The 60,987-nt window shown below is 42.5% G+C and overlaps 1 protein-coding gene across 1 annotated transcript; it reads left to right on the top strand.

The window, feature by feature from the left end:
* Positions 1–827: 827 nt before the first annotated feature.
* POC1B (POC1 centriolar protein B) lies at positions 828–43,442 on the top strand. The gene is made up of 12 exons (XM_015424128.1): positions 828–945; positions 2,578–2,662; positions 4,839–5,010; positions 7,972–8,151; positions 11,109–11,216; positions 12,226–12,341; positions 14,445–14,578; positions 16,438–16,506; positions 18,628–18,780; positions 21,319–21,402; positions 38,668–38,892; positions 43,299–43,442. Exons 1-12 carry the CDS (start codon positions 931–933, stop codon positions 43,419–43,421), a joined length of 1,464 nt encoding a protein of 487 aa, XP_015279614.1. The 5' UTR covers positions 828–930; the 3' UTR covers positions 43,422–43,442.
* Positions 43,443–60,987: the final 17,545 nt, after the last annotated feature.

The following is a 60,987-nucleotide window of genomic DNA, read 5'->3' as shown; positions in this document are numbered from 1 at the left end:
CCATTGGAAACAATGGGAGACGCTGGAAGACCCATTGGAAATAATGGTTTTCCAATGGAGCCCATGCAAGTCAGTTGGCATTCCTGGCTCCCATGATTTCCAATAGGTCTTCCAGCGTCTCCCATTGTTTCCAATGGGCAATCCTGTCCTTTTTAGTAGATCCCATCAGATTCGACTGGCTTTCGAGCAAGGGAATCTTTACCTTTACCAGCAGTTTGGATTTTAGGTTCGAATAACAAGATAAAAGTGAATCCTTGAATATGAGGCATACTTCTTCATCCAGGGTTTTCCGAAAAAGGAGGGGGGAACTGATTGTACCATAACATGAATTTGTATCATCCAACAAAATCTTTTCTAAATAATCACACCGGCTACTATTAGGTAGTACCTTCATTTCTTCTCACCCACAACGCTTAATACTGGCGATCTTCATCCCAAAGCTCCTTGCTAAACACTCCGCTTCTTTACCAGCCTCTTCCCCCCCCCCCCCCCCCCGAAAGATGACATAACCCACTTTACGACTAGCTTTTTTAAAATCGCTTTGCGCCCCGCCCATAAACTCACATCCGGGGACATGCTGTTGCTAGGCTACATCCCCACCGCGTCTTCTGCAGCCTCAGAGACGCGGTTGCTTTAAGGGCGAGTCGAGCGCCTATTGTATGGATGTCCGAGCTTGAATTTGAGCAGCTGGGTCGGAGGTTCTCCCCCCCCCCCCCCCCCCCCCCCCTTCCCTCCGCGAGCAACTTCTCGGTTTGGGTGAAGGGGGATGAAGTTTGGGCTGACCTCACATGAACGGAAATTGATTCCTTTTCCTTTCTGAAGGGCAGGGATCGGGGCTTGACTGAGGCGGTCTGGAGCGCGGGGGTTTTGACAGGGCCTGGGAAGCTGGCGAAGTGAAAAGCGGCTACGGCTCTTGTTCCGCAGGCACGGATGGCGTCAGTACTGGTACGAGTACGGCCACTGCTAGAGTGGTGGTACGGCGAGGCAGTAGAGGCGGGCGGAGAAGGAGGAGGGCTGGCCGCCCGCCCGCCAGGCCTCCCCTTCGTTGTTTGTTGTCCATTTCCACAGGCTCCCAGCTAACACGGGCATTGTCAGTTGGACTGGCACGTTTATTGTGGCAAAACGACGCAAGAGCCTTTGTGGCATTTTGACGACTAACGTTTTATTCTAGCATAAACGTTCATAGACTTGAGGCCACTTTTGCAGCGACAGATCCATAAAGTGCTATTCAGTCAGCAAGTCGTGCCTGCATCTGTGTGTATCTCACCCTACTGGCCAAGGGTACGACTTCATCTAGAGACGTGGGATCAGGGTAGCCAAAACGTATGCCCCCATACACTTGTCACTTTTAAAGGTGGTGTGAGCTGTTCAATGAAGAGATGTCTCCTAAGAGAGGACTCAGATCTGTTAATCTGATGCTTCCCTCCCCCTCCACCACTATCTTGCACTGCAGTCTTAATCTACATAATGACTAGGGCAGCATTTTCCCATCCTTTTTAATGCTGTAAAGGTCATAATGGTGAGGAAAAATAACAAATCATTGTTCAAGATTGAGTGTATTTTGGCCATTATAAACATGCTCATTTTGAAGTAAGGGGCTACTTCGCATCACTGGTTTGAATGTGGCTAGTTTATTTTGCCCAAATTGCATTGCTTGCATGACGAAAGTGTCATCTGGATTGTTAATTGTGAACACAAGGGTTTTTGCACACAACCATTCAACTTGTACCCAGAAGGTTGTAGTGGAAAAGTTGCTACAAATTACAAATGATCCAAGCAAGCTGTGCATGGTGCTATCCAATGCTCCATCTAAGCTGTGGACTCTTGTGAGCAAAAATTCTACTTTGTGAGCTATTGACATTAAAGTTGTGAGTGAGCAATGTGGCTACTGCATAAATTAGTTTGCTCTGGAGCCATCCTTCCTGATCAAAGACAAAAATGTATGAGCTGGAGGCTAAAAAACTGAGCTAGCTCCCAGTAACTCAGCTTAGAGGGAACACTGATGCTATCTGTGCTAGGAAAAAGACAGGCCAATGAATCCACCAAGTTCTGTTGATTTATATCGATGGTGGTGAACCTTGTCTGCAAATGCAACCCTCTCTGCCCTGTTGCCTTCGGATACCATAGTTTTACTTTTCTTGGTCTGGGGAGTGTACAAGTATGCACTAGAGAGACTGGCAGATGTTCAGGCTTTGCTGTGGCAAGGTTGTGAGTCTCCCTGATCATGTCCAGAAATATCATGAACTCACACCGTGGCACCCACGCCACAGTGCTTAGCCATTATTTAAATGGAAGCTTTAATACTGTAGCTTTAGTGCTGAATAGTTTTAAGTCAGGTACTACACCTCAAGTGAATTCCAAAACAAGCTGCAAGTTTTACCTCAAATTTACAAAGGAAAGGTTCAGTAGATTAGTAATTTACCAACTAAGTTATAATAGACAGGATTGTTCCACGGTGGCACTGCCACCTTAAAGAATTAATAAGATTTATTGTGGAATTTTATATATTGAAGCAACTTATTGTTTCAGTAAACTATGTGCCTATTTTAAATTAAATGCTGGGTTTTCTTTTTTTAGGAGGATCCTATTTTGATCCGTCAGTTTAAAGGCCACAAAGATGCAGTAACCTGTGTTGCCTTCAGTCCAAATACTAAAGTACTAGGTAAGTTTGTTGCTGAAGCTCATATGAACAAAGGATTCATAGAGTCTCTTGTTGGAATTTCCATTGACAGACCTATTCTGTGTCAAAGTAAAAAAAATGTTTCCTAATGAAAACTCCTTGCTCTGGAGTCTTTTGAATTCTTTGTCCCATGGTGGAATAAGTATTAGGAAAAATCCAGTGTAGTTGGTCTGTGATAACAAGTGGGGCTGCTTCTTCCATGGGTAGACCCCCGAGCCCTGGAATGATAGAAGACGCTTCTGGCTTTAAGATGAGAAGAATTGAAATATACCTTTAATATGTAAAATGTCTTTTGTAACTCTCTTCTGATTTGCCAGTTAGAAGAAGTACAGCTTGCTTCCCATACAGACTCAGTGTTAAAAATTCCCAGTTACTCAAAACATGGTGTGTCTGTTTCCTTATCTGTGATGAGAAAGATGTTCAACCAAAGCTGTTGACATAGCCTAGAATGTATACCTTTGTGTGATGATATAGCTATCTGTAAAGTTAACTCCGAAGTAAACTTTGGTCTCCGTAGGAAGTGTTAGTATGGATGTTACTGCTTTGCTTATATTATTTCACTGACACATACATTGAACGCGGTTTCAGAGGGTAGCCATGTTGGTCTGCAGCAGAACAGCCAGATTCAAGTCAAGTAGCACCTTAGAGAGCAACAAGATTTTCAGAGTTGTGTGTGGGGGGGTGTTTGTATTTGTGTGTGTTTGTGCGGAAGCCTGGAAGTCATGGTGACTTCTGGTGACCCTTAGGGGCCAGGACATTTCAGAGAGGTGGCTTGATATTACCTGCCATTGTACCCAGCCGTGGTATTGCTTGGAGGTCGCCCTTCCAAGTACTTGCCAGGGTCAGCCTTGCTTAGCTTTCAGGATCTGATTCAGGATATCTTTAAGGTGCTATTGGATTCAAATCTGGCTGTTATACATTGTACAAACACACTCAGCGGAACTTATGTGAAGCTGCCATATACTGAATCTTAGACCATTCATCTATCAAGGTCAGTATTCCACAGCAGCTCTCCATGGTTTTGGGTGGCAGTCTTTCACATCACCTGCTACCTGTTCCTTGACTGAAATGCCAGGGATTAAACCCAGGACTTTCTGCATGACAAGCAGATGCAGACCGCTGAGCCACAGCCTCTCTGGGACATTATTGCTGCCTGTCAATTTATTGTATTGATTCTTCCCATCTTCATATTTTTATGACTGGCATAAAACTGTTATAAGGCTGAGTTCATTGTTTGGTGAAACAGCTGTGTTCCAAGAGTAATTTGACTGCTTGGGTGGCCCTTGCAGATACCTGTCTGGGTACATCTAGGGATACTGATTGTCACAGGACAAAAAGAAAACTAAATACATAGTGTTATGCTAGATCTGGATCCTAGGGACCTTTTCCCCTTAGCCTCTTCTGTCTCCAGCAAGAGAAATTAATGTTATCTTTTCCTCTGTTAGTTCTAACTGTAACAACCAAACATTTCTTTGGTTTACTGCACAGTTTCATCCATCTCTTGCTATAATTTTTGGCAAGTATTAAAATGGCATGCAAAATTCTACTTAATCTTATTCTAACCCTATAAATTATATGTAGCAAAACACCACTTCTAATTTTTTGTTTAAAACTTCATGTAGAGATCACTCTAAAAATTCAGATTTCTGTTCCAAAATTTTATGGAATGGCTTTCTAGTTTAGGAACCCAAGAGAAAATAATAGGGATGGGAATAATGCTTCCTAATGGTCATATTAAATGTTCCTTTTATAATCAAACCTCTTAATTTCTAAAAACTCTAGAGATATTATTTCTTTTTCTGGCAGAGGCTTGGGTCTGATAAAATTAGTTAAGACTAGGGAAGCTTGGTCATCTCCTTAGCTATCTCTGGTGTTTTTATGTGTTTCAGGGGGATTGACAGTTACTTATTCCACCACCACCCCCATCCCAGATTCATCACAGGCCACCATCCCCCCCCCCATGGCTTCAGTCTGTGCAAATTGATATTTCTATTAGATTCAGCATTTTATTTCTACAATAACTCATGAATTGGAAGTAAAATAATCAAGACGTATCATATATAGAATAAAAACTTAGTCTGTTTTATAATCTGTGTGGATGTAGTGGTCCTGCTATGTTGCTTTTATAGTCAGTAGCTTTATAACTATTTCTTGCCAGCCACATCTTCTTTGGACAGGTTTCTTATGATATGGAATCTAAGGCCAAATTCCAAAGCTTTCAGATTTGTGGGTCACATGGAAGGGGTGACCAGTGTAGAGTTTTCACCAGATGGACAGCTGCTAGCATCTGCCTCTCAAGACAGGACAGCCAGACTTTGGATTCCTTGTATGTAAGTATTAATGAGAAAAAGTTTTCCATTTCATTTGCTTTTACATCAGTCACTGTATTAAAAGAGCCTGAGATTTAGGGCTTATCTTTGGTATTTTCAGGTAGAAGATATTAATGAAAGGTACTAATTAGCATTCTTCTGCATTTACCTGAGGTGAATGGCTGCAATGTCCGATTTCACAGTGCTTGTCACGGATGTATCATTAGATTAAATGGAGGAGAAGAGAATGATGTAAGCTGCTTTGGGGAGGAAGGTGGGGTATAAATAAGCAAATAAAATAAAAAATGAATAAAATAAAACTGTGAATCAGATCTTTGTCTTAAGGTTCAGAGAGATGAGACGTGGGAAATCCATGACATTATTATTAAAAGTAGCCTTGAAAGACTTGCAAGCCCCATTCCCTTGGGTCCTAGGAGCTCAGCAAAGCTCCATAGCCATCCTAGTTCTCCACCAAGCAATGCTACCCCTTTCCCTTAGTCCTGGGGAAATCAGCTTCTCTCTAGGTAGTAACCACTCCTGCTGTATCTCCTGCTGTATCAGCATTGCGGTTTAAAGGCTCTGCCTGATTGTCACATCTCCTGCTTTGGCCATACCAGTTAATGCAGGAACAATCTATTTCACTTTCCTACACTAGAGACAGAAGTATTTCCTTTTGTCCAGCCTGAATCTGCTGCCCATGAGCTTTATTGATGTCCTCAAATTCTACTATTTTGGGATAGCTAGAATTGAGTCCAGTAGCACCTTAGAGACCAACAAGATTTTCTGGGCATAAGCTTTTGAGAGTCAAAGCTCCCATTGGGCTGGTAGCTTATATGAAAGCTTATACCCAGAATAAAACTTTGTTGGTTTTAAAGATGCCACTGAACTCAGACTTTGTTATCTATAGTTAGGGTTACCATTCCCCAGGTGGGGCGGGGGATCCCCTGCTTTCACGGGCTCCTGCCAACCAGTGGGAAGAAGTTCCCCCACACCCCCAAGCAGCGATGGCATGCAGGATGCGCTGATGTCACCTGGAAGTGATGTAGGCATGTTGGTGACGTGGGGGTGATGCTCTGGTTTTGGGGTAAAACTCTGTGGTTTCAGGGCAGTTCTACAATAGCATTTTTCCCAAAAACCAGAGCGTTGCCCCCAACGTCACCGGCATGCTTATGTCGCTTCCTGTTGATGTATGCACATCGTTTGATGTTCCCACCCACTCCTGGAATGCCCCCCAATCTCCCTGCTGGCACAACAATTGGACCTGGCAACCTTATCTCCAATTTAATAGGTTTATCATTCATGCTTGGATGACTTTTCTTCTGTACTTTACTGGAAGGAGAAAAATAATCATCAACAATAACCATTAAAATTGTTTTATTTAACTAAAACAATAGCATAATATGGCATATGGATTCTTGTATTTGCTTAAACATCCATGAGGTTACACACACAAAGAACTTAAGACTTCTGGAATGTTCTGCTAAAAAAAGTGTTCATTTGTGCTGCTTGCCCCATCTCCTCACACCCAGACCTGTTCCACCCCAATCTTCTCTTCATCGAACTTATTGATATTTAGCACTTGTGGTAATAGGTTGTTTCTGTCTACATAGATTTGCATAGGAACATTAGAATTGAGGTCTCTAGAGCCAGTTTGGTGTAGTGTTTAAGAGCAGCAGACTCTAATCTGGAGATCTGGGTTTGATTCCCCACTCCTCTACATGCAGCCAGCTGGGTGACCTTGGGTCAGTAACAGTTCTCAGAGATGTCCTCTCAAGAGCAGTTCTCTCAGCCCCACCTACCTCACAGGGTGTCTGTTGTGAGGAGAGGAAGGAAAGGAGATTGTAAGCTGCTCTGAGACTCTGAGTGAAGGGCGAGTATAAATCCAACTCTTCTTCTCTCTCAGGTCTAGATGTTTATTTTAAAACATTTTTGCTGTTTAGAAGAGGCATGTTACAATTGTGAGCACTTTATGTGTATTATCGGAGATATCCCTGTGTGGCATAAAGCCTGCTTGGTCTTGTGCAATATAATGGGTTAGCCACCTATTGTGTTGTATGGCTTATTCTTCTTGTCAGGTATTGACCATTACTATTCACTGGTTCTGTTGTGTAATATCAAATTAAGTGTATGTTCTATTTTGAGTGTTGTATAATTTTGATAAGTATTACTGCAGTATATTTATAACAATGTTTGTTGAAATGCAATAAAATATTAAATAAAAAAATAAAAGTAATGTTATCTCTATAGACACAGATTCACAGTTGTAAGAACTGCAAAACCAAACATCTGTGATGGTATCTGCTAGGCAGAAACCATCACTCAAAATAATCTTACAGAAACTTCTGGGAGAGTGAGACATTGGGGCCCTAATGCATGAATTAATGGAATTCGTTTACAAAAAATTTTAAATGTTGCCTGAATATACAGTCTCTTACTGTATAATTAAAATTTAATATTTCATGATGAAAAACATTTGGGCTATAAAGTATCTTTAATAGAAAGTAATCTTTAAATAGATTCTTCCTCAAAAAGCATTTTATTGAACAAAATCCAATTTAAATTTTTTAAATCCATTTTTTTTTATTTAAAAAGAAAATTATTGATTTTTATCCACCCTGGGTGTGCTAATCTGATTGGGCCCTTAACCATATTGTAATTGAGATTTGCTCTTTTGTGCAAAGCTATCATGTTAAAGAAAGAGACATGCTAACCTGGATTCAGGTGGACAGCCATGTTGGTCTGAAGCAGCAGAGCAAAGACGGAGTCCAGTGGCATGCTTAAGGCCAACAAAGTTTAATTCAAGGTGCAAGCTTTCATGTGCAAGCACACTTCTTCAGATACCACCTAGCAGGTCTCCTTTTGAAAATACAAATCATCTTCAAACTGCAAGTTGAAGGAAAAGTGAATTGAACTGTGAACTTTTAATTTCTTTTGCTATGTTATTGTGGGGCTAATATAGCTGCAATTTTAATTTTTTTACAGTCATGGCGAATCCACACCATTAAAAGGCCATACTGCATCAGTCCGCAGTGTGAACTTCTCACATGACAGCCAATACCTAGTTACTGCATCCAATGACAGATTGGTAAAAGTGTGGAGTATATATAGTCAGAGTGTTTTGTTTACCTTCTCTCAGCACACTCACTGGGTGCGCTGTGCAAAGTGAGTGTCTATATTTCTTATTTTTCCAGTCTGAAAAGTCAAAGTTTCCACTGTTGTCCTAGCAGATTTTTTTCCTTTTTCTAAGACCTGCTGCACTCCTTGTCCTTCTAGTGGAAATATGTTAAACTAGCAGTAAAGCCTATTGTAAAAGCAATACAACGAGCTCTAGAAAGATGTAATGTGTAACGAATGCATCGACTGGAAGCAGGTTAAGTACATATTAGCAGTATCTCTCCTTATATATAACTGAGTAGTGGGGTGGCATTTTCTGAACATTCTCCACTTCAGCCACTTGTTCCTGTACTCCTGCAGGGTTGCCACTTTCTGGAAAGTCAGGGAAATGAAAATTGGTCAGGGAAAGTCAGGGAAATTGGTCTGAAGTCAGGGAAAGTCAAGGAAATTGTGATTAAAATATATTCAAGCAGTGGATTTTTGACCTGCTGCTGCATTTTATTGAACAATCTGTTCTTGTGGCAACTCGAATAGAGAAGTAGCAGAATACAAGTAGAACTCAATGATGCCCTTTCCCAACCATTTTAGATAGAATGTTTATATAATTTTTAGTGTACCTTTAAAACAATAACAAAAATGTTACGTCATTTGTTAGCATTCAGAGTTTACTTGAATTGAAATTTGTATCTTGGTGTAATTTTTGGTGCAGTTGCAAAACATATGTTGCTGCAGTTAATGTTGAAAGAAGCTAATATTGAATCTCTTTGACAAATATTTTTGCAGTTGAGACTTGTGTAGTTGTAGAGTGGAACCTTACCTTGCATTAATGCAATACGACCAGTGTTCCCTCTAAGCTGAGTTAGTGTGAGCTAGCTCACAGTTTTTTTAGCTTCGAGCTCACACATTCTTGTCTTAGCTCAGTAAGGATGGCTCCGGAGGAAACTAATTTATGCAGTAGCCAAATCGTTCGCTCACAACTTTCATACTAGTAACTCATGGAGTAGAAGTTTTGCTCACAAGACTCCACAGCTTAGAGGGAGCATTGACCTATTCATTTTTTAACTTGTGGTTATATTTGAATGGTGGTCAGGGAAATTGACAAATGTTGGTCTGGGAAAGTCAGGGAAATGAAAAATAACATTTTATTGGCAACCCTGTCCTGTTTGTGCATGCCTACGTGTCTATGACTGTGTCTGTATTTCTGCTTTGCGACATGCCTCGGGTTTTTGGCTTCCTGTTTTCTGTGTGTCTGGTCCCATCCTCTGCTTGTTTGTATATCCACTGGCTTTTTTGTGATAACTTGGGCTTGTCCCTCCTGCCCCCCCGCCTCCACCACGCTAACAGCTGTTTACTTGGTAGGGTTTTTTTTCCCGTTCTGGAAAGTGTTGCCTCAGCAAACTTGGCTTGGAGGCTAAAGACAGCGGGTTTTGTCCCCTGAGGGAATCAGTCGTTGTCTGGCGAGGAGAGTGAAGACAGTAGCTGTGTCCACCAGAGTGAAGCAACCGTCTTCTGAGGAAAGTTTTGGCAGGCACCGCCTCTGTGAGCGGGATTCAGGCAGCACAGCCAGTGGATAGGGACAGTTTCTGAGTGACACATCATGGGGCCAACTGATTTAGAGGTGTGTGGAATGTTCAGAAAGTGCCACCCCACTACTCAATTATATATAAGGAGAGATGTGTGGAGTATCCCTAAGCAGACAGTGGGTAAACATGGTAGAAAAGTGTATAAGGTAGAGAAAGCGAAGCTTGAGTGCTATATACCATAACTGAATTATGTTTATACTTGATTCCAAAACATTTCTCTACAATGATTTGTGGAACTTACTATCTAGTAAGCATGCTTAGTAGTATAGGCTGCCAGCCTACTCATTAACATTATCGAATTTATTTAAACTGATTTAACAAGGCACGTACTGCTTTGGTTTCTGAATTTATTAGGCTAAATAGACTTGCCTTTGCTGGCTGCTGCTGAATTGTAACAAGCGGCCTGAACTGCTGATGGTTGCTGCGAGGTCTGGCCTCAATGAGTCCACTCTGTCCCCTCCTCCTTTCTTTTACTGACAGAAACTAAGGTTGACAATATTGTTGTAGTTGCCTAGCAGCCCCCACAATGGCTACTGCAAAGGGCATTCATTTCTTAAATGTACATGTGCTGCTGCTATTATTTGAGGAAGGTAACCTTCCATTTTTTATTTTGGATTTTTCTGAAAACCTGGGACTTTCCTCAAGTATGTAGAAAGAGCTGTCTTGTCTGTTCATGGCCCCAGTCTCTGGATTTAAACATCACAGTTGGGGCCATGTTGAGAAGTAGATATATTGATGATGAACTTCTAAAAAGCTGAGCTTTCCACTTTTGACTAGCCAGCATCATGAGCAGAATCCTTAACTCTTGTGTGAGTGTGATGCCTACATATTTCATGATGCTTGATTATTCTCATGGTGTCATTCACATGTCATTTTCCTCACTAAAACAAATGTTAATGCCATGTTTGGTTGCACGTGTGAAGATGAACTGTGTTTATAATTTAATTCAACTGTTAAGTGGATAGTCTAATAGGTAGTTCATGACAGGTCTTCTGAATACAGCACTCAAATGGTCAACTGCCTGTAAATCCAGCCCAAGTTTCTACATTGTGTGGTGATGCAGTTCTTGGTACTTCTCTCCATACATTTGGGTCTGATTCTAACAATGTTCCTGGTACAGAGTGGAACGTTTTATTTCAGCAGACTTTAACAGTGCAGAGTTATACCTAAGTCCATTGAAGTCAATGGGCTCAGAAGGGTGTAACTTTGCATAGGATTACACTGTCAGTGCTCAAGACAGGTGTGAAGTCCTATTTTTATTTTCCATTTCATACATTTTCATTTTTGTATGTCACAGTGATTGGATGTTAAAAATTGGACAAGGTAGACATTTTTCTGCTTTAATAAAGACCGTTAGTGCTGTATTCAAACACTGAACAATCTCTGAATTTATAAGCTACTTACTCTATATTTCCTTTCTAGATACTCACGTGATGGAAGATTAATAGTATCTTGCAGTGAAGATAAAACTGTTAAAGTCTGGGATGTAAGAAACAGAATATGTGTTGATAACATCATAGACAGTGATGGGTAAGCTCCTTTCAAATGTGAAAATGCAGAAGGTTTTAACTGATGACTTCAGTTCTTCTTTAATTCCAATTGCTCTATGAGCAGGTTGTTATAAGAAACATCTAAGGGTGTTATGATTAATTAAGGAGTGATCTGACTAGTACTACTCTGAATAAAAATAAATTCATTTCTAATAGTTTAATTTTTTGGATGTTAGACTTCAGTTGTACCTTTCTTCTGACTTGGCACTATTCATTTTCTCCATCTTCTTGTAAAATATTCCACAACTGGAATGTGTACCTTGGACAGTTCTGTCTATAGCAATTTCAGGCTATCCACAGCTGTATATGTGGCTATATCCTGTTAGTGGTGGTTTATATTCCCTTAAATTGTGGATTTGTTGTTTCATTCCTTCTCCTCCATGGTAAAGGTAAAAAGCCTTAGGGCGATTTCTCACTAGAGCTGCCTCACAGCACAGCACCGTTTGCCCCAACACAAATATGTCAATTTCACACCCGAGGCTGCGGGGCTGCATTTGACTCGGGGCTTCGCCCGATTTCCTCCGCAGTTTCATGATGCTCAAAAACCAGGATCACGAAACTGCGGAGGAAATCGGGCGAAGCCCCGAGTCAAAATGCAGCCCCGCAGCCTCGGGTGTGAAATTGACATGTTTGTGTCGAGGCAAATGGCGCTGTGCTGCGAGGCAGCTCTAGTGAGAAATCGCCCTTAGTCTCAAGACTGGTTCACATAAAGGAAAGAGACATATGGTTCTTTGTGCAATTAGCAATTCAATTAGTTACTTCCTCTTTAGCTTAGCAAAACAGACTTTGCTGTTCTAAACTCTCAAATGATGAGGGATGGAGAAATCTAATTAGTAATTGTGACTGAGTGTAAGTGAAGCAGAATGTAATTATATCTGATATTTCTGTGCTATAAGAATGAAATCTTAAGACAAACTGGGACTTGTTAATTCAAGTGCTTGCCACTGCTCCTAAAAAATGACAAAGTTATTTCTGTTGTTTTCTTGTAGATTTGCAAACTATGTAGATTTCAGTCCTGATGGTACATGCATAGCTTGTGCAGGTTCTGATCACACAGTGAAGATATGGGACCTTCGAACAAACAAGTTATTGCAGAAACATCAAGGTAACTGTTCATGCAGCTCAAGATTACAAAACCTCTTTGTAAATTCTTTACGAGCTGATGAGATATAAGGCTAAAACTGTGAGATGCTCCCTTTTCAGATCTTCCTTTTGCCAGGAATTCAGAAGGTAGCTTTGTGTGTGTGTCTGTATGTGCATGTTATGTGCCATCAAGTTGCATGTGACTTATGGCGACCTTATGAATTAATGACCTTCAAATGTCCTGTCATTAACAGCCTTGCTCAGGTCTTGCAAACTGAAGGCTGTGACTTCCCTTATTGAGTCATTCCATCTCATATTGGGTCTTCCTATTTTCCTGCTTCCTTCAGCTTTTCCTACTGTTATTGTCTTTTCCAGCAAGTCTTATCTTCTCATGGTATGGCCAAAGTACAATAGACTCAGTTTAATCATTTTAGGGTCTTGGGAAAATTCAAGTTCGGTTTGATCTAGAACCCACTTTTTAGTCTTTTGGGCAATCTACGTTATCTGTAAAACTCTCTTCCAGTTTTCTTCCTGTCAGTGTCCTTTGTTGTCCAACATTCACATCCACACATAGTAGAAGAAGAGTTTGTTTTTATATCCCACTTTTCTTTACCTTTTAAGGAGTCTCAAAAGTGGCTTACAATCTCCTTCCCTTCCTCACCCCACAACAGGCATCTTGTGAGAGTAGCTGGGGCTGAGAGAGTTCTGAGAGAACTGTGGCTGGCCCAAGGTCACCCAGGCAGGCTTCATGTGGAGGACTGGGGAATCAAACCCAGTTCTCCAGATTAGAGTCTGCCGCTCTTAGCCACTGCACCACGCTGGCTACAAGGAATACCACCGGATGAGTTTTCCTGACCTTGGTCTCCAGCAACACTTCCTTATACTTAAGCACTTTTTCTAGTTCGTTCTTGGCTGCCCTTCTAAGTCTTAATCTCCTACTGATTTCTTGATTGCTTTATCCTTTCAAGGAAGATAGTTTCAGGAGGGTAGCCATGTTGGTCTACAGCAGAAGAGCTAGATTCAAGTCCAAGAGCACCTTAGTGACCAACAACATTATCAGGGTATGAGCGTTCAAGAGCCAGTGCTTCCTTCATCTGGTATTGTACAACGGATTTTTCTTACAACACATTTGGCTCCTTACGATCTTTGTTCACGTGCATTAACTTTTCCATATCGAACCACCTTGAGGCTTGCCTTCTCTTTCTCATGTTTCCTCTTTCTGGAACAGCTCTCTTTTCTTTCAGTTCAGAAGCTTCTACTCACCAGTCCCCATTTCCACAAGAAATCCTGGTACAGGTTAACCTGTGTCATCCAAATACGACACAGAGCAAGTAAACTCTCATCCTAAGGAGTGGGAGTTTCTGTATCCATGTGTTCTGCCAAGGTCACATCAAATATTATATAGAGAATTTTGCATGCAAATATGAGTTCTAACAAAGTGAGTGGATGTGCAAATCCAGTTTGTGAGCTGTCATCTTGGCAAAAATAGGAAAGAAAATTCTGGATTGGGCAAAATGTGAACATGTAGCCTCTTGTTTTGTTCTAAATTTAAGCCTGAATAAGAACATATGGTTTGAAAACTTGCTTCATTATTTTAAAAGATCGGGGCAACTGTGTGCAATCCTACACATAGTCCTATTGTAGGTTGGAGGCTGAACTCATGTTATTGTATTTAAACTGAGTGTTCAGGAGTCTGAGACACTTCTTTAGGGAATAAGTGTGGGGTGTTTTTTTTTGAAACAGTAGAGTTTTTTGCCCTATGATGCTGTAACTTAATGAAGAATTACACCATTAGGTGAGCAGGAAAGCAATGATTTCAACCTGCCACAGATAAAGGGTAACATAATAGATATCCACAAAGAAAGTGGCATTCTCCTGACCAGAGTGTGATACCAAAAGGTATTTAAAAAGGACTTAGTGGCAGCCTAAGGATAACAGAGAGTGCCTGTGGTCCAAAATGACTAGAGACCAGGAAAGTAGAAAATTACTAAGACAAGGGAAAAGCTGACCGCAGAAAAGCTGTTCCTTATAAAATGGCTCCATTTAAGATGCAAATATTCTGACTGTGGAGGGTGTATGTTCTGTTTTTGCATCAAATTCTAATTTTTAAAAATTTTCCTATCAGTCCACAGAGCTGCCATTAATTACACAGCTTTCCATCCTTCTGGTAACTATCTCATCACAGCCTCTACTGATGGTACCGTTAAGATCATAGATCTTTTAGGAGGAAGACTCTTGTACACACTTCATGGACATGAGGTAGCATGCTGTTAGTTCTCATATCCTGTTCTTTGGCCTTGCTGTTAAGGGCCACCATGCATTATTATTTTCCTACACTGAGATAATGTCTGGGTGGGAAAATACATTTTTTTCTTAGTTTGATGACTCGTGTGTGTGTGTGTATTCGAAGTGCATCAGATGGGCACCTTATACATGCAGCATTTGTCTAGTCTGTGAACCGTCTTGCTGCAGAGGAAGCTGATGAGGGCAGGGGCATGGATGCCTCAGAACCCCACAGCCACGTACGATATTAATACAGTCATTGTGTTCCAGAATCTATGGACACTACATGGTACCTGTTCATCTGAAACCATTCATTTTTTACACACTCCACTTACTCCTGATCAGGGCTTTTTTTGTAGAAAAAGCCCAGCAGGAACTCATTAGCATAATAGGCCACACCTAACAGCGAATCCAATTAGCATATTAGGCCACACCCAACAGCAAACCCAATTAGCATATTAGGCCACACCCTTGACAGTACAGCTCATTAGCATATTAGGCCACACACCCCTCGTTACCAGAAGTGTGGTCATCCACACTTCCACACGTTTGCTTCTTATTCTGTTTACCTTGTTTGTTGTCAAAACCCAGGGCTTTTTTGTAGCAGGAATTTCTTTGCATGTTAGGCCACACACCCCTAATGTAGCCAATCATAATGATTTTCTGCTGTTGGGTGTGGCCTATTATGCTAATGAGTTCCTGCTGGGCGTGGCCAACTTGGGAGCCAGCTGGAATTCGGTTCCTGTGCGTTCCTGCCCAAAAATAGGCCTGCTCCTGATTTTCTTGACAGTTGATCCATAAGCACTGGAATCTGTTTGGGCAGTGTTCTTCCACATGTCTGCCCAACCCTGTGCATTTTCACAGTTGTGGAGTCAGTTTGTTTTTCTTCCACACATGCCTTAAATAATAAGGATTTTCATGGGAGCGTGCTCTCATCATTGGTTGTCATAGTGCCTCCCTTATTAAAAAAAACTGCCCTAAAATATTGATGTATATCAATATAGTGTTGTAATGATAGCTTAAGCAGTTTCTCTGAATTCCCCCCCCCCCTTTTAAGGCTCTAGCTGTTCCCTTGTGGAGATATAAAAGAAAAGGCATATCTCCATGAGGGAAGGAGTTAGAGACTTGTTTTTTTAAATGAAAGCTGGGAATTCAGAGAAACTGCTTAAACTATTATTACAACACTAAATCCATATATCAATATTTTAGGGCTGCATTTAAAAAAAAAACAAAAACCAGCAACTGAAACCACTCATCTTTGGGGGGAGGGGGAGGGAGTAATTTGAAGTTGACAACAGTCCAATCATTGAAGGGCTGGAGGTGGGTGGCTGGGAGCAGGTGCCTATTTATCTACTTGCAATTTCTTGCTTTCGAACTGCTATGTTGGCAGGAGCTGGGGCCAGAGATGGGAGCTCACTGTGTCACGCGGCAGTAGGGTCTCAAACTGCCGAGCTTCAGACCTTCTGGTCTGCAGCTCAGCATCTTAACCTCTAAGCCACTACGGCCCCACTCATAGATAGTTACATGATAACTAATGAAAGGTTTAGTAAATAGCCTTGTATTAACTTACTATGGTATTGTGTCAGTCTAAACTACAAAGTATAACAACAATGGAGGATGGTCAATTTATAGAAGTTGAAATTGCTCTCTGAGAAATGACATATTAACATAAAAATCAATTTTTGACTGCTGAAACTGCTGCTTGAAATTAAAGCTGTTTTGAAGTGAATAGGAAAGGTGTCATGCAAAAAGAGACTAAAGAATCCAAGGGTAATGACAGTGGGAAAATGTACAAGAAAGAAAATGGCTAATCTTTATCTATTGTCTTCCCCCAGGGACCTGTCCTCTCTGTAGCCTTTGCAAAAGGTGGGGAAATGTTTGCCTCTGGTGGCGTAGACACACAGGTTTGTTAAAGCTCTTTGGTTCTTTTTAGGAGGTATGTGGGTCAAAATTAGTGTTCCTACTCAACTGTGCTAGTGTGTGCTGATGCAGAATTTTTTAGCCCTTAGCGCACAGATTTTTGGCTTGTGCAGGGTGACGAAATTCCAGAAGGAAGCTGAAGCTGTTATCTGGAGTGCACCAGTGCCCTCCTGGGCGGTGCTTCTGCATCCAAAGCCCCTTCCCTTCCTTCCTCACCAGCATGATGGAGGGGAGGAGGCAGCAGCTGGGCACCAGGTGCTTAGAGCTCTCATAGCCAATGGCCAGCCATGTTTCCCTTGGGTGGCTATAGTGGTTGCCTTCTCTCTTTCCCCCTGTCCCTCAGTGACAAAGGCAGAGGAAAGTCACATGGTGGCGCATTCCAGTTTGCATCCCTCTGGGAGCCACGGGGGTGGGCCAGTAGGCATCGGTGCCTGGTTTCCCTGGAAAAGATACCGCGGCCATGGGGAGGAGGAACAAGGTCGTGTGACCACCCTCTCTCTCCTTTTGTGGAAAGGATGAACCCACATGGACCTCGGGGGCAGGGAGGAGAGAAAGAAGAGGGGGAACAGAATGGGCACTTGTGGCCTGATCCTTAGCACGTCTGCTCGTGAGTAAGCCTCGCGGCGCTCCTTAGGATTAGCTCCCAGAGCCGCATGTTTTGCCAAGGGCAGCTTTGCACGGAGCAAAGGACATCAAGGCTGCACAGGGCTCTCGACAGGTTTTCAGCTGGCCACTCCTCCTCATTCAAGCGTGAGCGGCCAGTGTGATCATCCCTCCCTTTTGTCTGGAGTGAAAAGGGCTGAAGCTCTAGCCTGGCTTTCTGCACCCCTGGAACCAGAACAGCATAGGAGGAGGGGGGGTTGGTTTGACCTGACCAGAAGAGGCATTGGAAATGGGGAAGGAAGTGGGGGGTGGAGAAACTGGGCAGGAGAAATTACACCAGCTTCCAGTTTCCTGTGTTGTAACTATTGTGCCTCCAAATAGAAATTGCTTTACAAAGTCATACATTTAAAGTCAGGGCCAGTTCTTCAAGAAGCTAGAGGGGGTGGTGGAAGATAGGAAGGAGAAGGATAGTACTTACTTGAGAAGGGAGAGATGGAGACGTTTGAGTATTGTATCAAAAATGTAATTCAAAATAAATGTGCTGGAAAGGTAGAGACAAACTTATCCAGGGGCTACAAAGCATCCTGGCTGAAGTAGGAGACTTCTCACCACCTTGAAAATAGGATGAACAGAAACCTGATTAAGTTTGCCCTTCTGGCTTAATAACATCAGTTTGTTTCCCCAGAAAAATGGATGAGAAAGTACTTCTGCAAGTCTTAAGATCACTCTTGCTTTTCCCAAATTCTCAGTGCCTTCTGTCCCTGCCCCATTTCCCTTTTAAGGTTCCCTTTGCTGTGGTGGTAGAAAGTGCATCAAGTCACAGTTGACTTATGGTGAGCCAATGCAACAGACAGAGACATTGGTTCATTTAGGCCACTGAACGAAGTCTCTAGACACTTCTCTATAAGTGCCTTGGTTAAGAATTACGACATTTTCACTGAATATTGCAAAGAACAAGTAGAAGAAGAAAATGACTCAGTACACAAATACTGCCCTGAAAAATGAAGTAAACCACAATAGAAGGTGGCATTATTTATCCTTTGTGATGTTCTCAGTGATTTAGCAAAACTTTGCAAAATTCTTCAGAAGAGCTCTTTGACTACTGTGAAAGCATTTCAGTTATGGTAATAATCTTCTAAAAAACTAATGTAGGCTTGCTCACAACTTTAATGCTAGTAGCTCTTTTGGCTCATGACGTAGAATTTTTCCTCACAACACTCCACAGCATAGAAGGAGCTACTTTTTATAACATTTTTTTAAAACCCAATTTTCAAGAGCTCTTACAAAGATGACTTCACTCTGGTTACCTTTTCTTTCTCAAAAATCTTGGTTTTAATTTGAACTATTTTTGGTATGTCTTGAATTCTTGCTATGTAATTATTTTATTTTATTAGGTTTTTCTAGTTAATAGATTCAAGGTGCTTGAAGTAACATATTCCCTGACTATATAAAGTGATTATGTTGTTTTGCCACACTAAATATACATTTATGACTTGTTACAGGTGTTGTTGTGGAAGACTAATTTTGATGTATTTGAGTATAAAAAAATTCTTAAAAAGAATATGCGGAGGATACATATTGATGAACCCCCTCACCTGCTTGATATTTACCCACGATCTCCTCATCGACATAATGTAAAACCACAATCAGTTGAGGTAAACAATTATTAATATATCTAATTCTGAAAAAGGGCAAATCTGAGGATACTTAAATCCGAAACTGAACACAAACAAGCAGGAATTTCTACAAGCCTGAAAACCACCCTAGGTTTGCAGAAAAATCTGATATCTAAAAAGAAAACAATATACTATGGGATTTTAAAAACCCAAAATGATAAATGGAACTTCTGTAGCTTTAATAAGTGAATATATTCAGTGGCCATTAGTAGGCAACCACAACAGTTTTCCCAGCATTCCAAGACTTGGATTCTGTCAGTACAAGGGAAGGGGACAGGCCCTTTCCAGGTTTCTTTTGGCTTTTGAGAGAAAACTCATTGCTTTAAGCTGCTTTGGGTCCCCATTGTGGAGAAAGGAAGGGTATAAATGACATAAATAAATATAGCTGAAGATGGAGGGCATATAAAATAAATTTGTTGGTGGGTGGGAAGGAAAAAAGGAAGCAGGGAAAGGTGAGGATATGTGGGTTGCCAGGAGGAGGGAAAGAGGAAATAGCGTGAGGAAGGAACTACAGGGGGAAATAGGGTTTCTTCCACAAGTCTCTGTGGGTTCCCCACTGTACAACTGGGCCATAGTTTTCCCAGGTAGAAGCTGTCAGGCATAGGGAAGGAGGGGAAACTGAAGGTGGGGGCAGATAAAGTTAGGTGGGCTGGTGGGTGGGAAGGAGAGAATGTGCAGAGTTAGAGAGACAAAAGAGAATACCCAAAAGAGAATCAGAGAATAGAAGCATAAGGTTAGAGGCAGCTGAGAACATTGACTACAGATTTTCACACATTTTCATTAAATAATAACTTTAATGAAAATAATATAATCATCGATTATATTTAAAGTTAATTTTATTGTTTCACAATAATATCTGTTTATTTAGTACAAATATGAAATGAATTGATTTTGTTGTTCTAATAAAATTCATGTATCAAAAAAACTTGACTATATCTTTCTGGAGCAGTCAAACAGTTGACGTTTTTTGCTGCCCATAATGGAGAAATACTAGAACAAATGATGCTATGTTGCCATGTCAGCAAATGATTAGAGGAGATACTGAAAACTAGTAATAAATGTAGTTTTTTAGGGCAGTCAAGATCACATTGTGCATAATGATACAATGATACTAAGGCACTTTCGAACTATTGATGCTCTTTGCAGGCATTTTGAAACTGATGCTTCTTGTTCTTCAAACCTACACTAGATAGCACTAAAATTTAAGAGTAGTTTGTATACTGGAAATCAGCTTGGTTCAAAATAGGATTTTCAGAGTGAATTTCTTATTCAATATTGAAAATATTGTACTCTGTACTGTAATTGTTAACTTGTCAGGACAACATATATATGTTGGTAGAGGGGGAAGTTTGCTTATGGATAAGGAACAAGTTTACTGTCATAGGCAAATAATTTTTCAAGAGAATTCCCTAATTTCTTTGTACCCCACAGCCTATAGCAATTTATTTTAACATCCTTTGAGTTGCTAAAGGGAGAATGTCCTTGTGTTTTATAGATGTATTTTAGTTTTGGTTGTAAACTGGTTTCATGATGTACTGCCATAATGTTTTGTATTTAAATGGTTAGCTGCCTTAATGGCCCTGATTGGGCAAAAAGGTAGACTATACATTTTGTAAACAAACAAAATGTGTTTAAGATCATGGTTTTGCAGCTTCAACTGGCACAACATGCCTCACCCCACTTCCTAGTAGGTGTGGGAGCACATTTGGCTTATTTTGTGCCTGCTCCGTTGTTTCTAGTCCAAAGGCAAATTATCTTTTAATATCCTTCATGGAGCCCCTCTTCTTCCTCCACATACCTGCTTGAAGTTCCATCACTGAAAGAAGTTAAAACAGTGACAGAGAAGAATGGGGCCTCCTAAGCAATTGCTCCACTGTTACGATATCCACTTCTACAGGACATGCACACCTGCACATAGTCTTTGGTTTTAAAAAAGTATAAGGTGTATTTGTTTTAGCAGGCTTAATAGGATGAATGAATATGTTAGTGCTTTGGAGTTTACAATGGTTGATCTTCGCATTTACTAAAATTTCACTCTAGGTGTAGTTAAAATAATGTGTTTTGGTGAAGTTTTACATGGCTTATTTTAAAAGTAGCTAAAGATTTATTCTTTTAATAAATTTTTTTCTGCTATAATATGGCATAAAGTCTCCCATCTTTTTTGTGGGCTTTGTATTTCAAACAGCCCTAGTTCCTTTTTCCCTAGCAGTCATAAGGAGTAGAGCGGCTCTGGTTCTATGTAAAGTCTTTCAAATATTCCCAGTGCAAGATTCAGATTTCCCCACCACCACCACCTTTTGTGGCATCATCTGCACTGCAAGGATTTTCTGGGTGTTGGTGTTACATTGACGCAGCAAAAGTCCCACGAGTTGGCTTTGGTTAGTATAAAGATTGAACCATACACCTAGAGAGAGTTCCAGTTACCCCGGTATAGTCCAGATTATACAGCGTATGAGAGTTCTATCCTGAGTCTGTAATGTAAGTAATAGTAATGTCTTCAAATCTGGTTTTCAACAGATAAATCCCAGCTATGATGTAACGGATATGCAAACATTTGACCCAACCGTCATCGATATTAGCTCTTCATCTTCTAGTTCTCAGGTGGGTTTTCCAGGGGACAATGGCAAACTGTGTTATAAAGCATTTGTAATGTTTGTTATTTTATCCACAGCAGTTACAGGACTGTGTGCATGCTAGGGTGCTATCGACTTACAGTGCTAGCATAGTCTTTGTGCCTGACAGTTTTATTCCTTTAACTGCAGCCAAATTAGAAAGAAATTCTGTGCTTACATTGTTGTGAATTGTGCCAAAAGGCTTTCCTTACCTTTTGTTTGCATAATTTTGTTTGCCTCTCCAGGGCAACTTGACTCACAGACCTTTGACCTCCAGGGCAACTTGTTGGCCACTGTAAACCAAACTAGATGTGACAGCATTCTCATGGCTGCCATGAGGAAACTGCCATCATTTTTAAGTTACTTTAAAAAGCTGTGAGAACAGTGTGGCGGCCTGAGGTGCTCTTTTCCTTCCTACAAGCCTTGTCAGTGCTCTTGTCCCTCCCACAAGTGCCAAAATGGCTACAGTCTCCCCACAGCTGTTTCGACACTTGAAACAGTGTGTGGGTGGAGAACAGGAATACCGTGCTGTGGGCCCAATCAGAATCAGATCCTTGCAGCATTTAAAATCACTTTAAAATGGGCGGTGGGGTCTTTGTGCCAGCCATGATGATGCCATCAAATCTAGTTTGATTCTATGGTTAGTTTGTGAAGCAGGATGCTGGACTACATAGACCACTGGGGGGTTCTTCTGGTCTTTTCTCACTGTTCACACAGATGTTGCCTTTCTGCTGCCATCATAGGTACAAAACTGTCCAGTGCTTTAGATCCTTTGTAAATGGTCTTAGGTCCATTGTCTACCAACTTTCAGCTTTATAGCTAGCATGGAAATACCTTGCTTGCTTTGGGCTACACATCATGTCCCTTTTTTGAGGTGGAGTCTGACAGGTTTGTCTAGTAACAAGGGATGTTTTGTGCTGTGTGTGTACTTGACTTAAGTTTGCCTGAACATGCAAGAATCTGAATTATTTTGATTCCACTGTTAAGTGAATCACAGTGCAGTCCAAGCAAAGAAAGTTCTGCTAAGCTCCATGGAGCTGATTAAGTGTTTCTGCATACAAGATACCACTGAATTCTGAACATATCTTTTTAGGAATATATTCACTACTGGCCAATGTGCTTCTTACTGTAGAGTGTACTTATTTCCTATGCATATTTTTATGCCCAAGCTGTTCATAGAGTTTAAAAGGAACACAATGCTAATTATCTTTGAGTGAACATATGAACTTGGGTAAAACTGAGTCATTTCATCATCTTTGACTGGCAGTGGTTCTCCACTTCTCAGACAGCAAGCATCCTTTCCCCAAACCTACTGCCTGAGATCCTTTAAGGTGAGAGCATGTGCTCTACCATAGAGCCATTTCCTCAGTAATTTGCTTACTGATCCTAATTCACACTTCAAGAGTTAATGTACAATTGTCTTTTGATAGATGTTTGTATCTGTATCAATAATCACAAAATCATCTTAGAAGCTCTCCAGTTGGACTCTAGAAAACAGTTCTGTGATGTACAGAAAACAGAGTATGTTTGATCAGGTAGCTGAATTTCCTTCCACCTCAGAAAAATCAGGCACTTGTCTGCCTATTACCTAGGCTTCATAAATTGACTTTATACAAATCTCCCACCCCGAGCATTCTTATTGAGCTGACTTCATGACCTATGACAGTATTGCAAAAGCAGCAAGGACAAAAACTATTGGGAATTTTCTAGTTCAATGAAGTAGCATCTGGGCTAGTTTTTTGGGTGAAGCTGCAGGATATTTTTCTGCACCTATAACTAGGAACTATTTAGCTGTTCCCTTGTAAAGACAGATAATACTTCAGCATGTGTTACTGCAACAACTTGCCATGGCTTTGCTATACCACTGAAAACAGTTTTAATTTCAACACTTACTCACCCTGAACTTTAGATAATATGCTCTGAAACAATAATGCCATCTTGTGTTCTTTAGTAGTCTTCAGTGGGTGCTTTGTGTGAATTGTTGTAGTTGTATTAACTTGTTTGTGTGTGTGTGTGAGATTGAGACATAAACAATTCCAGTATTCTTTCTTGCCTGTAGCTTTCTGCAGCAGTCTACCTGTGAACAGTGACCTCATGTGTCCGTTGCCAATTTTGTCCTCCCCCCCCCCCGCAGTTCCCCCCTCTCATGCATTGCTGGGAATCAAAGCTGTACCCCTCATTTTCACAGCTGACTCTGAGGCATGTAGAAAATGCCTGACATTCATCAGCCCACACATCCACTACCAACTGGTCCCTTCCTCTTCCTGTGGAAAAGTAACATTCTCTGAGAGCTGTACCCTGAGGAATGCAGAAACAGCAGCAAGCCTTTCACACAGGAAATTACTACTCTAGCACTCTTAGGAAAGTGTTGCTGTCACTTGGACTGCCTGCCCATAATGAGCTTCCTGCTTTTTTCCTGCTGACCTACAAGATGATTTACTACTGATCTAAATGCCTTTGCCAGTCTGTAAGCATAACGGCAGCTAATGAAGCTGGCAATCAGCAGTTCTGTAAATGTGTAACTGCACCGTCTTAAACTTGGAATGTGGTAGGCATGTATTCTCTTTGCTACTCTCTTCATATTCCATTGAGAGAGGCTGGGTAGCAACTTCTGCATGCTTTTATGAAATTGAAAAATATTGGTTCAGGCGTTTTCAACATTTGTAGACAATTTTGCTTTTTAAATGGTGATTGTAATTCAGTTTTTTTTTTAAGTGTTAAATGCTTATGGCACAGATAGCCAAGTAGTTCAATGCACATGTCCCACTGCAGTGAATGAATATTATAGAGAAGCAGTGCTTGATGGATTGTGAACTGAGGCAGGAGCATCGTCCTTGAGTGGGGCTCTTTTGTAGCTATCTGTGGTAGGAATCTGTGAATACCTTGCTCTGTGACCAGTCAAAGCATGCTATGGCCCCCAATTTAGCCGTTGCATGGTATGTCTCTTTATACTGGGGCACGAGAGTATAACAGCAGCAGGATTGGCGTTCAGAAAGCAAATCAGATGAAATGGCGAAGAAATGGGAGGAGGGATCCGACTCCCGACCTTTGGTGGAGCACCATTGGTGCCAGCGCTGGAGGTTAGGAGTCCGGGAGTGCTCCTGGATTCCTCCTTAACAATGGAGGCTCAGGTAGCAGCCACTGCCAGGTCGGCCTTTTACCATCTTCGGCTGATCAGGCAGCTGGTTCCCTTCCTCAGCCGCGACGACCTGGCTATGGTGATCCATGCAACGGTCACCTCGAGACTAGACTGCTGTAATGCTCTCTACATGGGGCTGCCCTTGTCGCAAATTCAGAATCTGTAGCTAGTGCAGAATGCCGTGGCCAGGCTGTTGATGGGTCTTCCCAGATGTTAACACATCCAGCCTGTGCTGAAGGCGCTGCACTGGCTGCCAATAGCATACCGAATTCGCTTCAAGGTGTTGGTGCTTACCTTTAAAGCCCTATATGGTCAGGGTCTGACATACCTGCAGGGCCACCTTTCCCCATATATACCCCAAAGAGCACTGAGGTCGGGGGCCCAGAACCGACTGGCTCTACTGGGCCCCAAAGATGCCAGGCTCGCCACTACTAGGGCCAGGGCCTTTTCGGTGGTGGCTCCGTACTAGTGGAATGAGCTCCCGGAGGAGATCAGGGCCCTGTGGGATCTTATGCAGTTCCACAGGGCCTGCAAGATGGAGCTCTTCCACCAGGCTTTCAACTAGGAGCCACTACCCCCAACCACGAACGAGCCGGCCCGTAGTACTAACATCTGGCCGCTACCACTGTGCTCCGGAAGATCATTGAGCGAAACTGTTTGGTGGTATGGTAATTTCAGCACGCTATCTTATGCATTCAATGTATTAGCACTAGCACTTTATGAAGTCTGGTTTTAGTTTATTGTATTGAATTTTAAATTGTTTTTATGTGAATGTATGGTCATCTATAGACCAGTTATGTAAGCCGCCCTGTGCCCGCTTGCGGGGTAGGATGGGGTATAAATTTAATAAATAATAATAATAAATAACTCTAGCAAGGCTCTTGTGCCTTTGGAAGCTGCATTCACATGGAAGAATCACAGGTAGAGTTTTCCAGGGTAAGACTGGAGACAGGCTGTTTAAAAGTTGAAGCCTGGGTCTGTATTCTATCAATCCACAAGGTTTACTCCTGATACTCTGCAACAAGTTCCAATCAAATTGGTCTAAGTCTGTATAGAGCTATCTGCTGAAAATAGATTTCCCCCCCCAGGTGCTCCTATCTTTTGGAACAGACCAAGCAAAATATTAGTCAAGCAGAGAATCGAGGATATAGAACGCCAAACGGATCCTTTCAGCATACAAAACATTAAGATGAGGGCAATTATCAAAAATACTTAACATCTCTTGAAGTAAAAGGGTTTAGGAGAGCCTTCACTGAGGCGAGGTGCTCTGCCCTCCTTTCTGCTGTACTTGAAGGAAAATATAAGAATATTCCTTTCACAGAAAGGCTTTGTACCTGCCCATTAAGGGAGGTTGAAACGACAGAGCACATGTTTTTTAAATGTCCGTATTATCAGGTGGCGCATAATAAAATCATCACGCCGCTGACTGAACAAATTCTGGGCCTCTCTGAAAAAGCTAGACGCGAGTTCCTTCTATCTGATAGAAATCCCAAGATTACCCACCAAGTAGCCAGTTTTTGTATGGTGATACTCAGATCACCAAAACCCCAAGTAGCTAGTTAGATATAGTAGTTTGATATTAAATTAAATTTTGCTTTTAATGTTTTACAGATGTACTTTTTTGTATGACTGGTCTAAAGACTGTAGAAATAATTTTAAATAAATTTAAAACAGGTAGAGTTATGCTTTTCACTGCATGTTCATGACAGTTATAACTATGGGGATGGTCAAACAACTGTCTGTTCAGCAGTTTGTAGTAGCACAGGAGCCAGGGTGGAATAAGAGCCGCAATAGAGTCATTAGATGAACTTAGCCATTGGTTGAGTCATAGGCTCAGCAGGTGGTTGGCAGTGCACTGTGAATGGGATCCATCCTTGCCTCTTATGCATGTTGAAGAGCTTTCTGGGAAAAGCCAATAGAGTTACAAAAATAGTTAGTAATGAATAACATAGAGCAGAAGCAACAAACAGCAAATGGCCTGTGACATTCTGCAAAATGGTGTGAGTTTTGGAACTGAGAGTGGTGCTACCTAGATGTTCTTCTAGCCCTATATCTCCCCCTTGGGTTTTTCCACATGTTAGCCTGCGTCTGTTGAGGCAGATAGAAGTATTTGCCCAATTGCTATGCTAAGGACTTGCATTGGAACTCTGTCTGCAGTTTTGAGGGGGGAGGGGGCTGTTCTATTCCCCTCTGATTCCATGGAGCAAAAGAGGCTAGCAGTGCTTGGAATGTGAGTGGTTAATAGAAATAGAACTGTATTCCCTGTTTTCCCTGCTTTCATATTAGGGTTCCACTGGCATGTGGGGAACTGTGGCTCAGTGGTAGAGCATCTGCTTGGCATGCAGAATGTCCCAGGTTCAATCCCTGGTATCTCCAGTTAAAAGAGCTGGGAGTAGGTGATGTGAAAGACTTCTGCTTGAGACCCTGGAGAGCCACTACCAGTCTGAGTAGACACTATTGACTTTGATGGAACAAGGGTCTGCTTCAGTATAAGGCAGTTTCATGATGCCACGGCAACAGTGTTCTGCCAGCATATCTCCAAGGGAAGGGGGGATTTTTTGTACTGTACATATACTTACATGTGCCTTCTCTGTGGGGGAGGCTATTGAGGGAAAAAAGACTACTGAGGCATTGCATAGTTTTACGGGTTCAGTGATGTGTGGATCCCCCTCTCATGCTTGCCCTTTGTTGGGTGTATCATCCTTGCATCTTTCATTGTGAAGGAGTGGAGGGTTCGGGTCAGTGTTTGTGTGCCGAGGTGGAATACTTTTATGAGTTCTGAGTAGAGCAGCCTTCTATTCATGGTGTTCTAGAACAGTGCTTGTTATCATCCTCAGCTGTTTGAGCAAAGTGTGTTTTCTCTATAGTTTCCATCACCAAAGTATGCATAGCACAAAGCCAGAGACATACAGTCCCTTGCCACACAGCCTCTTATCTACGATATCGGTGACCTAGCTGGTAGCGCTTAGCATCCACAACAAGCTGTAGACTTCATCTACCAATCCTAAACTGTGCCATGGTTGTGTAGACATAGTATAAGGCAGAAGGAAGAGCTTTGTTTTTCACTCCCATTGCAAAACTGCCTGTCCCTTTTCTGAGAAATGGAATTTGACCACAACTTAGTATCCATGCTCTGCTCATATCCAGTTTAGATTGCTGAAACGGACTACATGGGGCTTCTTCTGAAGACAGTTTGGAAATTTCAATTGGTAGAAAGCTCAGCAGCCCAGTTACGAACTGGTGAAAGCTACAGGGAACACATTTTACCCATTTTAAAAGAGCTATGCTGGCAGACTGTTCATTTTGAACCCAATTCAAAGTACTGGTATTACCTTGAACAACTTAAATGAATTAAAATGAAGATGGCTGTTGCACCTTCTGTACATTATGAACACCTGCCCATCAACAGAGGCCTTCTTCAGAGGCCCTGCTCTTAATATCTGAAGCAAAGAGGGTAGCAAACAATGGACAGGGCCTTCCTTATCGTGGCATCATTATTTGTGGATCACAATCCTCACATCCATCCAACTGGCAGTGAATCTTTACACTTTTCAGCACCAGGTTAAAACGCACCTTTTTGCCCAGGCATTCTAGTTTGTTTGTGGATCATGATTTCCCCCTTTTCACCGTGAATCCATATTTACTAGTATTCTACAATGTATTATCATGCAAGGGAAGGGTAACAAATCACTGGACATTAGTTTTATTTTCCCTACTAGGTTTTAAATTTTTGTTGTTTTATTTTATTGTGTTTTCCTGTATTTCATTGTTAGCCCTCTCAAAGTGTTGCAGCTGAGACTGAGGCACATAAATATTTTAAATAATACATAAATACATGCTGACAGTCTTGGGTGGTTCTGAAATTCTCTGAACCAGTGTAGGAATTCTTGTGTTCAGAGTGTTGCATGACTTGTATTGGAGCTGCCTATTTCCTTGTCTTGTTGAAACACTGTTAATTATTCAAACTTACATTTTAACAGTGCAATCCTAAGGACATTTACCTGGGAGTAAAGTCCAGAAACAGACCTGAGTAGGATTGTGAGCAGACCTTTAAGGATTGCTCTCAACATTTCTTCACACTGCTGTCCTCAGCAGAGTTATACCTGTTTAAGCCCATTGACTTCAGGGGACTAAAAAGGGTGTAACTCTTCTTAGGATTTCAGTGTCAGTCATTTACACTGCAGTCCTACAGACGCTTTCCTGGGAGTCACCCCTATGAACTAAAATAGGACTTTTGAGTAGACCTGCTCTCTCAAAATGTTTCTTAGAAACACTTGAGTTGAGACTGGTTGTATCTTTATTTTATCCTTCCTCCTTTTTTCTGGCCGATGGTCTTCATTATTTCACAACTGTTTGTTGAAATGTCCATTTGTTTCTCCTGTTCTCGGCATCTGGCTTTCTGGCAGTCGCCACAATCAGCTCTGTTGGCAAATCTGGAACTGACTTATCGGACTTTGTTGCTGATTAGTTTTAAAGTTGCTTCTTTCTTAATCCCTCTGAGGCATTCACTCATAATTCGTTTCCCTGTCCAATAATAGATGAAGGGAAAAAATGCAATCTCATCATAGTTTGTCTTTTCTTATTTTAGAAAAAGTTACATTCAGCACTGTTTGCTGAAGAGCACTTTGGAAATACCCAGTCTGTTTGAGGCTAAACTGATTTTTTGGAAGAGCATATAGCGGGGGTTCCCAACCTTTTTGAGCCTACAGATGCCTTTGGAATTCTGACATAGGGTGATGGGTGCGACAACAATATGGCTTATGCAGGAGGCAGATGTCAGGGAGTGTGGTTATACAGAGCTTCAACGTTTAAGGTAGAAGTTCTCTTTGACAGGATGCACGGGGAATCAGAAGCCCTGCTGGCCATAAGCACCACCAGGCCCTATCAGCTTTCTAAAAACACCTAACAGGCATGAGGAAAAGTGTTGGAGGGTGCCTTGATGCCTACAGGCACCACATTAGGGGAACCTCTGCCATTCAGAATAAGGGGGGGGAGGAACTGACCGCCTAAGTGCATTCATAATTGTGTATTCTCAGAGCTGCTTCTCTACTTTTTGTGCCTCATCAAGGAAGGCTAAAACACAATGCTAGAATATTCAGTAGTAGATGAGATTGCATAAACACCCTGCTACATGTTGACTCCTTTATCAGTTCTAGAGCATTGTTGCAAAAAATACACTATGCAGTGGGGTGGGGCGGGAGCTTTCCAGCATTCAGCAGAGTACAATTAGCTTTGGAAGGCAATAAAATCAGCAAAGTGGACAGGTGGTTTACTTAGTGTGCAATAGATTCAGCACTTGTAAGTTCTGCTGTGTTATGAGTGGAAAATCCAAATACCCCTGAACAGTGTGTTCATTCATAGGCGATTTTGGAAAGGATGTTCTGGATGGAAATGGGTTGTGTGTGTTGAGATTTAGGAAAATGAATTGTGTCCTCCTGGTCTTGAAAAGCAAAGTATTTAGACAGGAAGCTGGGAGAGGGGAGAAGATACTGCAATAGCCGTTTTGGAGAAGCCAGCTTTCTAGGGTTATTGGCCTAACATGGAGGTAGGTAGCATAGCATCATCATTAAGAAACTTTCCTTTTGGATCTAGCAATGAAACATGCCCTTGGATGTGTACAAACAGGGGCTGAAGAAACTTGCTGCAAATTAAATTTGGCTCCTTTTATTTAGATTGTAAATAGTGGGAATGTTTTAGTGGTTTCGTGTTGTTTGTCCTTCTCATTTTAAGAGCTTCCTGCTGCAGCTGTTTATGGCGACACTGAAGACTGGCCTTTATTACATTTCTGTACCTCCCCCTACAGAACTCATATTGTTATTTTTGGCACCTGTGCTCTCCATAAGAATATTTGTAGTTTATGAAAGCGGTTGTATATTCCCCTTCCTGGGGTGTTTTATATTTAGCATTGACTTCCTGGGAGGGAATTTCTCACCTTTGGGAGTCCAGAGCCTTTGATGATTTCAGTCTCTGGTGGTGAGCTTTTTTTTTTTTTTAAACCCGTTTTGCTGATCATTGAAACCTGAACCGTATTTGGCTCCCATTCTTAAATATAAATTATATATAGTACATAATGAGTTGAGTATCAATTTGATTTAAAATTACAAGTTTAAAAAATATGTACACTGCTACATCAGTATTTAATATTGCAATGAAGTATTTGGATTTCAATCAGTTACTGTGTATGACTCTAGCTGAATGCACAGTTCTTAACGAGATCAGGAAATGCCCTGTTCTTTCCATGTCCTGTGCTTGGCATATATACTAACTCTGAGGAAGATGGGGCAGGTTCCATACACACAAAAATTAGTGTGAGCATCAGTGATCTCTGTGTGCACATCTGGGGAAGGCTGGGTCTTCTTTCTGGATTGGAAAAGCAGAACATAATGAGCAGTACAGGAAGCTTTCTTTAATGGTATTTATTTGCAACAGCAAACACTTGGAGCTTTCCAGTTGTACAAGGAGCTTTCCAGTTGTACTAGCATACATTTTGCCCCCCAAAACTAAATCTTTTGGAAAGACCACAGACCCACTTATTTATCTGAGCAGCAGCTGCTGTTTAATGCCATCAGAGCTGTTCTAAATTTAACACAGCTGTCATCCTTACCAAATAAATAAATAAAACTGGCTTACCCAAGCACAGCTGCAAAGACAGCAACTGAGGATCTGGGTTTATTTCCCTCTGCACATGTTATAATAAAACCAAGTCATTCCCCCCCCCCCTTCTTGTTCTGAAACGACCTAGTGCCCTCAAAAAACTTATCAACTACTCTCTAAATTGGAAAGAATAACAAAGTGTGTTGTTGTGGCCTATAAAAATGTCAACTTAATTAAGGGAACTGGTAATCCTGTTAGTTTTGCTGCTTCCAGTTTGGGGATCCCTGCATTGCTGCAGATTTACAGCCCATTCCTTGGGCTCAACCTGCAAGAACACAATGTCCACTTAAAATGACACTTCATTTTCCTGTGAAGCTTCCCAGGAATTACTTCTCCCTTGCCTGTCACTTAGATATGGCCAGTTGGCATTTATACCAACCTCACAGTTCTTGTGGGCAGTTTAAGACACCAAACTACAAGTGATGGCAGGCGTGAATTTATCCCATAGCCAGCCAGGCCATTTTAAAAACATTTGTAGTTTTTATTTTTTTTAAAATGCTGTAAGGCTCCATCAAGATTGAGCACATGACACAGTGGCCCCAGATGCTCTTGTCCTCCCCATGTCTTTGCAGGTATAGAAGCAGCCCCCCCCCCATGGCTGTGTCTGTGCCTGAAAAGGGGTGGGGGGGACAAGAGCTCGTAGGGCCACCATGCTGCACACCTGATAGAGATCAGAGCATCACAGCAATTTTTAGAGAACTTTGTTGTTGTTGTTCAGTCGTACAGTCAAGTCCGACTCTTTGCGACCCCATGGACCAGATCACGCCAGGCCTTCCTGTCTTCCGCTGTCCTCTGAAGTTGGCTCAATTTTATGTTCGTTGCATCTATGACACTACAAATGCTTTTAAAATGGCATCAGCAACCATGGGATGGATCTGTGCCTGCCATCACTTGTAGTGTAGCCTATAGGAGGGGCAAAAGTCAGTCCTGTTCTGTATCTTTTTCAAATCCTGGCGAGCAATTGTATGTGCCAATTGTAGTCTGTAAGGACTTCAGAGTATCTGTGTCAGATATTTAGCCCAACAAAAAGCAAAACATCTTAACAGGCCTATGGTTTAAAAGAAGCATTTTTTCATGATCCATGATTAATAAATACCATTTATCCATAACATTTCAAGATTCTTCAGTTAGCAGATTCCTTATAATTACATCTAAGTCTGTTGGGTTTAACCATGATACAAAAAGTTCAACTTGTGTAGAAGAGAAGAGTTGGTTTTTATACCGCACTTTTCTCTTCCCAAAGGAATCTCCAAGTGGCTTGCAAACTCCTTCTTTTCCTCTCCCCACAACAGACACCGTGTGAGGTAGGTGGGGCTGAGAAAGCTCTGAGAGAACTGTGACTGACCCAAGGTCACCCAGCTGGCTTCACATGGAGGAGTGGGGAATCAAACCCAGTTCTCCAGATTAGAGTCTGTCATTCTTAACCAGTACACCACACTGGTTAGGCAAATAAACCATGTACTGCACGTTCTCTTTTTAAAGAGCATGCTTCACCAACTTCATGGTTCACTAGAAAGCCTATCTTCAAATTCTTGTTTATTGGGAGATCATTTTGGTACTGCACAGGAAGCTTTTAAATGTCCAATGTGTATATGAAGGTGGCCAGAAATTTAGATAGGTGGTTTTTAAGTTGGCATGTACTTTTCTCCAAAGGATTATAAAATGTTAGTTTAATTTCAGGGAAATATAGTAAGAAGTTAGATCTATCTGGACAAACTCCTCAGACATCTTCTTTTACAGATCATCTTTCTGAGAGAACTTAGTTGCCATAGAGTCCACCCTTCAAACCAGCCATTTTCTCCAGGGGAGCTGATCTCTGTCTCTGTTGTAAAAGTGGGAGATCTCCAGGCCCCACCTGGAGACTGGGAAACCCTATTTTCCTAATATCCAGCCAGTACCCCTTCCCACCCTTAATTTAAACCCATGATTGCAAGTCCTATCCTCTTCTGCCAACAGGAACAGCTCCCTGCCCTCCTCTAAGTGACAGCCCTTCAAATAGTTAAAGTGAGCAATGGGTTCCGGTTTATGGCGGCTTACTCTTGGACGCGTTCCATCGACCTTCCGATGGCGACACGCCAAGCCGAGGTGATCAAGAGGGGTCTTGGCTGGTTCCAGACCCCCATAGAGTCTCTGTAGGAGACTCTCAGCCTGGGGAGCTGGGATAAGCCTCTCCCAAGGCAGCGGCCACGGGATTTGAGGCTTGCCTGTCCCTGAGAGGTCCTGGCGCCGTGGATGGCGATGAGAGCCGACCTCCGGACGAGCGGACAAGAAAATAAGCGAAAATAAACCCGGCAATAATCAAACTTGTCTAAACAGTGAGTTAATCAAACTTCTGTATAAGCAAAGAAGTCTCGGCTTGCTAGATTGACCGGAGAAAGAGTGGCGTGTGGGGAAGGGTTGGCGATCCACCACCCCCTCCAAAACGGAGTGGTCGTTAAGCGGTACAAAAAGGGAAGAAGGAATGAAACTTACCGCTCAAGACTTCATTTAAGCTTGAAAGCTGTATTTTAAGCCCAAGAACGTGGAATTCAGAGAAACTTTAATTTAAAACTAAAACTTTTCTTCACTTATCTCAGTTATCAAAATGAATGTCTTACCACGTTTGATGTTCTTGTTCCAAACGATACCAATATTGAATAAGACAGACTTGCTGACTAAGTGGCAGCAAGAATTATCAAAGTTCGTTTGGGGAGGCAAGAAACCAAGAATTAAGATGAAAATACTTTGTGATGCTAAAGAAAGAGGAGGGTTGCAGCTACCAAACCTAAGACTTTATTATGAGGCGGTCTGTTTAACATGGATGGAAGAATGGGTAAAGTTAAAAAACAACAGGCTTTTAAGTTTGGAGGGTCATGATTGTAGGTTTGGGTGGCATGCGTATTTATGGTATGGTAAGGTAAAAATGGATAGTTTCTTTAAGCATCACCTGGTAAGAAAAGCACTGTATGTAACATGGATGAGATACAAAAAACTTTTTCGTGATGTAAGGCCACTCTGGATTGTACCAGAGGAAGTTCTAACACCTTACTCAAGACAGCAAGGTAAAGACTGGTTGCCATATAGAGACTTAATTAAAAAAGAGGGAACAGAATGGGTAATGAAAAAGCAGAATGAACTTGACTTTAACTATGAATGGTTAAGATATATGCAGATTTATGATTTGTTTAAGACAGATAAAAAAAATTATGGATTTACAGAGGAGAAAAATGAAATGGAGAGCATTTGGGAAAGAGGAGGGGAAAAAAAGATTTCAAATATGTATAAAATTTTATTAAAATGGTATACGGAAGATGAGACAGTTAAAGAGCAAATGTTAAAGTGGGCAATAAATATGAACAAAGAAGTGACGATTGACTCTTGGGAATATTTGTGGAAAAACTCTATTAAAATATCAACCTGTACCAATGTTAGAGAAAATTGTTATAAAATGATGTATAGATGGTACATGACCCCGAAAAAAATAGCAAATATGAATCAAAATATGTCTAATAAATGTTGGAAATGTAAAAAACATGAAGGCTCATTTTACCATATGTGGTGGACTTGTGAAAAAGCTGTGGACTTTTGGACGAAAATCCATAGTGAAATGCAGAAGATACTACAATGCTCTTTTTAAAAAGCACCGGAAATTCTGCTTTTGGGACTAAAAATGGAAGAAATCAATGTGGATAAAAAAACCTTATTCTGGTACTTAATAACGACAGCAAGAATGCTATATGCACAATATTGGAAACTTGAAAAAGTACCAGAGATTGAGGACTGGATACATAAAGTTCTGTTCATGGCTGAAATGGATAAAATTACCAAGAAATTGAACAACAAAGAAGACGAAGAATTTTTTGAAGAATGGAAGGACTTTAAGAACTATCTGGAAAAGAACTGGGATGTGACAAACAATTTACTGTGTTTAGAACAATACTAAGTAAAAAGGTGTTATCTTTTAAAATGATTAGAAATATGATATTAGCAACTGATGAAATATATATAAGTAAGGGGAAGGGGGTGAAAGCATTGCGGGAAGCCACAGGAGGGGGGAAGGTGTATGGATTGTAGGGTAAGTAATCGTTTATGTACTTTTCTTTTTTAAAGTTTCAATGGATAAATGTTGAATACCTACGATTGGAAAATAATAAAACTTTGTTTACCAAAAAAAATAAAACTTTTCTTCACTGTAAACAAATGGCTGGGAGGGTGAGGAGAATGGCGGTGGAAAAGAAAGTTCTACCAGGAACTACTACACCAACAACTCCCAGTCACCCACAGGAAGCGGCTGCAGACTTTCCCAATTTGCTTGCTGCAGCACTGCACCGTCTGCTGGACAAAATGTCTACAATTAATACCAAGCTGGATTCCGTTCAAAAGCAACTTACCCAAATGGAAAAAAGAGCCAATAAGACAGATAAAAGGGTCAAGAAAGTTGAAACAAGGACTATTGATATTAAGCAACAATTAAAATAAGTTAAGGAAAGAATTACGGATAAAAATTAACTACTTCAGCTTGATAAAAAATCTATGCATGTTTTACGTTTCCAAGGAGTTCCTGAACAGAAGGGTGAAGACATAAAAACAACAATAAGTGGAGCGATAGCTTCAATTTCAGACCTTAAACAGGAAGATCTACAAAGTAATATGGACTTGGCATACTGTACCTACCCTGATTTTATAAGAAAAAATAAACTGCCTGGCGGAATTTACATTAAATTCTCAAAGAGAACAATGAGAGACAATGTTTTAAAAGCTACTGCGGGAAAAACACTTAAAATCAACGAAGAAGAAATTAAAATTCTGAAAGACATTCCATTTGAGATCCGGAAACGAAGACGACAGTATAAAGACTTAATTCTTTTTCTACAAGACAAAGCCATAACCTACAGATGGGGCTTCCTAGAAGGAATCGTGTTCAAATACAACGACAAGAAAGTTAAAATTTACTCTGTCCAAAAAGCCAAAAACTTTTTGAAAAAACAATTGGGCATAGACAAAGACAAGGACCCTAATCTGGAAGAAGGAGAGGAACCCAGTGAGGAAGAAGTGGATAATTCTTCAAGTGATTGCAGCAGTTCAACGTCAGAGTCTGAGAAAGGAGTAGCATCGCCCAAAACTAAAAAACCCCAAAAAAAAACCCCCCCCCCCCCCCGGATTACAAATATTCATGTGTCAGTTTACAAATATTCTTGTCAGAAGTTAGTGATAGGTTTTCCCCTGTACCCTTACCTTTAGAATGTAGGATATAGCTTATAAAACCAATAAAAATATTATATATAAAAAAAGTTAAAGTGAGCAATCCTGTCCCCCCTCAACCGCCTCTTCTTCAGACTAAACATTCCCAAATCCCTCAGCCTTTCCTCATCGGGCTTGGTCTCCAGGCCCCCGATCATCCTCATCGCTTTTCTCTGCATGTGCTCAATTCTCTCATCCTTTTTGAATTGAGGCCTCCAGAACTGTACACAATATTCCAGGTGCGGTCTGACCAATGCAGTGTATAGCAGGACTGACATCTTGTGATTTAGATGTTATGCCTCTGTTGATACACCCCAAGACTGCATTAGCCTTTTTTGACACCGCATCACACTGGCTGCTCATATTTAACTTTTGGTCCACCCATATCACAAGATCTTCTTCACACACGCTGCTACTCAGAAGTGTATCCCCCCATCCAGTATGCATGTTCCTCATTTTTGTTACCCAGATGTAGAACTCAGCACTTATCCTTGTTAAATTGCACCTTGTTCACATCTGCCCACTTTTCCAGCATGTTCAGATCTCGTTGAATTCTATATCTTCTGGTGTGTTCACTGCTCCTCCCAATTTGGTATCATCTGTATTTAATGAGTAGCTCCTCCACACCCTCATCCAGATCATTTATAAAAATATTGAAGAGTACGGGCCCCTGGAACCGAGCTCTGTGGCACTCCACTGGACACTTCCCTCCATTCAGATGAAATGCCATTGACAACTACTCTCTGAGTGTGGTTCTCCAACCAGTTCCCTGTCATGTAACTATCCTACAGTCCAGTCCACAGTCCTTTAGTTTACCCATCAGAACATCATGGGGAACCCTGTCAAAAGATTTACTGAAATCCAGGTAAACAACATCAACAGCATTCACTCGATCCAGTAAGCTTGTCACTTAAAAAAAGAAGGAAGTGAGGGTCTGGCAGGATGATGCAGCACGTGTCCCTGTTGCAAGTGTTTGTGCTTGCAAAACATCATTGGTGGAAGGTGAAGATGAAGCTGCTTCTCTGGCACAACTGGCCAAAGATCACAGTGGTTCAAGTGTTTTTGCTCTTCATCATAGAATGACCTCTTGAATCCTCTCCTGGAAGTTGTCCTCCACCATTGCTTCATTGGCTAATGGCCAAAAAGATTTCTTCACCTGCTGCTTCCTCGGATATCCAGTAGATGATGCTAGCATATCACAGGCTCCAATTATTTTTGGAGAGAATTCTCTGAGATTGAAGCTGAAAATTTCTGAACTTTATTATTAGTTTGGAAGACCATCGCTCTTTTTCACACAACTACCTACAGTCTGGACGTAGGAATTGTTTGTGTGGCTATGTGGCATATTTTATTTTTGAAATGAAAATACTGCAAGAATAAAATACAGACTTCTCAGGTTGGGGAAGACTGGTTCCTTTGAGGCACAGAAGCTAAATTGGCTGGACAAAAAAGGACATCCAATTACACCCACCCTTAACAGCATTGATCAAGTTGCTGGATAAATGAGTTAAATAGACAAAGAAGGTGGATAACAGACATATCATTAGGAAATAGTTCCATGTCTTAGTGCAGGTCGAGTTGAGAAAAGGATATGATAACTCACATAAAGTCACATTCTGCAGTAAACTATTGGAATGGTGTAGGAGAAACATACCAAACTATTTCAGTTGAGGGTATCATGCTTATAAGGAGTACAGTTAACTGTGCCCCAATGTACATAGCTATACCGAAGAGATCTTGTTTATACTGTTCATAGGCAGGCCAAGCCAGGAGGAAACATAGGCATATGAAAGCTGCTTCCAGATGTGCATTGCTTGCATTGTCACTGTGAATGCAGAGCTTTCTGCACACTTTCCTCCGTCTTTTTCCCCTGACCTTTCCATTCCATGAATGGGGTTGGATCCCATCTAGGTTCCGTGCACAGTATATACAGTTATTTCATCAGTTAACTTACAATGAACATTTTCCATGTTGCTTTCATTGTCCTGTGTGCCTCAGTATATACCTTGAATATTCTTTCCCTTGTCCTTGTACTATCTAGCACTTTCCCATCAAAGGCTCTGTTTGATTTTGTTGAGTTAGGAAAAGTTCATCTGCAGCCACAGTTCATGTGGAGTCTGCCAAAACTTCTTCCATGTAGTTGTACCATACATGGGGGGCTATAACATCTCTAGCTCTGTGCGCTGGCTCAGTTGTACAGGCTGTAACACATTTTATTTTATATTTTCTCTTTAAATGAAGGCAAAGGCAGGTCCTTCATTGGCTCATCCTTCCATGTCCCAAGATGTGGTAAACAATGAAGATTCTCTGCAACCTCCTGCTTCACCCCCTCCAGCCATGTCAAAGAGGATATCACAGACTGAAAACAAATACCTGGTGCATGCTGTGAATGAGCCGGTAGGCATTTCACCAGTTCTGAGTAATGCCTTGGAGCACATTGTGGAGCAGCTAGATGTTCTGACTCTGGTAAGTGCAAAGAGAATTTCTAACACTATCCTTAATGCACAGACTTCAATCAAACCTGTAGATCAGGCGGGGAAAGTCTAGGTGGGTGGGAAAGGTATATCCAGATGCTGAATTGTTTCTGTGTCCTGGACTGGAAATCCCCAGTTCAAATCTCAGCTCAGCCATGTGTTCGCTAAGTGGCCTGAGGCAAATATCACTCTGCCGCAGCCCTTCATCTATAATACAATGATGATAATGCTGTCTACTGTAGAGTTGGGATGATTGCCAAAATCATGCATGTGAAATCAGTTAAATACATTCATATATTCCTTGAGAACATAAGAAGAGCCTTGCTAGATCAGACCAGGTCGAGGCTGCACCATAGATCTATGAAGGGACATTATAATATTAGTAGTTTTATTTTCAGTCCTTTTCCTAATAATCCCTAAAATAGAGTTTGCCTTTCTCACTGCTATGGCATACTGGGTGGACACTTTCATTGAGCTATCTACTAGGACCCCCAGATCTTTTTCTTCTTCTCAGTCTTGGCAAGTTCATTAACCTATACTTGTAGTTGGGAATTTTTTGTCCCCTGATGTTTTCTAACTTGTTTCTATGCCCTGTTTGATGTATAACACAGCACCTCCACCAGCTCGTTCCTCCCTGTCCTGCCTATAGAGCTTATACCCGGGAATGATTGTCTCCCCAAAACCTTCCCCATTCCATCATGTTTCTGAGATACCTACGATATCTAAATTGTCATTGACAAGCACTCCAGCTCCCCCATCCTGGCTCAGAGACTTCTAGCGCTGGCATACAGACACCTGTGTGTTTCCCTCTCTAGTAATCCTTTCCTCCCTTGGCCCCTTAGTTGTCACACGTGACCCTCAGTCACCATCCTACCCCCTCACTCCCAAGTTCTATTGCACTCCCATCAATATTACCCTGAGTGTTTACACAGTCATCCCTTTGAACTGACTTGTCCCAGACCAGAGGCTCCCCAGCTCCTGTCGGCTTTCCCTGCTGGGATTAGTTTAAAAGCTGCTCTGCCACCTTTTTTTTATATTAATCGCCAGTGGCCTGGTTCCCCTTTGGTTCAAGTGAGGTCTATTTTTAATATATATTCTTTATTACAGTGTGAAATACTTTCACTGTGATTTGGTAGGAAAGAAGTTACAGACAAGCTTGGGTGTTTATTAAAATACATTCATACCACTTTACCTTTTGCTCAAAGTAGCTTACAAATAGGTTAGAAACAGTTTATAATGGAATTAATCGAATGATGTTTTGTGTTCCACTGACACAAAAAGAATTAGGAACACTACATTAGGAGTTCCTAATAACAAGAATAATTTAACATTTTTTCTAAGTGCACAAAGTGCTTCACATGTAGATGGCCTTGAAATTGGTATACTAATCAACCAAAGCTTTAGCCAATTAATAGACTGTGACCAGTATTTTCAGGAACGCTGAGAGTTAATAGTATACCTTTTTATTTATATCTGTTACTGTAATAAAAGAAAACTTTTAAAAATGGCATTTCTGTCTAACAATGGCTTAGATCCTGTGACTCCCTTTCACCACTGGAAGAAGTCATTCTCTAGCAAATGGAAATCAAAGGGAGTTGTAGGATCCAACCCAATGAATGGTAAGCTTTTATTCAACCGTAATTCTCACTTTGCTCTCTGTCCCAGGCAAATTAGTAGCAACTGTAATCAAAGATAGATAGGCACATAGAGGAACAAAGCCTGCTGAGGATAAATCAGCATGGCTTCTGCAAAGGGAAGTCCTGCTTCACCAATCCTTTGGAGTTCTTTGAGAAAATAAACAAGCATGTAGACAACAGTAATGCAGTAGACATTATATACTTGGACTTTCAAAAGGCTTTTGACAAGGTACCTCACCAAAGACTCCTGAGTGGACTTAGCAGTCATGAGATAAGAGGACAGGTTCTTTTATGGGTTAAAAAGTGGTTAAATAACATGAAGCAAATAGTACGTATTAATGGATTAATAGGTATTAAAGAGCTTCACATACCAGTGGAATGCACATCAAATGCACATAGGGGAGTTTGCCTATTACCTCCCCTGGCTACATTGCTACATATCACATTGTATACTGTTCAGTGGCTTTTTTTGGAGGTCTGAGTGGTTGCAGTTAGGGGCAGGGAGGCAAGAAAAGCCCTACTGTGTTCCGGTTTTGGTGTTCTAATGGTGGATGTGTCTCTCGGGAGCTCCCGAGGATGCAATCCATGAGCCGGCGGATGAGAAGGGGGTGCGATCGTACGTGCCCCCCTGGAGCCTTTGCAAAGGGCTCCTAGCCATGGGGCGCTAAGGATCGCCTCTCCCCTGGCACGCTGCCGGTGGATTGAGGCATTCTGATGCCCCGAAGGTCCCACCGCTGTGTTCCAGTACTGGACTCAGAGATGCACACCGGGACAAGCAAGTGGAGGTAAAGTGTTTTACACGGTTGATGGCGAGATCTACATGATCTACAATGAAAGTGAATTTGGTTGAAATGAGAACCAGAGAAATGGCTGAAAGTCCCCCATAAAGTAAGCGAGGGGGGCGGTAACACCCCCCCCATGGAGATAAAAACAAACTTAAAGTATGCATTTTAAAGGGGGGTGGAACTGAAAGCAAAATGGGACTATAGTAAGGAACTTACAAGAAAATTACAGGCGATTTGCAGACTTTAGAGACTTTTGGCAAACTTTGTAAAAGGTAAACAGCTTCAAAGATGTCGCTGAAGAAGATGGAGAAAAATAAGCAAATGAAGGAAGTGCTAGCCCAGTGAGTGCGGTCACGCAACTGGAAACAACCATACACTTCTCTAAGATGCTAACAGAAGCATTGCAACCCCTGCTGGAGCAAATGAAGACACACAATCAAAATTTTGCTGCACAGCAACAGCAACTGGATGAGACTTAAAAAAAACAGAGCAAACAGCTGAGAATTTGAAAGAAGTGGGTGCCAACACTAAAAAGCTTAAAAAGCAAATGCAGGGTATGGAAAAGAAGAGAAACTCTGATGAAGCCCAGATTTTACAGCTACAAATGGAAAAGGCAAGCTTTATACTGAGATTTCAGGGAGTTCCTGAGACTAAAGGGGAGAATCTTAAACAGATTTTGAGTGATGCTTTGGGACCGGTTGCAGATTTTAAACCGGATTTTCTTCAAGGTGAAATGGATGTGATCTATAGGTCATATTCAGAATACATAAAGAAAAATAATCTGCCCGGCGAGGTGGTGGTGAGATTCTCCAGAAGACAAGTGAGGGATCAGATATTAAAAGCAACAAATGGAACTACCCTTAAAATTGATGGCAAGGAGATAAGAGTTTTGAAAGACATTCCCTTTGAAATAAGGGGGGAAAGTAAAAAGTACAGAGACTTGGCTTTGTTTCTACAAAAGAACAACATATCCTACAAATGGATCATACCTGAAGGTATACGCTTCAAATTTAAAGATAAGAGTGGGAAAAATTGATTCTGTTATGAAACCAAAAGAGTTTCTGCAGCAACAATTGGATCCAACAGGAGAGGAGGATGAGAAGAGCAACAAGGGGAGTGATGAAGCACTTACTGGAGAAGATTCGAACTTGGAACGTCGGGCGACTGCCCCCAAGTAAGGATATCAATTGAAGGAAGGAAGAGGCAAATGAGATGCTAATTTCCCCTGAAGTTTGACTTTTGATTCTTATTATCTAACCGTTCTTGTGCATGGTTCTTTACTAAGTCAGAATACCTGGACTTGAATTATGTAACCAATGTTAACGATCACCTACAGTGTAACAAATTACTTCTTTTGAATTCAAAGCTATTTTATTGTAAGCATTATTGTAAGCATTATATGACCCCCACCTCTTGGGGTTTTAGTGGTTTATCTTTACTTTCTCCCGTAGTTTATAGTTTTCCCTTCCCTATTTTTCTTATAGGGAAATAAGAAATTAGAAAATAATTTTTTTGAAAAACAAAAAGAAAAGCCCTACTGTGTGCCTAGAATATCATATGTGATTTCTTAGATCTCAGCTATTGAATGCTTAGGCTTTTCAAGGGGGTGGGGGAAGTCTCAATATTCCCCTATGAACGACTACATCTACAGTTTGAATACACAAACCAGGCTGCCAAGGATATCTTTCCTGATCAGATACATAGCATTCAGGACTCTTTATTAGTACTTTATGTTTTATGAAGTTAAACTTCATATTATGTGTGAAAAGCACCAGAATAGATATCCAGGTTTATAGCACAGAAATTAAAAGGCTTCCAAGAAGTTAATTTTCATTAAAATGTTTTTTAAATTACATTGCTGACCTTTGATCAGCTGTCTGTTTTGTTTTATTCATTAAAACCAATTCTTTTGCATATATAACACGTAATATTTATGTTGCCTTCACTAGTTATACATTTTTCCTCCCCTAAAACAGACTATCTCAATCTTGGAGCAGCGCCTGGCTTTGACTGAAGATAAACTGAAAGAGTGTTTAGAGAACCAACAGAAAATACTACTTTCAACCAGAAATGAAAATAAACAATACCAATGCTGGTGAACATTTTTAATACTTTCTCAGGGCAGCACAAATGGCAGTCTAACAGGCTGCAAAAACCTGAAAAGTGCCTCTTATTTGTAAGTGATTTTATAAACATCGTTATTAACATCTTTGTTGAGCTTGTATTATTTTTCTTATTTTATTAAATATATTTTTCCGTATTTCCCATCTCTTTATCGGTCTTCTAATATTTTTTAAGAACATAAGAACAATGTTGGATCAGGCCAAAGGCCCATCCAGTCCAACACTCTGTGTCACACAGTGGCCAGAAATACCAGTGCCATCATGAGGTCCACCAGTGGGGAACTCCTCAATAAGTCAAAGGCCCTGTGGGTTTCCAGTGTGCACAAAGAGCTCTCGGTTCGAGAGTTTTTAGTTTACTGCATCCAAACTGATGGCACTTAGAAGATCCACTTTCATTGTGGCACAGCTTTCTCTCTGTCAGTTACATGATTTCACTCAGTCAGCAGGTAGAGATGTGTGTGTTTGTGCGCATGCCCATTGGTAAAAACAAAAGGGGGAGAGTTCTTATGAAATAAGCTAGAAAGTCAAGCAACAGTGCAGTACACAGACAAGGGCAGGAGGTGGGGATGGTGGCAACAGCAAGTGCAACAGGGACAGTTGTCTACACGTGCCATTCCTGCCCTGCTTCCTGGTGCTGCCATGGTGTGGTAGGAGGAGGTGTCTTCACACCCCCAGATGGAAACAGCCTTCCTTTGACACTTTTTGTGTTAAACAATGGCAACTTTTAAGTCTGTTATGAATTTCAGGGAAGTTGGTTTCTGAGTATTTCCATTTTTAAATGTCTTGCATCCATCTATTCTCTTTCAGAGAGAAAGTCCAGCTCGGCCAATGTAAATGGCAGAAGAGCATAGCTGCCACCTATCACACTAGCAGATGAATGAATCCTGGCTGGTGTAATTGGTATTTTGGGCCAAGAGTGTCATTTGAGTAGGAAAGGGGACAGAGTTGGTACTAGTATTTGTTGCAGGAACTGGTAGCGAAGAAATCTGTCATGACTGAGTGGTTCTGTATTACTGGGAGGTACTTGCTTCAGCTTGAGGGAGGGAATTTGTGCATCTGTATAGGAACTACCCTGCACTGTCTCATGCTCAACATTGATTTCCTATCTGCATATCAAACGTTCCTTGGCTCATCATCGACATTCAGATAGCATAACAAAGGGTTGTGTATGCTTATTGTTCAACCATCCTGTAATGTATCCAGTCCAGACAAGTCCTGAGACAAACGCAGAGCTTCGCTCCAAGAGACAATGGACTATGAGGATCCTAGCCCACTCCAATCAGGGGGCTAGGTTCCCGGCCGAGAGCCTATGGGACTCTCGGCCACTGTAATTAACCTATAGGGAAGTAGGGGTGTGTTTGGGGTGGCAGTTTCTCGGGGGATATAAGCCAGCCTGCGAGCCGGCCAAAGTCATCTTTTGAAAACAAAAACAGAGTCCCCAAAGCCGGAAACGACCAGTGAGATGGCAAAGGCTATAGCTGAGTTCATGTGCTGAATAACTTCAAAGAGCAGATGCCCGTGGTAACAACAAGCATTTCTGCACAACAAATGCAAATAACAGACTTGATCCAAGTAATGAAGCAGGATGCTGAGAAAGTAAAGGAAGTGGCTGAATCAACGCAGAAAGTGAAGAAGAAAGTGCAAAAATTGGAAAACTTCTTCTTTGGAAGATCAAATGCTTCAAGTGCAAATGGATAAGGCCAATATGGTCCTGCGCTTCCAGGGGGTGCCAGAGAACAGAGGAGAGAATCTTAAAGAACTTATGAGCGAGCTACTTGCCCCAGTAACAGAAATAAAGGCGGAATTGCTACTCAATGACATGGATGTGGCCTATAGGTCATATTCAGGATATATAAAGAAAAACAATCTGCCTGGGAAAATAGTAGTAAGATTCTCGAAGAGGCACATCCTGAAAGCAGTAGCTGCAACACCCCTGAAGGCAGGGGAGAATGCTGTTAGAACGCTAAAGGATATTCCATTTGAAGTAAGGCAACGTAGAAAGAAATACAAAGAACTTGTGCTCCTTCTCCAAACAAACTCAATTGGATATAAATGGCTATTTCCAGAAGTCGTAACATTTAAGATTAATGAGAAGAAGGAAAAGATTGACTCTGTTCTTAAAGCTCAAGAATTTCTAAAGGAACAGCTGGGAAGGCCAGAGGACGAGAAAAAGGTAGGTCCAGTGGCGAGCTGGAAACTGGTTCATCTGGTGAGGACTCTTTGTCTGAGCAGGGGGCAGCAGCCCCAAAAAGTCCCTACAAGCTGCGAAAGAGAAGGGAAAAGAAGAAGTAAAGGCTGAAGGACTCTGATCAGTGCCTTTGAGAACTTTGGTTCTTGGGGATGATTGGGGATACTGTTATTGGGCAGTTAAATGTAAACTTTGATGGTAAAAGGTTTTCTAAGGGTTTGACTCAGTTCATAAAAAGAACAACAATGAGAAGATTTGATGTATTAAAGCTAGTTGGAGGGTCTCCTCTCTTGGGTTTTTAAATAGTAGTGGGTACTTTACTTTCTTCCTTATATGTAGTTCCCCTTTCCCTTTTTTTCTGTTGTAGTTTTTTGTAGTATAAAAAAATCAATAAAAAATCCCCTCTGGGGGCTCAAAAAAAAAAAGTCTCCGTTCACCATGGCATCCCTAATGCAAGCACTTACGTAAAGCTTTCCCAAACCGGAAGGTTCTCAGTTGTGCTTCACACAACATGAGAAGGAGCGGAACAGTGGGAGGTGTTGTAAAGTATGGTAGCAAGCGATGTTTGTGCTCATCACAGAAAAAAACCCTGTTGTGAGATGTGATTAGAAGAGAGGAGGCTGCGTTTCTGCGAGCTGGCACAAAACAGCAACCAACTAAGGATCCCAAGATCACTCTAGCAATTACAAAATTTGTCTCAGTCCTTTTAGCCCTTGCATCTAAAAAATAAGAAATAAGTGCTTTCCGCTGCTCAAGATTTGTGAATCAATGGAAAAGTGACATCTCTGCTCCTGTCCCATTTTAGCTCCCTACTTTCTCCCATCCAGCCATAGAAAAAGTTGGACAAAAATAGGTATAAGGTGGCTAGCAGGTATGGTTGCCGTTCCATTATTTATCCAGTCATTTACAAAATTTATATCCCACCTTTCTGCTCCCACAAGAGGCACTGTGGCATCTATCAATTTGAAACATAGACTATAAAATCACATTTTAAAACATTAAAATCACCCGTGCGTGAGGTGACTCAGATTTTGGAAATATGCGTCTGGCCTGATTTGAACCACCTTAGCAGGAACCAGAGGTTTGTGTCAGCAGGAACTGTGGCATCTTTTTCTGCAGGGCATTGCAGCCTTCACCACCAGTCCATTGGTGAGAAAGGATGGTGATGTATATTGCTGTCATAGCCAGTATTCCCTCTAAGCTGAGTTAGTGTGAACTAGCTTACAGTTTTTTAGCCTCCGGCTCACACATTTGTCTTAGCTCAGGAAGGATGACTCCAGAGCAAACTAATTTATGCAATAGCCAAATCACCTGCTCACACCGTTAATGCCAGTAGCTCACAAAGTAGAATTTTTGCCCACAGAACTCCATAGCTTAGAGGGAGCATTGGTCGTACCCTGGACCAGGACATCACCACTCACCTACAAGAAGCTAAGTTCTGAGGTAGCCTAAAGAAAACCCAGTGAGAGCGTGAAGAGCGCTGTCATCTTGCTCCTCCCTTTTTTGTTTTGTTTTTTTAAGTACTGGCTTTGATTTTAGTTCTTTATTGTTGTCGTCCCCCGTCCCCCCCCCCCCGCACTTTGGTGTCTTAGAAAGGGCAGGATACAATGAACTGGAAGTCAACAAGCATGTAGGATCAGTGGAAATGATTCTGCAGAAGGGAGAGACAAGTTTCTCCAGAATGTCTCCAGGAAGTACATGGAAACCTGAAATAGGCTATAATAATAATTTATTTTCTGCCCTGACCCAGATAGCCCAGGCAGGCCCGATCTCATCAGATCTCGGAAGCTAAGCAGGGCCGACCCTGGCAAGTACTTGGAAGGGAGACCTCCAAGGAATACCCGGGCCAGGATGCAGAGGCAGGCAATCAAGCCACCTCTCTGAAAACATCCAAGCCCCACTAGGGGTTGCCAGAAGTCAACCATGACTTCCAGGCTTGCAAGCACATGCACATACCCCCTCCCCCAAATTATTTTCTGTAATCATATAAGCTAGAAATTTCCTTAGGGGAGGAGAGTTGAGCTTCTTTATGTCTTTCCATTCTGCACATCATCGATCTGCAAATGTCTAGACGCTTTCCTGTGTTTGTTCGGTTTGTCTAAAGAAGACAGGAAGAATGATACAGAAAAGAACCGGTAAAAGTAAAAGGATGTATGAGCGCTCCTTCTAAATACACTGAAGTCAAGATCATTGTGCATGACACCTGAAAATGTGTATGATAAAACCGGGGTTGCTTCTATTAAAATGGTTTTGAGACCGGGCAATTTCCACTGGAGGTGGAAGGAATGGTGTTTAATCTGCCTAGTGCTTTTCTTCTGCACATCTCCCCCCCCCCCCCCCCAAGTTGCTTTGCTTAAGTTAGGCAAAGTGGGAATGGACGTTTCTTATGCATGCTTCCCAAGTTACCAACCTCCAGAAATTCTCCTAGAAATGAATTATAACTGATCTCCAGGCTACAGAGATCTGAACACCCTCCCCTCCCTGAACTGTCCTCCCCAGGCATTGCCCCTGAAATCTCTAGGGATTTCCCAAGCCAGAATTAGTTTGTGATTGAAACCCAGGGTGGGTGGAGATGGCAGTTAGGGCAAAGGGCTGAGCACCCTTCCCTGTGGCAAATTATCTCCTGAAATTGCTTTCCGTAAAAGAAGCAGCCATCAGCATTTTTTTGTTTTTGCCGTGGTCGGTCAGCCCCTTATGTTCAGCTCCTCATGGGAATGAGCTGTTTTACTTTTCTGGTATTGCTCTGAATAAATCTCAATAAAGAGTGGTGCAGCCACTGAGAATTTATGAACAAGATAAAACAACTGAACTGCTCCACAGCTGCTAAAGGGGAAACAAGAAGGAACCATCTATTAACTGAGTCATCTTTTCATCCTTTTGTGCTTTATCTTGCAAAAGAACAGTACTTTCAAGGGCAGTCGTTTCCCAAATCCCCAGAGGAAATCCCTGTTCCTTTCAGAGAGATAAAAAGTACAAAGAGAGGGGCTCAGGAGGAACTGCCTGGTGCTTGCCTGGATGCTATAGAATTTCTCTTGAAGCTTTTCCAGCCCTTGATGACAGAACCTGAAAGCTTTCCCGTGTTTATGGTTTCACCTGTATCAAATATCAAGGTCTCTGACACCACAGAGTGTGTTTGCACTGGACAATTCTTCCTGGGAGCAATTGTATCAGAAAAAGTTCCCTGATTCATAAGGTACATCTGTAAGCTGGGTTTTTTTAAATAGGTAAACTCCAGCAGAGCTGCATTCAAGAGGCCTTCATGCTGCCTCCTGCCATCCCGTTTCAACAGCAAAAGGACAGACTCTTACAGATTGCATTTCTTCCTCATTGAAAGCATCTGTCAGGCTTCTGAACATTTTAACTAAAAAGAGCCTGAAATTCAGATAGCAGGGAATTTCGCAAATGGAGAAGAAATGCAGCTGTATGAATTCAGTCCTACCTGACTGTCGTAACAATGGACTCCCCAGGGCTGAATAGGGACATAGGATGCTTATTTCTCCCTTGCTGTAATCGAGCTGATTACATTTTGCATTGTACCTCTGAGAGAGTACGATTGCCAGATGCAGGCTGGAAAACTCTGGAGATTTGGGAATGGAGCCTGGACAGGAAAGGGACCTCCGTGCAGGACAGTGCCATAGAGTCCACCCTCCAAAGCATCCATTTTCTCTAGGGGAACTGATCTCCATAGTTTGGAGATGAGCTGTAATTCCCAAGGATCCTGAGGTCTCACCAGGAGGCTGGCATGCCTAATGCCAACATTATATTTCCAATATGGCTGTATGCACAACTGTGGAATTCCCCCCCCCCCCGCATTTTACAAAGTCATATTAATTGGGTATCTCACATGAGATATTGTATACCGTGAGGGGGGGGGGTATGAGGATTCATGATTTCCTATCACAACTACACATGAGGTTCGTTTGGTGAATGTATGACTGGCAGAGAATCCATTGTGCCATTCAAAGTTCTAAAGACAATTGTATCTCCTTTTATTCTTTAAGATGGGATAGGAGGAAATGAGAGCCTGTTCTTTGGAAGTTAGCATGAAATAATATTGGGAAACATTTTGAACATATGTCTCTGGTGGCTTGGTTTAAGGATCGAAAGAATTTGTCTAGTGAACTACAAGTTCTGCAATGTATTGTCGAAAGTGCTTGCTCACTGGAGTGGGAAACAAGATGAGAGCAGGAGAAACAGTCTAGCAAGAGAACAAAGTGACTGTAACTGAGACTAACAGATGCATGGTGTATCTTTTTTAATCTATGTTTGCAGAGGGTTTCTAATGCATCTGTTTATTGCTGAAAAGGGTTGCTGTTGGGTAATACAAGTTGAAAACACTCAGTATATCTGGGGTTAAATGTTTGTTTATGTTACTCACAGGAAGTCACATGTTTTTCATGTAACCAATGTTCTTTAGCTGTAGAAAGCCTGGGAATTTTCTCCCTGATCTAGGAATTTGATTGGGACTAAAGTGTCAAGGTGTATTACCATTTTATGGCTTCTCTTCCTGTCTTTGTTTGGTGTTCTGAAGAACAAGAAGAGTAGCCATAATCTCCCTCTTCTAGTTTTGTCTTTGTAGAGTGGCCCAGTTTAGCCACATTCCCACCCACAATGGAAATATACCCCAAATTTGTAGAAAACTGGTTTCCTTAGGTTATTTAACTTTTCACAATGTGGGTTCTAAAAAATTGGTTCATATAAACTTCCTTAATATCTGATTGCTCAGATGTTGTTTTGAATACATAGTTATGTCCCACTTCTTAAATGTAACATACATGAGCAGCATTTTTGTAAAAAAATAAAAGGGGGGTAATGCCCTTCCCCCCAATTCAATGCCCAGGCCAAACCCCTGCACCAAGAAACCCAAAATAAGGGGAGTGCATTCCTACCATGATGTTGCCCCCCCCATGAAGAGATTTCTGAGAAACACAACCCCTAAGGGGGTAAAAAAGGGGCAAAATGTGTTTCCCCAATAGTTTTCCATGTGCCTGGCAGGCTGCTGCCTCCTTGCCCCCCCCCCTTGGTCAACTGTGTAGTTCAGAATTCTGAGGTAAAGCCTGTCTGTTTGCACCCACCTCCCTTTGATTGCTCAGCTGTGGATCTAAACACAGTTCGAAGAGACTGCAGACAGTTGAGGACAGTTACAGAAATCAGCTATTCAAGACTCCTAAATAGACATTTTTCAAAAAAGCCAGCATGGCAATTGAGTTAATGAATGTTCATGGGGAGATAGTAAAGGACCTTTCTAGGAGCGATTTTGATGCGTGCCTCCCTCATGAACCTGAAGAAATGTCCACTGCATCACACTCCCTCACACCAACTCCCGCTCAACCTCTCACCTCTTACTACTCCCAAGAAAGCTCCTGACATTTGCACATAGTACTCCTGCGGAGCACTGAGCAGCGCAGGGCAAGTACCAGTGAGATCACCCTGAGGTGCTCAGAACAACACTGTCTCCATATGTAATGTATCCAGTCCAGACCACGTGGCCGGCTTGGGCTCCACGCAGTCAGGCACAAACGTCGAGCTTCGCTCCAAGAGACAATGAACTATGCGGATCCTAGCCCGCTCCAATCAGGGGGCTAGGTTCCCGGCTGAGAGCCTGTGAGACTCTCGGCCACTGTAAATAACCTATTGGGAAGTGGGGGTGTGTTTTGGGTGGCGGTTTCTTGGGGAATATAAGTTGGCCTGCGAGCCAGCCAAAGTTGTCTTGTTCCTGATCGAATAAAGTACGCTTTGCTGAAATCACTCTCCATCTGCATACTTTTCACTGGCGACGAAGGTGGGATCCATCTCCCTCTGAACGGAGACTACGTTCCGGACATCGCCGTGAGCCGCCACGCCGAATTTGCCACCACTGCCAGCATCGAGCATCTTCAAGAAGCGCCGGTCACCGCTCCCGAGCTCCGAGCATCGCGCTGCTGACCCCGAGAGCAGCACCGCACCGTTCCACCTCTATGAAACACCAAGCATCGCCCCGCTGACCTCGAGAGCAGCACAGCACCGCTCCACCATCTATGCCGCTTGCTTCCACGTCGAACCCGTAAGATGGCTGCCGCATCAGAGAGCCTCCCAACCCTCCCAACCCTTGCAGTGGGAAACCTGGCTGGAAACTCTCAAGAGCTACTTCACCATCCACGGAGTGGTGGATCCAGGTATCCACCTCCATCCACTGCAGGATGGAGACCCATCTCCTGCTTAAGGACTTAATAGCGCCCAAGCTGACCAAAGACGAGTCGTACAGCTCTTTGGTCAAGGCGCTGACTGATCACCTAGCTCCCAAACCAACGAAGTTTGTGGAGCGCCTGGACTTTTTAGCAAAGTCCAGGGCCCAGACGAGACCGCCTCAGATTTCCTGGTGGCTCTGCGGCTGGGCGTGACCAGGTGCTCCTCCAACCTAGCCGAAACTCTCCTCAACCAGTTCCTCGTAGGACTAAGAGAGCCAAAGCTTCAGAGGAAGCTGGTAAGCCAGGATGACCTGGACCTGGAGAAGGCAATCTGGGAGGCCACTGCATATGAAAAGGCCCACCAAGACTGCCGCACCAAGGTGGTCTACCGCACACAAGTGACAGCCGGCTCCGACGCCTTGGACGAGGTGCACCAGGTCCGTCGTCGGTCATCTCAGCCGTCTGCCAATGCGGGCAAAGCCTCTTCAACCGCTTCTGCCCCATGCACCAGCTGTGGAGAGGGTCATCAGCACCGGTCGTGCCGTTTCCGAAACGTAGTCTGCCGGACCCGCAACAAATCGGGGCACATTTCCCGGGTTTGCCGCTCCAAGGGACAACGCAAGAAGTCGTCCGCCCACCAGACCACGCTGGAGCTGCCCATCAACCTCCACACCATATCGGCCCACTTCCCGCAACACCAGGTCTGTAACTTGCCCCCCTATGGCCTCAACAAGATGCATGTCGCGGTTCTTATAGAGGGATCCCCCTGCAGCATGGAGATCGACACAGGGTTGACCTACTCCATTATCTCCGCGGATACGCTCCGCATGCTGTCTCTGAAGGGGGGCCCGCCCCTTCAGAAGCCGCGAGGTTTACGGTTAAGGGACTTCAATAAGAACCCCGTGGCGGTGCTGGGCTGGGGCAAGTTCCGGGTTCAGTTGGTGGTGGATAGACCTCTCTCCAGCCTGCTGGGACTCTCTTGCTGCAATCACTCTCCGTCTGTGTACTTTTCACCATATGACCAAAACAATCTAGGAACACAAGTAGAAAAACCATCACTTTCGTGGAAGGTGGCAGGAGTTGACGTAACAGACGACTTCTTCTTAAAAGGACAGTTCTATGTGGCCTGCTCCAGAGTGAGCTCACCAAGCAGCCTGGTGATCCTAGCACTTGAGGGCAGAACCAGCAATGTGGTTTACAGAGAGGTCCTTCAGTAGAGAGAAAAAAATTATGTATGCCTTACTTCATTTTTTCACTACCATCTTCTCCATTAGAATTCCTACAACACATGTTACCTTTCAGGCTTCACATCATCAGTATTATAACTGGATTTACGGAACTTAAATACCGTAGCGAAGCACGGGTATCAGGTTAGTATTGGATACTGGAGACATCCTGAGTACCTCACTGAAGCAGAAGAGAGGTTAGGGCAGATTTCATGGAGCAGGAAATTGGCTAGATTTTTAAAAGTCATGTTCACACTGGATGAAATAGAGATGATACTGCTAAATTTTTCTAATTTGGTTTAAAAAGCAGGGATTTGAGTGACTTCAATGAACATAGGTTGTAGGTCTAGAGAAAAATCCAAAACCAAAAGCCACACAATAGCTTTTTATTATGACCCACCAAAATATCACAACACATATTTTCCAAAATGGTTCTTCAGGATGATATTAAAGGGGGGAGGGAGATGTTTGCCAGGCCAGAATGGAAAGCCTCTAGTGCAGCACGTGTTACAGACTTATTACATTGTGCTATATGAAATTGATATAAAGCTTTCTGGCATGAAGAAGGGAAAAAATAGCATTAATATATCTTTTTCCCAAGTGTGTCCCCTATCTGTAGATACCTAAATCAGCAGATAGGAGCACACTTATCCCAAACAGGTTTTTCTGCAAACTTGGGTGATCCCCCTAGGTGTGCAGAAAAATATGAAAAGTTTTTAAAAAATTCATGGGGGGGTTAAATTCTCACCAAATAATAATGTGTGATCTGTGCATGCACAGACAATGCGCTTACCATTGAGCAGCTGGAAAAGGGCCTGTGGTTCCTGCTGCAGTGGCAGCAAAGAGCCTTGGAGTTGCCAGCAGGCCTTGCCATGACAGTGGCAGAGGATGGGAGCTACTCCTGGCCCGGCAGCAGTGGTGGTGGAGCCTGAGAGTCAGCTCCCAGATACTACCACCACTGTGATTGGGCTGTAAGGGAGTTGCACTGAATGGCAATGGAGGGGATTCCCAGGCTCCAGCCCAGCCTGGACTCAGCATCAAAGGATGCTGACAGCTGCCCTGGGCTCAGCTACGGAGGAGGAGAACATCAGCAGCAGAGCTGGGCCTGGCGGCAGCAGTAAACAATACCAACAGCCATGCCAGGCTCAGCAGTGGTGGAGAAGGACACCGGCTGCCATGCCGGGTCCGGCTGCAGAAGAGTTGGATTGGAGAAGGGTGCCAGAATCCCCCCCCCCCATCTTTGAATACTTAAATTCAATGGCTGGAGCTGTGAACAGGCCACTGCAGCTCTTTCTACACACCTGAAATCTAAAACAAATACATTGGGGGGTTTAAAAAACACCAAAATGATAAAAGGAATGCCTGTAGCTTTAAGCAAAAGATTCCCTCAGTGGCTGTAGCTAGGCAACAGCAGTATTCCAGGCTGGGTTTCAGTGAATAAAAGAGGGGGAAGGGCAGGGCCGTTTCTAGGCCTATTTTGGCCTTTGAGGGAGAACTTCTTGGGGCCAGGCTTGACTAGGGCTGCCAGTTCCAGGTTGGGAAATTCCTGGAGTTTTTGTAGTGGAGTCTAAGGAGGGTAGGGTTCAGGGAGAGGAGAGGCCTCAGCCAGATGTAATGCCATAGAGTCCACCCTCCAAAGTAGTCATTTTATCCAGAGGGACAGATCTCTGTTGTCTGGAATTCAGTTGTAATTCTGGGGTATCTCCAGGTGCTACCTGGAGGTTGGCAACCCTAGGCCTGGCAGCAACTTCTGAGTGACTTGATACCACTTGACTTGCATAATTCAAATAAGCCTGATTGCTTGCTACTGTTCAACAGCAACCACCCTATGAAAGCCAGTGTGGTGTAGCAGTTAGAGCTTCAGAGTAGGATCTGGAAGACTCAGGTTCAAATCCCCATCTTGCTGTGGAAGCTGACTGGGTGGTTTTGGACCAGTCACATACTTCCACCCTAATCTACCTCACAGGGTTGTTGTGCAGATAAAAAGGAGGTGAGGAGCATAATGTATGCTGCTTTGGTCCCCTCTGTGGAGAAAATTGGGATATAAATGAAGTAAATAATAAATATAGCTGAAGATGGAAACAGATAAAATGCAGGTTGGTGAATGGCTGAGGAGAGAATGGGTTAGGGAACTGTGGCACCACATGGCCAGGCCACACTTTTTCTAGGCAGATGCTGTTGGGGGAAGGAAGCTGAAGATAGAGGGGCATATAAAGGTAGGTTGGCTGTTGGGTGGGAAGGTGATAGAGTTGCCAACTCTAGGTTTGTAAATTCCTGGAGATTTCTGCTGGGGGCCTGGGGAGGGTGGGTTTTGAGGAGATCAGGGAGTGCAGCAGGGTGTTCTACTGTCCAAAGCAGCCATTTCTTCCATGGGAACTAGGATTGCCAATCTCCAGGTGGGGCTGGAAATCACCCAGAATTACAACTGCTTTTTGGATAATAGAGAACAGTTCCCCTGGAGAAAATGGCTACTTTGGAGGGTGGACTCTATGGCATTATACCCTTCTGAGATCATTTCCATCCCTAAACCTCACCCTCTCAGGGCTCCACCCCCAAATCTCCAGGAATTTCCCAACCCAGAGCAACCCTAAGGGGAAACTGATGTCTGTAGTTGGAAGAGCTGTTGTGATTACAGGAGATTGGCAAGTGGCAACCCTAGAAGGAGAGGTGAAAGCAGGAAAAGGGGAGAGGCTATGAGGGCTTCCAGGAAAGAGAAAGAGGAACATGAATTTTGACCTGGAAATGTCCAGTATCCTGCATTAATGAAGTGTGATCAGGGGTCGTTTCGTAGAAAAATAGCTAGGGGAACTCATTAGCATAACTCATTAGCATATGCCACACACCCTGACATCACCGGAAGTGTGTCATAAGGCCACACCCCCTGACATCACCAGAAGTGTGTCATAAGGCCACACACCCCGCCCCCAACGGTCCCAGCCGCTGCTGGCGGCCTTGCAGCTCCACTGCTGAGCCCCATGAGGGGCCCGGCGGTGGACCTGCAAGGCCAGCGGGAGTGCAAGGAAGCCCCGCGAAGGCCCTCCCTGGCCCCAGGCAGGCAGGGGTGGGGAGAGGCAGGGAGGAAGCAACTTACCCTCCCTCTTCTCCTGCCTCCTCCTGGCTGAATGAGGGCCGGAAGCGGGGCGGCCGGAAGCGGGGGGCGGGGCTTTGTCATGTGCCCTGCCCCCCAGTACCTCACCCGGGGGAACTGCTATCCCCCGCGTTCCCCCCCGAAATGACCTCTGAGTGTGATCCTACATGAGTGGAGCAAATCACCTTAATGAGTAGTAGATATTTGGTGCATGTGTGCATATGATTCCACTCACCAAAGCTTTTTTTTTCTTCCTGAATGCTCTATTAAATTTATATTTATTTGATTTTTTGTAAAATCTCACTGTAACTCAAGGCAGCACACATGGTTCCCTATTTTCATCCTCTCAACAACCCTTTAAGTTTGGCTAGGCAGAACGAAAGTGACTGGCTCTAGATTACCCAGTGAACTTCATGACTTGACCAGGAACCTGGATCCCATTGTCCTAGTTCAACTAGTCGGCCCCTACGTGACACAAGATATCTAAAAACTAGGTCTTCCAAGAACCCAAGAAACCTCTTATTTTTGTGGCCTACTTTGGAATGCAAAATTAAAGGGTGAGCATCAAGTGCCTGTCTGGCCACAACACTGGGCTTCATTCAGCTTTGTGGACTACAAGTTATCTAAGCCAGCATCAAATAAAGTCCCATACCCAGTGGAACTGTGACCTGTTGGGGATACGTAGGAGAAAAAATGGCAAATCTCTTTCTACTGTTGTAAACTTATTAAAAGTTTCCGTGGCCAGATTGCCCCATTGTGCTGCTGTTTGATTAGGTTAACAAGAACCCTTAATTATTTGTAGTGTCTGTTGCTTCGACCAACCACTTAAAGTCTCCATGGATGTGCACAGGCAATTATTTGATATGGGATTCTCTAACTGCAGTAGAAAGTGGTCAGTGTTCCTGAGGCCTGTATTGGTAGGGATTTGGTAATAGAGTATTTTCTAATGCTCTCCTGTGAATAGTTTGTTTGCCTTTGGCAATGCTTTTAACAAGAAAAGTATTTGTTAAGCTTCATCAAAATGGCTCAAGTAGTAATCAGTGACCAATACAAACCATTTAATTTAGCTGAGTTATGCTACTTGTATAACCATGCAGCTAGCACTGATATTAGTCAGAATATATTTTTATTCTTCAGTCCTTATTTTCATAATGTTTAAATTATGGATACCTCAATCCACAGCCCAGGAAAGTAGAATTTCAGCCTACTCTACTGCATAGAAATCAGTGGTATTAAGGGATGGTGATTTATTCTAGACTCTACAACAGATTTTGGCATGATAACTGGGCACTGATTATGGTTTGTTAGGACCACAAGAATTTTCTCCCAGGATCAGACCAGTATTTGGCCCAGCCCAATTCCAGCTCCTTTGAATAGAAGTATCTGAGGTTCACCTGGCAAAAGTTCAAATCAAAAGAGCTTAGAGTTACCTTGAGCTTACATGAACCGTTACAATTCTTGTTTGAACCTTTGCCAAGTGGAGTACTGGAATGATGGGAAATGTATGATGGAGTACTGGAATGATGGGAAATTTATGATGAAGAAGATCATTGTTGCCCTCATAGTGATCATTGGTTTGGATTATTTCACACAATGCACTGTCATGATTTGGAGTTAGTCCACAATGAGTCCTAGTTTTTATGATGATAAAAATATATATACACTGGCCAGAAATAAAAGGCGGTCATGCTTACAAATCTCTTCCATATGTGCACAAGCTGGTTCATGACTTTCCCTTCCAATAGCATCTCTTCTAATTCTAGGGGGGTGTTTGGGAGAGATGTATGAGTTGTTTTAGGTATGAGGGTATGTTTTAATAGTCTTCTGCTTAAGTGTAGTAGTGATCTCTAGTGAGAGCCAATTTGATGTAGTGGTTAGGAGTGCGGATTCTAATCTGGGAGAAACAAGTTTGATTCCCCACTCCTCCACATGCAGCTGCTGGTGTGACCTTGGGTCAGTCATAAATTCTTTCAGAGCTGTTCTTTCAAGAGCAGTTCTCTCACAGCTCTCTCAGCTCTACCTACCTCACAGTGTGTCTATTGTGGGGAGGGGAAGGGAAAGGGATTGTAAGCCGCTATGAGACTCCTTCAGATAGTGAAGGGCAGGGTATAAATCCAATCTCTTCTTTTTAATCAACAGACCACTTTCCCTCCACCCTTACTTTTTATTAGGAAGCCTGGCCATGAGAGAAGAGTTGGTTTATCAGGGAAAAACACACTTTTGGGCCCTAACTACTGTGTAGATAACTGAATAGGACTCAAGAATACAGAAGCTGGTCATTCCAAATACTACAGAGGGCTTTTGAAGATTAGCACTTGGAGGCCGGATCTAACCCTTGGTAGTTTGGGCAATCCTAAGAATACTTTTTCTGGGAGTAAGCCCCTTTGAATAGACCTGATTGGGATTCTGAAAGACCTGCTTAGGATGGCTCTGCTAGTATCTGAGTTTAGCAGAATTTTTTAAAAAGTATATCAATACACCATAGCTTTGTTTTAGGAGTGGACAGACTATATTCTTAAATGAGGAAAAAATGTTTGTGCGCATGATGACATCTGTACGTAGCCATGACCAGGGATGAAGAACCCCACCATTTGAATGTTTAACACTCAAATAAAATACATTGACCTTTAAAAAAGAATAGTTAATGGCTTACTGGCTTAGCTTTGACTCTGCTTTTAAAATATGTCAGAGCTTGAATATTAATGACATTGTTTCTTGTGGCCTAATGAGGTAAATACAAACCTTCGGAGTCCTGCCGTTGCAATCATGCTATTAGGGAGAGGAAATGAGCCGCCAGGTTATACAGAACATATTGTACCTTTCAAACATTAACCATTGTTAAGTGTCAGACACTGCGGCTGCAAGGCACAGAATGGGAGGCAGAGCTGACCACAGGGAACATCCGTTCAACAAGAGAAGGCTGCTGGAATAGGTGCCTCATTCACGGCTAATACCTGAATGCATAGGGGATCTTGAGATGCAAACTCTTTGCTTTCATTTTGTTTTTTCGAAGAGCAGCTCAGTAGGAGTCCGGCAAGAACAAATCTAGTTTGTGACTTCTGGGAGGACACGCTCTTCTTGAGCCTGAACCCTGGTGTAACTGAAAGAGCCACAGGGTCAGACAGGAACAGGCACTACTATTTTTCAACAACTCAAAATAAGTCTGCAAAGCTGAAGCCCTCTACAGCATTACCATGAACTTGCAGGCATCCTGCAGGAACACATGTATCTTGGTTTGTAAGAAAGAACCAACACATGTTCACAGTAAAAATGGGGTTTATATCACACATTCAACCATACAAACAGTGAATGTTGTGTAATACATGTATAAAAAGAGAAATGAATGTATGTACAAAGAAAAATTATGGGTACACTGTACATGGATTACACAACATGTTCACTTTAATGTATGCACTAGGCTAAAATAAGAGGAAAACCCAAAATGGGACTTCCCCAAGTCTTAACCTAAGTTATGAAGAATCTTTTAATGTAGCATCAGAAATGTTTTAAATGACAAAATAAACATTGCATGAATGTTTTCATTATCACTAAGCCTATTTGCCCCCTTTGACTGACTTGTTTGTGGATGGAAGAATCAAAGTAGGAAACAGCGACCATAATGTTATTACACTCAACATACACACAAATGAAAAATTAGCTTAAAAGTATGACACAGCTGCATTTCATTCCAGAAGCTGAAAAGGTGAGTCAGGGAGGTCAGTTCCCCTCAGGAACCTTGGCAGTTGTTTAAGAGCACTATATCAGAAGTTTTTGGCCTATGTGATTCTTTGATACAATATGTCATCCCTGATAAAAATGGAATTAATTTTTTTTTAATTTAGTTCTGGCAAAGTGAATGCCATTAATTAATAGTTTGGACAAGAGCAAAAGGATTCAGCTATGACTAAGTAACAGCTGAAGGGGGCATAAAAGACAAAAAGGCTTCCTTTAGAAAGTAGCAGGCTTGTCCAAATAAGGAAAGCAAGCTCTGGCAAAAAGAAGACAAAGAAAGAGGGAATGTGGGGGGTCAATGGTTAAAGAACTGGAAACAACCAACAAGCATTAAAAACAATACATAAGAAACCAACAAGGATGGTGGAATGACTTTTTTGGTGGCTTGAATGCAGGGGTCGTTTCGTAGAAAAAGAGCTAGGAGAACTCATTAGCATAACTCATTAGCATATGCCACACACCCTGACATCAGGGGCCCGGCGGTGGACCTGCAAGGCCGGCGGGAGTGCGAGGAAGCCCCGCCAAGGCCCTCCCTGGCTCCAGGCAGGCAGGGGTGGGGAGAGGCGGGGAGGAAGCAACTTACCCTTCCTCTTCTTCTGCCTCCTCCTGGCTGAATGAGGGCCGGAAGTGGGGCGGCTGGAAGCAGTGGGCGGGGCTTCATCGTGTGCCCCGCCCCCCGCACCTCACCCGGGGGAACTGTGTTCCCCCGCGATCCCCCCCGAAATGACCTCTGCTTGAATGTGAAAGGTAGACGATTTCCAAAAAAATTAAGGAATTATTTATAATTGCCTTCACTCTGGAAGATGTTGGAGAAACAGCAGTATCTGCACTATGGTTTTCTTGAGTAGATTTAGCAGGCACAGGATGATCCTAAGCAGAGTTAAGCCCTTCTAAGGTCATTAAAGTCAATGGCCTTAGGAATGGCACTAATGGACCTTGTTTAAATGGGTGGGTAAGTAGTCAAAGAGAGACTAAGATAATTACAACACTAGTCAGTCCTTCAGCAGACAGCTAACTGTGTGATGCCTAAAACAGCATGAAAGGGTGTGGGAGTCCTAGGATCAGAAGACAGGGGATTACCCAAGGCAGCAAAGGGTGTGTGTGTGTCCTTGCAGAATATATTTCCTAGTATTTCCTTTTA

This window comes from Gekko japonicus, unplaced genomic scaffold (assembly GCF_001447785.1).
Source record: "Gekko japonicus isolate JY-2015 unplaced genomic scaffold, Gekko_japonicus_V1.1 scaffold1136, whole genome shotgun sequence".
NCBI classification, from domain to species: Eukaryota; Metazoa; Chordata; class Lepidosauria; order Squamata; family Gekkonidae; genus Gekko; species Gekko japonicus.
The sequence above is the reverse complement of the archived record's forward strand: the minus strand, read 5'-3'. Positions and strand labels throughout refer to the sequence as shown.

Coding starts and splice junctions, on each gene's coding strand:
- POC1B (XM_015424128.1), top strand. Junction 2,663..4,838: donor TCCAAATACTAAAGTACTAG/GTAAGTTTGTTG, acceptor ATTTCTTGCCAG/CCACATCTTCTTTGGACAGG. Junction 18,781..21,318: donor TAAAACCACAATCAGTTGAG/GTAAACAATTAT, acceptor GGTTTTCAACAG/ATAAATCCCAGCTATGATGT.